Raw genomic sequence first — 72,089 nt, forward strand, 5'->3', positions numbered from 1 at the left:
GAATTAAAAAAAAAAAAAAATCCCTTGAGCATTGACAGCAAGAGTGACAATATTCTTCTCCCCACTTACCAGCACATAAACCCACCCAGGCCTTCCTGGTTCTATTCCCATCACCTCCTCTTCATTCTGTTTTAGCCACCTCCACCTTATCCTTCTCTTCCCTCCCTCACTTATCTTACTTGCCCCTCAGATGGGTAGTTGCCCTCTCTATCCTTCCTCAGCCCTGTTCTTCTTCTGTCATAGTACTCCTCATCCTACATAAGAATCATGTATCTTCTGAACATCAACAAGTAGCCACTGTACTCAGGTTCCAAAATCTCTGCTGGAGATGTAGTGGTTAGAATGACCAACACAGCCCTTCTCCTGACAGGACTTCCGGTAGAAACAAGCAGGGGACTTGAATCATCAACCATATTTTAATCATCAGAAGCATGCAAAATACTATAAACTAGAAATACAGGGCAGTACCAAACTAAATGACTGCTGTACTGTCTTCAGTATCCCGATCATATCTACAATATAAGCAAGTACACAAAAAAATACAAAATGTTTTGTTTTCTTCAAGCATTGTATATACACAAGATACAAAAATATTCTTGGGAAAACCGAACACACAAATGACTATTATCCTAGAGTCCCCTCCCCTAGGCTCATGTGGAAAACTGAAACAGAATTTTACTTCTCTACTTACCCTGAAACCCCACAACTTTCTCAGACTGTCACTAAAGTTGATGAATTTTGTATCTCATTTAAGGGCTACTTAAATGTTTCTTTCCTAGAGCATGAGGTTCTTGTCTTTCTCAAGGCTGTGCCTCACTTCCTTCTTGCACTCTGTCTTGAAGATGAGCAGGAAAGCTCCTCAGAGCCATCTAAGGTAGCCGTCATTTCTCCTTTGCCAAGGAAACCTTTCTCCAATCTGTTCTTGCCTGGATACCAGGACCAACTCCCTACTAAGTAACTGTGGCCCCTTGGAGTGTTGTGCAGTACAGATCAGTGTCTGCCAAACATGTATCCAAATGATTTCGAGATCATTTAAAAGTGCAGTTGGATTCAGTAGGTCTAGGGTGGAGTCTGAGATTATGCATTTCTAACAAAATCCTGGGTGATGTCAATGTTGCAGGTCTGCGGACCACATTTTGAGTAGCAAGGATGATGGAAACAAAGAGATTAATCTGCATGAAAAAATTTTGGATATTTATTGGTGTCATAATATCTACCAAATCAGGGCCAAATCTAGAGATATCTACAACTGTGACTCAACATAAAGGCATATATTTTTGAGCAGGACCTTCAGAGGTTCTAAAAGCTTATTCTATTACAAAGTTTCACAATATGCTCCTACTTTGGATCTTGTTTCTAACTCCATAGCAGCGTATGTCACTAAAGAACTAATGGGGGCATTATCAAAAGAGAAGTCTGACCTCTGTCCCAGGTTAGCCCCGAAGGTCTTATCACAGCTTTTTCATGTGAGCTCCCAGTACCCTATGGCTGCGGCATCCCCTATAAGAATATGTTCTGTGTTACGACCAGGTTTCCTTCTGCATCCTGTACCAGGATTATCATGGGATTACTCCCTAGATTCATCATCAGTGAATCTGATAAATACCAAATGGCCAGAAAGATTGCAAACTACCTGCGTGAAAAGAGGTCAAAAGTTTCAAGGGAAGGGGAGTTCAGTTATCATCAGGCAGCTTTTTAAAAGCTCATTGAAGCACAATCATACAGGGTTATAACAGTCTAATTCTAAAGAACAGAGGAGAAACTATTGACCAATAAACTTTGACTTAAAATCCTATCAATTAAGTGGGGGAATCCCTAGTGACAGCCCAATTCTAATTGAAGTTTGCTCAACAAAATCCTTATCTGGCCCTTATTCCCTTTATTACCTCTTATCATTTTTCGTTCTTTTCATTTTGAATTCTATGAAGACAGAGATGTTGAGCACCAGCTCACCACAGGACCTTCCCTTTGTGACAGACCCAGTGGGCCCTGCCACATTTCTGTTAGTTATTCTGTTTGTTATGTTACCTGCTTACCCCTGGGACGCATACACTATCCCCATCATGCCCTCCCAAAAATGCCCATTACAATTTTATGAAATAGGGGCAAGGACACAAGGGCTGCAAAAATGAGCCACAGTCACTAGTTTGTGAAAAAAAAAAATTAGTGTTGATGCCAACTAACCTTTCTCTTTACCTATGAGACAGGAAAATGGCCTTTTTTCCCCTTTTTTTCTCAGCTCAGGTACTTGGCTATTGCTTTGCAGTCTCTACTCGTTAAATAGAGATACCTACTAGAATTTTTCATCCTCCTTCAAAGTGTTATGAGGAACAGAGATAATGGCCTAGAAAGTCATTTGAAATGTTGAAAATCTTGATTCAATGTGAGACAGCTGTTTAAATCATAGTTTATGAATAAGAAAACAACAATGTAGCAGGTTTCCAGCATACTAAAAATAGTAAAGTTTAGTTTCCCTAGAAAAAGTCTCTACACAGTTTTTCCTTCAAGGGATATGTATAATTTTGATGCACTTTGGAATATCCTAGTCCCAAGCTTTTTAAAATCAGCTTTACTTAAGAGCACTTAGCTTTACGAGAACCTAGCATAGCACAGACATGGTTTCTTTATTTTTCACAAGATGGTCGGCAGAGAGTATCCAAATTATTGCTCCATGCTGCGAGATCCCTGTTCCTAGGAAAGCCGAGGTCTGCCTTCCAATGTGCAATTCTAGCTTAATAGGGAAGTTATATCACTGTTGACAGTCTTGTCCTTTCTTAATAAATCTTAGGAGTTATCCCATAAGGAATATTCATTTTCCTTCAGACATGAAGTGACCATTAAGATGCGCCAGTAAAGAATCCATGGCTTTTAGTGTCTGGCCCTATTTCTTCTAGTTCAAGAATTTTAAGAAAAAATATTGCAATAAAAGGTATATTTTTATTAGCTACAAAGTGGATAAATTTCTTGTTTCTCCAAAAAAAAAATGTGTTATTCTGAAAATGTACAAATAGCCAGGATTTATATTTTGCTAAAGTTAGATTTTAAATAAAAGATTCCTGCTTAATTATAAAGAGAGAATATTTACTGATAGAAAATGTCTCTATAAATGGAAACATGTTTTCATGCTGTCCCCTGACACCCGTCGGGGGTGGCAAGAGAGTGGAGAGTGGAGATTGCTCAACACCAAAGGTGAAGCTGGGTCATCAAAGGGCAGGAAGAATTATGATGGCTGAAAATAACAACAGAGGGGACCCACAGCAAAGTCCAACCTTAGCCTCCACCAATAAATAAATGTACCACCAATAGATAAATTAAAAAAAGTGACCTTCTCTGTGTCTGAGGGTTATTGACTATCCATTTTATTTTTTTTCTGCCACTTATTAATACCTGTTTGCATAGAGAGATACTTGCATTTTATGCAATCAGGAATAGAAAGCAGTTACCTTTGAAAATATTACAAGAGAAGGTTGATAAGCGTATATGTGTATGGAGAGGCATGAAATCAACATTTATTGATACCTACCATGTGCTGGAATCTGAGCTAAGATGCTTTTATATGTGTTTTCCTAACTAAATAATTATATCCCTACCATTTAAAGATCTATGATACTAAGAAGTTAATTAACTTGCTCCAGATGAGATAGCTGCCAAATATGAAAAACAGTCCCAATGTCCTGTTGTGATGTTCAAGTCACATCACACTATATTTTCTCACTTATACAATAGAGCAGCACTTTCCAATCACAAGTTTTGCAATGATGGGAATGTTCTATATCGATGCTGCTCAAAATGGCACTAGCCTCAAGTGACTATTGGACCTTTGAAATTTGGCTACTGTGAGTGAGAAACTGAATTTTACATTTAATTTTATTTTAATTAATTAAAATAAAATTTCTGTCACCCAGGCTGGAGTGCAGTGCCATGATTATGGCTCACTGCAACTTTAAACTCTTGGGTTCAAGTGATCCTTCTGCTTCAGCCTCCCAAGTGGCTGGGACTATAGGTTTGCACCACCAGACTCCACTATTTTTTTTTAATTTTGTAGAGATGAGGTCTGTCTATGTTTGGCCAGGCAGGTCTTGGACTCCTGGCCTCAAGTGATCCTACTGCTCAGCCTCCAAAAGCGCTAGGATTACAGGCATGAGCTACTGCACCCACCCTAAATTATATTTAAGCAAACACACGTGGCTACTATATGAGATAACAAATGTCTAGCCAGAAACTTTGTTTTAATGAGAATTGTAAAGGTTCTTTCAACTCTTATTTTTCTCCCCAGTCTGGCATCACTGTTTCTCCCCATCTCCTGTTTATCTCTCAAAATGCAATCCTTAGATATCAGCAATAAAGACATCTGCAAAGCATATCTTCCATGAAAGCAATAAGAATAGCTCAACAAATTGCATGTAGGATCACTCAAAGAGATCTATTTCTAGATATTACAATTAAATTGTTGAAAGCCAAAGACCATCTTGAAGGCAGAAAGAGAGAAGTTATGGATCGTATGCAAGGGATGCTCAATAAGATTAACATATTTCTCATCAGAAACCATGGAGGCCAGCAGGCAGTAGGATGGCATGTTCAAGTGCTGAAATACAGACTGTCAATCAATAATTTTATAGCCTGCAAAACTATCCTTTAAAAATGAAAAAAAAATTAAGATACTCCCGGGTAAACAACAACTGAGACAATCTGTTGCCAATAGACTTACTCAAACGAAATTTTAAAAGGAACCTGAAAGAAGGCTGAAATGAAAGAACACTAGACTGTAACTCAAATCCACCTGAAAATTCAAGGAGCACTGGTAAAGTTAAACACAGAGGTAAATATAAAGCACAGTATACATGTATATTTTTTTCTACTATCTTATTTTTAAAACAACTTTCTAAAACAATAATTATGAATCATTATTGATGGATGCCCAGTATAGAAAGATGTAATATGTAGAACAATACAACAAAGGAGAAAAGATTAAATGGAGGTAAGTAAGAGCAAAGCTAGTACTTACTATGGAAATTAGATTGGCCTTAATCTGATCCAGATAGTCATAAGCTATGACATTAATTGTAACTCTCAGGGTAACCGCTATGAAAATAACTCAAAAATACTTAAAGAAATGACAAGAGAAGTAAATTGCAACCGTAGAAAAATTTATTTAACATATAAAAGACAGCAACAGAGGAAGGCAGGGAAATATGTAGAAAATATGTATAAATATGTAGAAAACAAATAGAAACATCATGGAAATAAATGTTACATTACCAGCAGTTATATTACAGGTACATTTATTAAACATGCCTAAAATGGCAGAGAATAGATAAAGAATTAAAAAGAAAACATGATCCAACTATATGCCATCTGCAAGAGACACACATTAGAATCAAAGACACAAATGAATTGAAAGTAAAAGGATGTAAAAAGAGATACTATGCAAATAGTGACCAAAAGAGAGCCAGATTAGCTATATTAATACCAGCCAAAATAAACTATCATCTACTTTGTGGTAGATAGACTCATGGAAGAGAGAAATATTCAATTCAACAATAATGGTTGGAAATTTTAATATACCATCTTCAATGATGAGTAAGTCAACTAGACAGAAAATAAGAGAAAATCAAATACTTGAACAACAATATAAACCAACAAAGCCTCACATATCTATAGAACATTCCATTCAATAGCAGCAGAATGAATATTCTTCTCCAGTGCATTCTTCGTATAGACCATATGCTCGGCCATAAAATATATTTCAACAAATTTAAAAGGCTTCAAATTACAGAAAGTATATTCTCTGAACATATGGAATGAAACTAAAAGTAAATAACAGAAGCAAATTTTGGAAATTCATCAACATGGCAATTTCACCACACATTCCCTAATAACTAATGCACAAAGAAGAAATCACAAGGACGTTTAGAAAAATGCTTTGACAGAAAGAAAAAGGAAAGCACAATGCGTAAAAATTTTTGAGATGCAATTTAAGGAATACATAAAGAAAAATGTGACTATAAACACCTTTATTAAAATGAGAATAATATCAGTAATCTAACCTTCTACCTTAAGAAACTAGAAAAAGAAATGCAAATTAAGTACAAATCAGGCAAAATAAAGTAAATAATAAGGATTAAAGCAGAAAAAAATTAGATGATATAATTGCAACAAAGAAAATCTACAAAACCAAAAGGCAGTTCTTTAAAAATGTCAATAAAATTGACAAAACTCTAGCTAGACTGACCGAGTTAAAAATGGAGAAGACTCAGATTATTAGGATGAAAAAAGAAGAGGAATATTATTATTCACCTTGCACAAATAAAGAGGATTATAATAGAATACTATGAGCAATTACATGCAACAAATTAGAAAATGTCTAAAATGTCTAAAAATACATAAACTACCAAAATCGACCAAAAAAGAAATAAAAACACAAATAGATCAATAATGAGTATACTGTTAATCAAACACTTTTCAAAAAGAAAGGACAGGAACCAAAGCTTCAACTGGTAAATTCTGCCAAGCATTTGAGAAGAATTAATACCCGTTCTCCATCAACTCTGTCAAAACATAGAAGAGTGAACAACTTTCACAACTCATTTTATGAGGACAATAATCACCAAGACTAAAACCAGACAAATAACAAACAAGAAAATCACAGATTACTTTGCCTATGAATATAGTTTTTAAAACTCTTTAAAAAGTACGACCCTAAATCCATCAAAATACAAAAAAGAATTATACATTATGACCAAGGGGGATTTATTTGAGGAATGCAAGGTTGGTTTAACATGCATTCAACAAACCATATTAATTGAACAAGAGATAAAAACTATATGATCATTCCCATAGATCCAGAACAAGCATTTAATAAAACGTAACACTTTTTCATTATTTCTTTTTCAAAATCAACAAACTGGGAATAGAAGAAAAATGTCTTAATCTGTTAAAGGGCATCTACGAAAAATGTACAGGTGGCATCATATTTAATGGTGAAAGACTAAATGTTTTACCTCTAACATAAGGAAATAAAGGGATAGCCCCTCATCCCACTTCCATTCAGCATTGCGCTGGAAGTTCTATCCATGGCAATTAGGCAAGAAAAAGAAATAGAAGTCATCCAAAATGTAAATAAATAATTAAACTATGTCTATTTGCAGAAGACATGGTCTTGTTGTATCAGTTTTCCAACTGCCATGACGAAATACCACAAACTGGTTGCCTCCAAATATATAATTTTATTGTCTTGCAGCGCTAGAGACTAGAAATCCAAAATCATGGTGTCAGCAAGATGTGTTCGTTCTGAAGGTTTTGAGAAAAGAATTTGTGCAGAGATTTTGTTGCACCTGGGCCCTCTGCATTCCATATCCAGACAGATCTCCAAGCATCTGGAGCACTCACTTCTCCTGTATTAGGTGTTTAGGCCAACACTTCTCCCTGTGCAGAGAACTTGGGATCAAAGAAGTTCCTCAACTTCGTGCGTAGGCACTCCTCTGGGTACTTGGTAACTGCCCACTGGATTATAACTTTGTGCTGGTGTTTGTGCCTGCCTAGTCTGACACCACCCATCTTGGTCTTTCTCTCACCCCCCACTGGCTGAGCAGCCTGAACTCAAACCGCTGTGCACTCCACAGATCTACCCATTGCCTGAGGCAACACAGAGCTTCTCCCAGTAAATAAAGAGCTACATTGGCTGCAGCCAGCTCTTACCCATAAGCACCATCTAACAGCTTGTAGGTCAAGCCCCAAACCTAGAATAAAAATGGGCTATAGAAGCAAAGCCAAAGACTCTATCTGACATTCTTTACAGTCACAGCCCCTAGAGAGGGGGAGAAAGATAAAGAATAAAATAATATTATATGGAAAAAAAAAAATCCTATCCACATGAAAATAATTACAAAAATTAGAAGTGGCTGCATTTTCAGATGAGAAAGCACCAGTGCAAATGTTACAGCACCATGAAAAATCTGAATGTTGTGACACACTAGCTCTCCAGTAATGCTCCTTAAGCAAAATGGAAACTCAGAAATGAAAGATAAAGAATTCAAAGCATGGATCAGAGAAGTTCAGTGAGATCAAGACAAGTTGAAAATCAACACAAAGAAACTTCTAAAGGAATCCAGTAAATGAAGAAAGAGATAAACAACTTAAAAATAAATCAGAGCTTTTGGAATAGACAAACTCACTTAAGAAATTATGAAATGCAATTAAAATATTTATCAATAGACTGGACCAAGCAATTCTGAAAGAATTTCAGAACTTGAAGACCAATCTTTTGAACTAACCCAGTCAGACAAAAATAAAGAAAAAAGAATTTTTAAAACTGAACAAAGCATTTAGAAATATAGGAGTATGTAAAGCAAGAAAATCTACAAATTATTGGCATTCCTGAAAGGGAAAAAGAAAAAGAAAACAACCCAAAAAACACATTTGAAAAAATAATTCAAGAAAATTTTACTAATCTTGCTAGAGAAGTAACTATCCAGATGTTAGAAATCCAGAGAACACCTGCCGGATACTATACCAAATGAACAACACCAAGACCTATAGGCACCAGCTTGTGCAAAGTCAATGCTAAGCAAAAAATCTTAAAGGCAGCCACAGAAAAATGTTAGATCATGTACAAAGGAACCCCATCTGGCTAACAGCAGACTTCTTAGCAGAAACCTTACAAGCCAGGAAAGATTGGGAGTCTATTTTTAGCATTCTTAATGAAAGAAAATTCTAACCAAGAATTTCATACCCCACTAAACTAAGCTTCATGTGAAGGAGAAATGAAATCTTCTCTAGACAAGCAATTACTAAGGGAATTTATTACCAGTAGACTAATTTCACAAGAGATCCTTAAGGGAGTTTGAAACATGAAAACAAAAGAATAATATCTGCTACTACAAAAACACATTTAAGTATATAGCCCAGAGACCCTATGAAACAACTAACAGCTAACAACTTCACAATTTGCCACTCTGTTCCTTTTAAGTGGGGCCTTTAGACCATTTACATTCAAGATTAATATTCATATCACATATTAAAAAAACAAGACCCAACCTCCTGCTGTCTTCAAGAGATTTATCTCACATGTAATGATAGCCATAGGCTCAAGTAAAGCATTGGAGAAAGACCTATCATGCAAATGGAAAACAAAAAAAAGAGGGGTAACTATTCTTAAATTAGTTAAAATAGACTTTACACCAACAATGGCATAAAAGGACAAATAAAGGAATTACATACTGATGAAGGATGCAATTCAATGAGAAGACTTAACTATTCTAAATATATACATACCAAACGCTGGAGCATTTAGAGTCATAAAACAAGTGCTTCTAGACCTATAAAAAGACAGCCACACAATAATGGTGGAGGAACTCAATACCTCACTGACAGCACTAGACAGATCACCAAGGCAGAAAACTAACAAAGAAATTCTGGACTTAAATTCGATACTTGATCAACTTGATTAATTGGACCAAAGAGATATCTATAGAACATTCCACCCATCAACCACAGCATATACATTCTTCTTATCTGCTTCTGGAAAATACTCTGAGATCAATCACATTCTCAGCCATGAAGAAAATCTCAATAAAATAAAAAAAATAAAAATCATATCAATCATACTCTTGGAACACAATGGAACCAAAATAGAAGTCAATTCCAATAAGATCTCTCAAACCACACAATTAAGTTGAAATTAAGAAAGTTGCCCCAGATGACTTTTGAGTAAACAAAGAAATTAAGACAAAAATAAGAAAAATTATTTGAAATAAATTTAAAAAGAGGTAGAACACTTCAAAATCTCTGAGATGCAGCAAAAGTGTGTTAAGAGGAGAGTTAGTAGCACTCAATATCTATTTCAATAAAATAGAAACATACCAAATTAATGATCTAACATTAATGATCACATCTAGATGAACTAGAAAAATAAAGACAAGCTAACCCCAAAGCTATCAGAAGAAAAGGCGTATTAAAATCAGAGCAAAGCTAAATGAAGTTGAGATCCAAAAATCCATAAAAAGTATAAGATCAAAAGGCGGTTTTTTGAAAGGATACCCAAAATTGATAGACTGCTACCTACATTAACAAAGAAAAAAAAGGGAGAAGATCCAAAAAAGAACTGTCATAAACAACAAGTGTGACATTAAAACTAATCCCACAGAAATACAAAAGATCCTTAGAAACTTTTATGAACACCTCTATGCACACAAACTTGAAAATCTAGAGGAAATGGATAAATTCATGGGACCACAAAACCTCGTAAGATTGAATCAGGAAGAAATTGATACCCTGAACAGACCAATATTTGGTTTAAAAATTGAATCAATAATGAAAAACTGACCAACCAAAAAAAGTCTTGAACTAGATGAATTTACAGCTGAATTCTACCAGATGTACAAAAAAGAACTGGTACCAATTCTGCTAAAACTATTCTAAAACCTTGAGACAGAAGGACTCCTCCCTAACTCATTCTATGAAGCCAATATCATCCTGATACCAAAACCTGGCAAAAACGTAATGAATAAATAAAACTTCAGGCCAGTATCTCTAATAAACATAGATACAAAAATCCTCAATAAAATATTAGCTAACTGAATCTAGCAGTACATCAAAAAGCTTATCCACCACAATGAAGTAGGCTTTATTCCTAAGATGCAAGGTTGGTTCAACACACACACATCAATAAATGCAACTGACCACATAAGGACACTTAAAAACAAAAACCATATGATCATCTCAATAGGTGCAGAAAAAGCTTTTGATAAAATCTAACTTTCCTTCATGATAAAACCAGACATTGAAGGAACATACCTCAAAATAATAAAAGTCACCTATGATAAATCCACAACCAACATCATAGTGAATGGGCAAAAACTGGAACCATTCACCTTAAGAAGAGGAACAAGTCAAGGATGTCCACTCTCACAACTCTTATTCAACATAGTACCAAAAGTCCTAGCCAGAGCAATAAGGCAAGAAGAAATAAAAGACATCCAAATAGAAAAAGAAGAAGTCAAATTATCTCTCTTTGCTGCTGATGGTTCTATACTTAAAACATGCTAAAGACTCTGCCAAAAGGCTCCTGGAACTGATAAACAGCTTCAGTAAAATATTAGGATACAAAATCAATTCACAAACATCAGTACCATTTTTATACACCAGTAACATTTCAGCTGACAGCCAAATCAAGAACACAATGCCATTTACAATAGCACCCATCCCTCCCAAAAATACTTAGAAATACATCTAACCAAAGAGCTGAAAGATCTCCACAAGGAGCACTACAAAACAATGCTAAAAAAAAATTATAGATAACACAAACAAATAGAAAAACATTCCATGCTCATGAATTGGAAGAGTCAATATTGTGAAAATGGACACACTGCCCAAAGCAATCTATAAATTCAATGCTATTCTTATCAAACTACAAACATCATGTTTCCCAGAATAGAAAAAACTAGTCTAAAATTCAGATGGAACCAAAAAATAGCCCAAATAGCCAAAGCAATGCTAAGCAAAAAGAATAAAACTGAAGCCATCTTATTACCTGACTTCAAACTATACTATGAGGATATAGTAACCAAACCAGCATGGTACTGATACAAAAGTATACACATAGACCAATGGAACAGGTTAGAGAACCAAGAAAGAAAGCCACACACCTACAACCATCTGGTCTTTGACAAACTTGACAACAATTAGCAATGGAGAAATTACTTCCTATTAAGTAAATGGTGCTGGGATGACTGACTAGCCATAAACAGAAGACTGAAACTGGACCCTTTCTTTCACCATATAAAAAAGTAAATAAAATGAATTAAATATTTAAATATAAGACCTCAAACTATAAAAATCCTAGACATAAACCTAGGATGTACCATTCTGGACACAGGCCTTATCAAAATATTTATGGGTAGGTCCTCAAAAGCAATTGCAACAAAAACACAAATTGACAAGTGGGATCTAGAACTTCTGCAAAACAAAGAAACCGTCAACAGAGTAAACATACAACAGAATTGGAGAAAATATTTGCAAACAATGCACCTGACAAAGGCCTAATATACAGAATCCATAAAGAACCTAATGCAACAGGCAAAAACAAATAACTTCATTAAAAAGTAGGCAAAGAACATGAACAGACACTTATCAGAAGGCCTACAAGCAGCCAACAAACATGAAAAAAGTTCATCATCACTAATGAAATGTGAATCAAAACCACAATTAGATGCCACCTTGAACCAACCAGGTGGAATTGTTATTTTAAAAAGTCAATAAATAGGCCAGGCGTGGGGGTTCACGCCTATAATCCCAGCACTTTGGGAGGCTGAGGCGGGCAGATCACTTGAGGTCAGGAGTTCGAGACCAGCCTGGCCAACATGGTGAAACCCCATCTCTACTAAAAATACAAAAATTAACTGGGTGTGGTGGCAGGTGCCTGTAATCCCAACTACTTGGGAGATTGAGGCGGGAGAATCACTTGAACCTGGAAGGCAGAGGTTGCAGTGAGCTGAAATTACATCATTGCACTCCAACATAGGTGACAAGAGCAAGACTTTGTCTCAAAAAAAAAAAAAAAATCAATAAATAACAGATGCTGGCAAGGCTGCGGAGAAAATGCAACATTTTACACTGTTAGTGGGAATAAAAATTATTGCAGCAACTGCAGAAAGCAGTGTAGACATTTCTCAAAGAACTTAGAACTACCTTTCCACCCAGCAATCCCATTATTGGGTACATACCTGAAAGAAAATAAGTCTTTCTACCAAAAAGACACATGCACTTGTATGTTCATTGCAGCACTATTCACAGTAGCAAAGGCATAAAATCAACATAGGATACCCATCAACAGTGGATTGGATAAAGAAAATGTAATACATATACACCGTGGAATACCATACGGCCATAAAAAAGAATGAAATTATGTCTTTTGCACAACAGGGATGCAACTACAGATCATTGTCCTAAGCAAATTAAACCCAGGAACAGAAAACCAAATACTGCATGTTCTCACTATAAATTGGGTACACATGGACATAAAGATGGGAACAATAGACACTGGGGACTACTACAGGGGGGAGAGTGGAAGTTGGGGGGCAAGGGCTGACAAACTACCTATTGGGTATTATGCTCACTACCTGAATGTCGGCATCACTCATACCCCAAACCTCTATGTCACACAATACAGGCATGTAACAAATCTGCACGTGCACCTCCGAGTCTAAAATTTAAAAAGGAAATATATTTATATTTTACATTAAGATGAAAAAAGATCTGTACAGTAAAAACCACAAAGCTTTATTGAAGGAAATAAAAGAATTCCTAAATAAATAGACTTTCCATGTACATGCGTCGGATGAGTTCATATTATTAAGATGGCAATATTCTTCAAATTGATCAACAGATTTGATTCAATTCTTACAAAAAACACAAGGTAGATTATTTGAAGAAATTGACAACATAACCCTAATATTTATAAGGAAATGTAAAGGATCTAGAATAGGCAAAATAGAATAATAATGTTGGAAGAATCACACTCAGATTTAAAAATTATTGCACAGCTACAGTAATCAAGGCAGTGTTGTATTGGCATAAGGACAGGCATATAGATCAATGGATCAGAATTGAGAGTTCATAAAAAAAGAACAAATTCACATTTTGGGACACTTAAATTTTTACAAAGTTACCAAGATGATTCAATTACAAAATAATAATATTTTCACAAATGGTGCTGGGACAATTGGATATTCACATGCAAAAAAAATTAGTAAAGTTGGACTCCTAAGTACTCCTACTCTACCATACACAAAAATTCACCAAAAATGAATTTAAGATCCAAATGTAAGAACTAAATGTAACAACTGAATCTATAAAACTCTTAGAATAAAACATAGCTATAAATCTGTATGACTTTGGAATGGTAATGATTTCTTATGTATGGCACCAAAAGCACAAGCAACAAAAGAAAAGAAATAAATTGTCCCTTATCAAAATTTAAAATATTTGGTCTTTAATGGATACCATTAAGAAATTGAATAACAGCCGGGCATGGTATCTCATGCCTGTAATCCCAGCACTTTGGGAGGCCGAGGCAGGCAGATCATCTGAGGTCAGGAGTTCGAGACCAGCCTGGCCAACATGGCAAAACCCTGTCTCTACTAAAAATACAAAAAATTAGCCAGACGTGGTGGCGGGCGCCTGTAATCCCAGCTACTCAGGAGGCTGAAGCAGGAGAACTGCTTGAACCAGGGAGGTGGAGGTTGCAGTGTGCCGAGATCACGCCATTGCACTCCAACCTGGGTGACAGAGCAAAACTGTGTCTCAAAAAAAAAAAAAAGAAAAAGAAAAGAAATTAAATGACAACCCACAAAATGGGATAAAACATTTACAAATCCTACATCTGATTAAAGACTTCTATCAAGAACATATAAATAACTCTCACAACTCGATGAAAATATGACAAATAACCAATTAAAAATAGGCAAAGAATATAAATAGACATTTCTCCTAAGAAGATGTACAAATATTCAATATGCACATATAAAATGGTCAACATCTAGACCCAAAGTAAATACAAATAGGAACCTAATGTGATACCAATTTACACCTGCTAGGATGGCTATAATCAAAAAGACAGAAAATAAAAAGTGTTTGTAAGGACGGGGAGAAATTAGAACCCTCTTACACTGTCCATGGAAACGGGAAATAGTGCAGCCAGTATGGAAAACAATCTGAAAATTTTTCAAAAGTTTAAACAGAATTAATGTATGATTCAGCAATTTTATCCCTAGATACATACCCAAGACAAATGAAAACATAGTTTCACACAAAAACATATACAAATATTCATTGTATCATTATCTGTAACAGCCAAAAGTCAAATACAGACCAAATGTCCATTAACTGATGAATGAATATATGTGGCATATCCATTTGATGAAATATACTATTTCTTGGCAATAAAAAGAAAAAAAATGAAGTACTTATACATGCTAAAACATGGATGCACTTGGAAGCTACACTGAAAGATGCCAGGCACAAAAGGCCACAGATTGTATGATTCAATTCTTATGAAATGTTCAGAATAGGGAAATCCATAGAAACAAGGGGAGATTCATAGTTGCCAGAAGCTGAGGGGAAGAAGAAATAGGGAATAAATGCTAATGAGTATGAGGTTTTATTTCAGGGTAGTAAAAATGTTCTAAAATTGATTGTGGTGATGTCTGCAAAACTCTGAAATACTAAAAAAATCATTGAACTGTATACTTTAAATGGGTGAAATGTATGGTATGTGAATTCCATCTCAATTAAGCTATTATTGAAAAGAAAAAGAAAGAGAGATGGGTGGGGAGGAAGGAGTTTCCAAACATCTAAGGAAGATGTATCCAAATCTGGTACCTAGCCAGCGTCTACATATAGAAGAGCAGAAGAAAACGACTTGGAAATGTCTTTGACATGTGCCATGCCATCATTCACAGCCCAGCTGGTTGGAATGATGTGATCAGTTCACTTCAGTAATTTCCCTTCTGTTATCTTGTTCTGGGAGTGTTATCCCTTCTAGAACTGTGACTCCTGTCTTAAAACAGTCTCCTCTGAGGCTATTTCATCTAGAAAATAGAACTAGAAGTAGTCCCGTATGCATTGAGTTGTTAAGAGAATCAGATCAGAAAAGGTAGAAGGTGTTTAGCACAATGACTCTCATGTAGTAAAGGCTCAACAAAAGTTATGTATTTTAAATTCCTTAACTCCACCCCCACCATTTGCCCCATTCTGGCATGCATTTTTATTGCAGTTCATTTTAATGACCTAGAGTCATTCATTTATCCTTCATACATTTGTTTTTGTTGTTTCTTTGATATGATTCATTTTTTCTTTTTTCGTTTTAGCAAGACCCAAGTATCAAGTTCTGCACTCAGTACTGAGATAATTGCACTGCACAGTGATGAGTGCAATATGGAAGCTAAACACAGGATGCTTTGAAAAAAAGAAGAATCCCTTCTATTTTGTCCTGTACCATCCTGTACCGCATAACCATGCTCAGAACTCAAAGAACACACAGCCTTTCTCAAGATTATGGCTGGATGGCCAATTTCTAATAAAGAAGTGAAAGCAATTTGCCACATTAAAATCTTAGCAAGTCCACTGGTCCTCAGTGCCTCCTCGAGAACCAGTATGAGTCAGATGTTACCAAAACACAATGGAGAAAACATCAAGGCTGTACACAACCTAAAAGGGATATTTTACATTGAACTAATCTTTTTTTTTTTTTTAGATGGATTCTCGCTCTGTCACCCAGCGTGGAGTGCAGTGGTTCGATCTCAGCTCACTGCAACCTCTGCCTCCTGGGTTCAAGCAATTCTCCTGCCTCAGCCTCCCGAGTAGCTGGGATTACAGGAGTCTGCCACTATGACTGGCTAATTTTTTGTATTTTTAGTAGAGATGGCGTTTCACCATGTTGGCCAGGCTGGTCTCAAACTCCTGACCTCAAGTGATCCACCCACCTTGGCTTCCCAAAGTGCAGAGATTACAGGCATGAACCACCATGCCAGGCCTATACTAATCTTTATGCATACTCTGCAGATGCTTTTGGATTGCCATGTCCTATTTTTCAGCTTTAAGCAAAAGGTTGCACAAACAGCCATGGGCAACTGCTGATGAAACACAGGAAGACTCTCAGAGAGATAGTCATCACGCAAACACCAGAAGTGGCCAGGAACTCACATAGTTCTCTCTTTAGGCTGCAGTGGTAATTGAGTAAAGGGAGATAGAGGGACACTCTAGTTTGCTTCAGGAAAGCCCCAGAAATTGTAACACCTCCAAAACTCTGATACTATGATGTTGCCTGACCACAGAAATTTCAGTGAACAGATTACTGTTTATCTCAGATTATGAGTGCTCCATGTCTACAGAACTTAATGATTTAATTCTGTGGCTCCAGCCTTATCACTACCTGGCACAGGGCAACACTTGGTAACTGCTTATTGAGTTTATTGTCTGAATTAATATTGTATCAATCGTGAGGCATTTGCCTTTCACATTGGGGGTCTGTAATTTCTATGACACTTCTAACTGAAAACACAACAGCTCTAATTGTTTACTTTTTATTTTAATAGTAATCTAAATAATATAACATAATAATTAGGATTATTTTACAGCCACCTAAAGATGGAATTCTGACTTGGGATTCCAGAGTCTGCCTTTGTTCCTAAGATTATACTTTTACTGAGCTAAAGTGCATTGGCATCGCTATAGGATAAACTGGCTGGTCAAGACTTCCATGGGCGTGAAGTTCTGAGCCCCACCACCTGTACTATCCCCTCAGCATTTACTACAATGCCTGGCAAATAATAGCTTTTAAATCAAGATTTAATGGTGAACTCTTGATGAAACTAAACCTTTGCAGTTTAGTGACATTGTGTCAACTTGGGTAGGCTAAAATACATTTGTCAGAATTTTTCTTGCATGGTTGCAGTTAGGGTGAACTGTAAGGGGGTTTCTTGTTAGATGTGGAGGACAGGAGGGAAGGAATAGTCAACATGTACCCCACACCCATTGTGACAAATCTGCTCACTCACCTCGTTAGTGAGGGGATGCAGCAATGCCTGCACCTGTCCCTTCGTTCCCTGGATCCTTCTTCAGATTCCTGACTCCTGGGCCATATGTTTGTGCTTAGCTCTGTGATAAAGGGTTTCAATTTCTAAAGGGCACCCATGTGACCAATGTCACAGGCAAGAGGAGCTACTGTTTTAGTCCATACTTATGGGATTTTAGCCCATGCTGTGAGCTCCTGCCTACCCATGATTTACCCCTCTAAACACCTCTCTTCCCTTTCTGTCTGCCTGTCAGGTGGACTTCAAGCTCCAGTGTCAGAAGCAAAAACAACAGCTTTACAGAGAATGCACAACTGGTTCCCACAATTGTGTAAGCCAATTCTCTGCAATGAGTCCCTTTATCTCTCCTGGTGGTGTTTCCCTGGTTGAACTGATACAGAGGTTGATGCATTACTTTGTTCTTATCTCTGTTTTACTCTCTCCACAGTTTTCCTGGTAGCACATACAGTAATAAGTAAGCAATAAGGAGTTTTATGTTCCTGACTCCATAAATAAATGCATTAAAGCAAGCTTTAATAACACTATAATCCTAACCTTATCTGCAACTACACCAAACAATTTTTACAGTGTTATTATGTGAGGTATGTAATACCTGTAAGCCCTGTTCAAGTGCTTGGCACACACATACCTTCCACAAGCACAGTAAAACAGAATCTGCCATTGGCAGAGGAGCCTGAGCATTTGGGATGCCTGAAGTCCAGCCAGCTCACCATCGTTGCTTGCAAGCATTATCCCTTGAAAATGGTGGTATGATTAGGAACCATTTTGTGTGACAGACTTTCAGTTGTGCAGAAACTATAAATCTTACTCAAGCAAGGATATTTTGCAGTGACTGGGATCAAGAACCACAGACCTGAATGTTATCTCACCTCAAAGCACCAGCCTCTGAGCCCAGTGTTCTTTAGGATTTAGACAAGCCCTACAGTGCTCATGCTATCAATGGCAAAGGAAAAACTCAATGGATTGGGGTAGCTGGATCCACTAAATGGGGACCCACTATTCCAGAATATTTAATGCTCTTGCACTGGGTTGAAAACGATTTTGTTTTTCTACAAACCAATAAGAGGAAAGTATAAACTCACATAATCTGGAAAGGAGGCAATGATCAAATACTGAGATTTGAACTTTAGCATTCATTAAAATTAGCATGCAAGAATTGCTTGCTGGAAGAATTTTTGTTAAGGACAAAGGATACTTATTCTTAATCAAGCAGCAATGCTCTTATTAATATAATTTAGCATACTTAAAGGACATTATTACTGAACTCGAAATCCAAAAGCAGATTAAATATAAAACAGAACCTGCAGCTATATCTTTTCATTGTAAAATCAACACTAGTGATGTTGTTTCAGCAGACCATTAGACACTAAATAAATGTTGCTAATTTGAATCACACTGGTTTTGTGGTTTTGTGTGTAATTCTTATATTTGTATTGCTTTTACAATTCTCCATCTATTTTTTGCATGTTTTAAGCAACATACAGACATTCCATTATTAAGATATCTCTTAATAATGGAAATACATTCTGAGAAGTGCATCATTTGATGATTTTATTGTTGTAGGAAGATCATAGAGTGTACTTACATAAACCTGGATAAAATAGCCTACTACATACCTGGGCTATACGGTGTAGCCTATCACTCTGAGGCTAACAAACCTACACAGCATGTTACTGTACTGAATACTACAGGCAATTGTGAGACAATGGTAGTATTTGTGTATCTATAAATATCTAACATAAAAAAGTACAGTAAAAGTACAATATTAAAGATAAAAATGCTACACATCTGTATAGAGCACTTACTATGAATGAAGCTTGAAAGACTGGACGTTACTCTGTGTGAGTCAGAGAATGACTGATGAGTGAATGTGAAGGCATAGAACATTATTGTAAACTACTGAAGACTTGACAAATGCTGTACACTTTGGCTACACTAAATTTATTAAAAATATTTTTCTTCAATAATAAATTAACCATAGCTTACTCTAAATTTACTTTATACTTTTTAATTTTTATAACATTTTTACTCTTTTATAATAATATTAGATTAAAACATAGACATATTATACAGCTGTTTAAAAATTATCTTTGTATCTTTAGCCTATATTCATTTTTCTATTTTTAATTTTTATTTTTTTTAACTTTTTAAACATGTTCAGTTAAAAACTAAGAACAAACACACGCCTAGACCTACACTAAGTCACGATCATCATCACCACCTCCACATCTTGTCCCCACTGGAAGGTCTTCAGGGGCAATAGCATGCATGGAGCTGTCATCCTATGATAATAATTCCTTCTTCTGGAATTCCCCCTTAAGAACTTGTGTGAGCCTTTTTTACAGTTAATATTTTTTATAAGTAGTAGCAGTACACTCTAAAAAATGATAAAAAGTATAGTATAATAAATATATAAACCAATAACATAGCCATTTACTATCATTATCAAGTATTCTGCATGATACATAGATGTATGTGCTACATCTTTATATGTCTGGCAATGCAGTGGGTCTGTTTACCCCAGCATCATCACAGATACGTAAGTTGTACTATGATGTTATGATGGCTGTGATGTCACTGAACAATAGGAATATTTAAGCTCCATTATCAGCTTATGTGACCACTGTCACATATATTCGTCCTTGACTAAAACATCATGCAGCACATGACTGTAATTACAGAAATGGTTTCTGCTGGGTGCAGTAGCTCACACCTGTAATCCCAGCACTTTGGGAGGTTGAGGTAGGAGGATCACTTTGAGCTCAGGAGTTTGAGACCAGCCAGGGCAACATGGTGAAAACCCATCCCTACAAAAATACAGAAATTATCCAGGTGTGGTGGTACATGCCTGTAGTCCCACCTACTTGGGAGGCTGAAGTGGGAAGATCGCTTGAGTCTAGGAGGCAGAAGTTTCAGTGAGCTGAGATTGTACCACTGCACTCCAGTCTGGGTAACAGAGAAAGGCCCTAAGAATGAGACCCTGTCTCAAAATAATAATAATAATTAAAAAATAAAAAGAAGTGGTTTCTATCAACAAACAGTTTCAATAAGAATTTCCTTTTTTCTCTAGAACAGTAGTTCTCAATCTTTCTGACAAATTAAAATTACTTGGGGGGAGTACATTTCCAGTGATTTTGATTTAATTAGTCTAAGGTGGATCACTGATCTTTAGGCCACTTTAAACATCCATCTTTTAGTAACCAATAAAATAATTATAAAAAAAGTAAGAACATTAAAAATTTGAACACCACTATTAACCAGTATTAACATTTATAGAACATTACACTCAATAAATGTAAGTTTATTTTAATAACACCTGGAATCTTTAACATGATAGATTAAATTTGGGGCCATTAAAATAAGTCTTAACAAGTTTAAAAAATTATAGTATTTTATCATATAAGCTTCAGCCACAACATAATTACATTAACATTTAGTGGTATTAGTATATTTGGTGAAAAAACCCCCAAATATTTGGAAATTAAGCAAAATACATCAAAACAATAAATTGGACAAAAAAATTGGAGATGAATTAGAAAATATTTTGAACTAAATGAAATTAAAAAGAGCATTTCAGAATGTAGAATTCTGTCAAAGTAGTGTTTTGATGAAATTTTATAGATGTAAATACTTATTATAGAAAAAAAGAAAGGTTTACATGCATTTTCTCTCTAAGAAGTAGAAAGTGAAAAGCAAGTTAAACTCAAAATGGAAGAAAATAATAATAATAAGAGTAATAATCAATGACATAGGGAAGAGAGAAAAATTAATAGAGCCTAAAGTTGATTCTTTAAAAAAAATTAATTGAAAACATCCAAGCAACAGCAAAGTTATAAAAAAGAATTTAAAAAAACACCATCAGAAATAAAGTAGACAGTATCTCTACTTATCCTACAGACATTAAAATGATAAGTAATGATTCTGAACAAAGTTTTGTAATTTGACAACTCAGATGATGGGCATATTAGAAACACAAGTAATAAAACTGACTCAAAGAGAAACAGAAAACTCAAACAGTCTTACATTTAGTAAAGAAAGTAAACTCAAAATTTAAAACCAGCTTTCCACAAATAAAATACAAAATAATTATCCTGGTTAATGCTACTAGACTTTTAAGAGTGAAATAACACCAGTCCTAAACAAACTCTACACATCTTTTCTTTCTGAAAAAAAATTTGAAGCAGCATAATCCTGATACCAAAACCTAAAAAAGTATTATCAGAAAGAAAAATAATATGGACTAATACCTCTCTTTACCAAATTCTTTACTAAATATCAGTAAACAAATTTATCAATACAGACAGTTCCTGATTTATGATGGTTAGAATTAACAATTTTTTTATTATCAAATAAATTTGTGGCTTATGGGTCTATCTGGATGAAACACCATTGTAAGTCAAGGAATATCTGTACATTAAAAATATACAATATATACCAAGTAAGGCTTATCTCAGGTAGTCCAGATTGATTCAACATTTTAAAAAAATCAATGTTATTTGTCACATTTAAAGAAGAAGAAAAAATTGTCTCAATAGATGTAGAATATAAAGCTAACATAAAATTTAGCAATCCACTTCTGGGTGTTTATTGAAAAGAATTGAAATCAGAATCTGGAAGAGATATCTACACTTCCCTGCTTATTGCACCATTATTCATAATAGCTGAGATGTAAAAACAGCCTGAGTGTCCATTGACAGACAAATAAACAAAATGGGGCATTAACATACAGTAGAATACTGTTCAGCCTTCAACAAGAAGGACATTGAAATATGCATGGATGAATCTTGAGAACATTATGCTAAGTGAGATAAGCCAGTCACAGAAAAATAAGTACTGTATAATTCCACTTAATATGAGGTGTCTAAAATAGTCAAATTTATTGAATCAAAGAGTGGAATGATGGTTGTTCAGGGCTGGAAACAGAGAAAAATGGGAAATCATAAATCAACTGGCATAAAGTTTCAGTTAAGCAAAATGAGTAAATTCTAGAGCTCTGCTGTACAACATTGTGTTTGGAGAAAACAGTATTGTATTATATACTTGAAACATTGGCTAAGAAGGTAAATCTCATGTTAAGTGTTATCACAATAAAGTAGAAAAAGTATTTGATAAAAGTCAAAATCCATTCATGATAAAAACAACTCAGAATAAAAAGGAACTTTTTCAATACGGAAAAGGAAATCTACAAAAACCCTACAACTACTATTATATGTAACGATAAAGTTTTTAGAAATTTTCCAAAAGATCAAAAATAAGGTGACAATATCTCCTTTCATACTTTGAATCAACATTGTAATGTACCTCCTGACAAGTTCAATAAGACAAAAAGATGTAAAAGGAATAACTAGTGAAAATGAAGAAGTAAAGCTGCTATTATTTACAGATGGCACTATTGTGTATGTAGAAACCTATATGGAATCTAAAACCAAAGTGAAACAAACTTCTAAAACTAATAGGTACATTTATTAAGCGTGGAAAATACAGTATTTCTATTTATTAGCAAGAAAAATAGAAATCTCAGTAGAAAATTATTCCATTTAAAATGGCATCAAAAGAAACTTACACCCATCTCACACCTATTGGAGTGTCTACAATTAAAAAGAAGAATAAGATCTGTTAGTGAGAATGTGGAGAAATTGAAACCCTATGCACCATTGATAGAAGTGTAAAATGGTAAAGCTACTAGGGATCACTATGGCAGTTCCTCAAAAAATTGAAAATAGGATTACCATATCATCCCCCAATTCCACTTCTGGATATATAACCACAGGAATTGAAAGCAATGGCTCAAATAGATATTTATATACTCATGTTCATAGCAGCATTATTCTTAATAGTCAAGGGATTGAAACAATCCAAATGTCTATCAACAAACACATAAACAAAATGTGCTATACACATAAAATGGACTATTGTTTAGTCTTAAAAAGAAGGTAATTCTGACACCTGCAGCAACATAGATAAACCCTGGGACATTATGTTAAGTAAAATAAGCCAGTAAAAAAGAACAAATACTGTATGATTCTTCTTACATGAGCTTCCTAGAGTACTCAAATTCATAGAGACAGAAAGAAAATGATGGTTGCCAGAGGATGGGGGAAAGGGAAAATGGGGGAGTTATTTTTCTTTAATTATTTTTTAATGAGTACAGACTTTCAGTTTTGCAAGATTAAAAGAGTTCTGGAGATGGATGGTGATGATGGTTGTATAATAGTGTGAAAGTACTTAAAGACATTGAACTGCACATTTAAAAATGTGTAAAATTTTTATACCAGTACCATGCTATTTTGGTTACTATAGCTTTGTAGTATAGTTTGAAGTCAGGTAATGTGACACCTCTAGCTTTGATCTTTTTGCTTTTGATTGCTTTGGCTATTTGAGCTCGTTTCTGGTTCCACCTAAGTTTTAGAATTATTTTTCTAATTCCATGAAAAATGACATTGGTATTTTGATAAGGATTGCATTGAATCTGTAGGTTACTTTGGCTAATATGGTCATTTTAATAATATTATTTCTTCTGCTCTATGAGTATAGTATGTTTTTTCATTTGTTTGTGGCATCTAAAATTTCTTTCATCAGTGTTTTGTAATTTTCCTTGTAGAGATCTTTTATCTCCTTGGTTAAGTATATTCCAAGGTATTTTTTCTTGTAGCTATTGTAGATGAAATTGCCTTCTTGATTTGATTTTCAGCTTTGTCATTATTGGTATATAGAAATGTTACTGATTTTTGTACACTTATTTTATATCCTGAAACTTTATTGAATTCATTTATTAAATTCTATAGTTTTTTGGAGGAGTCTAGGGTAATCTAGATATAAGATCTTATCATCAGCAAACAAATGCAGAGAAAAGAGAATGCTTATACACTGTTCTTGGGAATGTAAAGTAGTACAACTTCTATGGGAAATAGTAAAAATATTTCTCAGAGAACTAAATATAGGATTACTAGTCTATCCAGCAATTCCACTACTGGGTATCTACCCAAAGGAACAGAAATAATGTAACAAAAAGATACCTGCACTCATGTGTTTATTACAGCTTTATTTACAAAAGCAAAAATATGGAATCAACATAAGTGTTCATAACAGATGACTGGATTTTTAAAGTGTTATATGTGTGTGTGTATGTGTATATATTACACACATACACATATATACACACAATGGAATACTGTTCAGCCATAACAGAGAGTGAAATTGTGTCTTTTGCAGCAATATGGATGGAAATGGAGGCCATTATTCTAAGTGAAATAACACAGAGAGTCGAATACCACACATTCTCACTTACAAATGGGAGCTAAATAATGTGTATACATGGACACAGAGAGTGGAATAATAGACACTGGAGACTCTAAAGGGTAGGAGGGTGAGAGGGGGGTGAGGGATGAGGAAGTACATAATGGGTACCTTGTACATTGTTCGGGTGATGGTTACACTAAAAGCCCAGACTTTGCCATTACACAACATACTAATGTAACAAACTGCACTTGTACCTCTTAAATTTATAAAGATAAGTGCTTAAGATGATAACTTGTTATTTTTATTTTACCACAATTAAAATAATAATAAAACTACCTAATGTACTTAATAAATTTAACAAAAGATATGTAAAAGCTCAATAATAGTAACTACAAAATACCACTTGAGATAGAATAGATTCAAATAAAAAAGAGACATCCCACAATCATGGACTAGAAAACTCAATTTTTTAAAAATATTCTTTTTTTTTAAGTTAATCTATGCTAGGGATTGGCAAACTATGACTCACAGATCAAATCTAGTCTGCTTCCTGTTATTATATAACCTAGAAGCTAATTTTTTTTACATTTTTAAATGGTTGAAAAGATAAAAAAACTAATAGAAACTGTATATGACCCATAAAACTTAAAATATTTACTACCATGTTCTCTTCAGAAAAAAAATTTGTCAATCCTTTTCTGTACTTAGAGTCTGAAACTCTAAGCAAACTCTTCAATATAAATTAGTAGTCTATAATTTACAAGAAAACTTTTTTTGTAGAAATTGAGTAGATTCTAAAAAATATTTGGAAACAGAAAAGCCCCAGAATGCCCAAAACAATTTTTAACAAGAAGATCAAAGGCTTCACTACTGTCTTTCCAAACTTACTGAAGGCTGGGTGCGGTGGCTCACACCTGTAATCCCAGCACTTTGAGAGACGGAGGTAGTGGGGGGAATCACAAGGTCAGGAGTTTGAGACCAGCCTGGCCAACATGGTGAAACCCCGTCTCTACTAAAAATACAAAAAATTAGCTGGGCGTGGTGGCGCACACCTGTAATCCCAGCTACTCGGGAGGCTGAGGCAGAGAATTGCTTGAACCCAGAGGCAGAGGTTGCAGTGAGCAGAGATCGCGCCACTGCACTCCAGCCTGGGTGACAGAGTGAGACTCCATCTCAAAAAAACCTTATTGAAAAGTTATAGTAATGAAGACAATGTACTGCATAAGGACAAAGAAATGGGCCATGGAATAGAACAGCGTATTTCTGAATACACGTGTTTTAGGTGTTTTTTTTTAAGTGCTAAAATATCAATTGAGATTATTTATTTCTTTGCTCTTACAATGGCAAAGTAATTCAATGGTAATGAGATAATCTCTTTTTAAAAAATGATGCTAGAACAACTAGATAAAAATATGTAAAAATAAGAACCTTTATTCTTGCATCACACCATACATAAAAATTAATTCAAAATGGATCATATACTAAAGTAGAATTAAAACTATAAAGCTCATTTAAGAAAGCAGAATAATGTCTTCATGACCTTGATGTAAATAAAGATTGCCTAAAATGACTCAAAGTGTATTAACTGTAAATAAAAAATAATAAATTGGAATTCAACAATATTTAAAACTTCAACAAAATTAAAAACTTCTGCTTATTAAATACATGGTTCTGCAAGTGAAAAAGCAAGCCAGAGACTTAAAAAATATATTCATAATATATATCTGAAAAAAAGACTTATGTTTGAAATAGAGAAATAATGTATAAAAATCAATAGTAAAAAGACAACCAATCTAATTTCAATATGAGCAAGAGATGTGAACACTTTACAAAGGAGTACATGGAAATGGCCTTCAAAGTATGTGAAAAAGAAGCTCAACATTGTTAGCCACCAGGGAAATGCAAATTAGCACTACAGTGAAAAATCACTACAAAATAACTAAAATTGAAAAGCCTGCTAAAACCTAACATGGACAAGTACATGGGATAATTAGAACTATCATAAATTGCTGGTGGTAGTATATAATGCTACAACCACTTTGGAAAAAACGTTGGCAGTTTGAGGCAATGTCAGCCATTACAGAAATCCTATTCTATGGCCCAACATTTCTACTTTTAGGTATTTACACAAGAGAAATAAAAATAAATGTTCACAAATAAATTGCCTAAGAATGTTTATTTTATGGCAGCTTCATTTACAGTAGCCAAAGTCTGGAAACAATCCAAGTGTACATCCACAGAAGAATGAGTGAAAAACTACCCTATTTTTATATAATGGAATACTGCTCATCTATATATATATTTAGTTATATAGTTGAGTTCTCCAAGAGAGAAGTCACAAGTATATAAATAAATCTCAAAAACAATATGTTGGGTGAAAGAAACCAGGCACAAACCACATACTATATAATTCTATTTCTAAAAATTTCAAGAGCAAACTTACCTTTGGTTATTACATATTGGGACATTGTTTCCTGTAAGAGGTGAGAATTTACAGGAATGAGGTATCAGGAACGTTTTTGTTTGATGGAAATACTCTATGCCTTGACTGTGGTGTTAGTTACATGGGGTATACATTACCAAAGCTTGCTGAATTATATACTTATAACTCATTTCACCTATGCATTTCATCATCTGTATTTATAAAATGTGTTTAAATATTTTTGTGTATTTGTTTTCTATTTTATTGACCCTGATTGATGTATTTAGCCACAGGGTGCCAGGTGCAGAGAGTCTTACTCATCTTTGTTTACTCAGTGCTTGAATGTAAAAATGAATGAATGTCTGTAATGAAGAAGTAAGAAGGTAGAAGAGACCAAAACAGTGAAACTGTAATTCAGAAAGACAACATAAATTAAATGTTGTACTACATCTTTTTCTTGCAAATCCTCACTGCTCTTAGGACACAAACTTCTAGAAGCCAAACAAATGTCTGTAATTGAACCCAAAATACAGTGTCATCAATTTTTGAAGTTATTTTAAATTAGAAGAAAACTGTATAAAGGTCAAATATATGAATATACTATATCTATTAGTATTAATAACTGGCACATTCAAGTAGCAAAATTGAGTACTGTTATAAAAGTTGACATTTTTTTCTCTAAGCTCTACTTTTCACTCAAGATGCATATGAAATGGAAAAGTATATTGCTTACAACCTCTACCTACTCAATAGGCTGTTCACTAATTTGTTCATTCACTCATTCCCTAAGCATTTGTTTACTGAGCATCTGCTCCATGCTGGACACTTAGCTAGAAGCCAGAAAAAAAAAAATTCATAAGAAACTGTTCTTTCTAAAAATAAATTGACATGCTAGTTGGAGAGAAAAGTCAATAAGTAAACAAATATAAAGATGGCTAATTGAGCTATAAAAGAGATAGGTATAGAGTAACATGGGTTTTTGCCATTTCTTTTGGGAAAAAGTCTATATATATATAAAGACAGGGTGGTCAACTCCACCAGACATCTCTACCAGTGGCAAGTTTCTTCATTGTTCACCTCCTGTTCTCATTCCCCAATCTCAGAATTTTACTCCAGTTGTGTTCCTTACCTGGAAAGTTCTTTCTCCATCCCTCCCTACCATATCTAGATACGTTCTTTTGAAAAAGACCCAGTCCAGGTTCCGCTAAACACCTTTGATTCATATCTCTCTCTTCTGCATCCCTGTGGCTCTCCTGTGGTTCCATGTCCTTTCCCTACTTGCTCCATGTGAGGTTGTCTGTGCTGCATTGATGTTGTAAGCTCCTATGAGAACAGAGACACATCTCAGACTCAGCGCCTGCTAGCAGCATTGAACCATGGTTGCCACATAGCAGATGATAAAAAGCAGAAGTTGGTTTCATTAATGATAATTGTTGAGTGCATCCTGCACAAAACACTGATTTTTTTTCTTGCTGAAGGGGCTTGAAGATATTTGGAGTCCAGACTCTCTTGACCCAGTCTCCCTCCCTGTATCCACACACATTCTATTTCAGCATAGCTGCTGCAACTTTCACACGAGCAGCAGCCGTGGTGTGGAAATTCTCTATGCAGCAAGTGTGCAGATGTGGAAAGTCTGTAAAATACAGTATCATATCACCAATGGCCACTTCTGGACTTTTTTGTTGCAGCAATTTGCAAATGTGTCGGTGTGACTGAGATGACTCATGAGGGGTTGGCCGGAAGGTCAAATACGAAAACTTTCCAGCTATCTCCACAAAAGTGAAACAGGCCTTTGTCTCCTTGGGAAAAACTTTTCCCCCAGTAATGGAGTGGGGATAGCTACAGAATATAACAGGGCTGTTTTTGCATAGGTCTAAAAGTTCTGGGTGCACTTTGGTCCCTGGCCAACAGTCTGGGGTGAAAAATGGCATGCCACCTGAGAAAGGCAAAATGATGATGCCTGATGGCTGGGAGCAAAGGGTCACCAGCCACATTTCAGAACAAGGGTTCTAGCTGTGGTTGTTAGCTCTGACTGCACGTAAGACTCAGACACATTGAATCAGAATCCCCAGGAGTGGGACTCGGTATTGGCAATTTTTAGAACTCCTTGGGTGCTTTCAATGTGCAACCAAATTTAAAAACACTGAGTAAAGTGATAGGAGGTAGTCCAGGGCTTTTGACAGCTTAATTACCCAGGGAGAGCTTCAAAACTGCTTGTGATGATTAATTTTGTGTATCATCTTGACTGGACTAAGAGGTGCCCAGATATTTGGTCAAACATTATTCTGGGTGGGTCTGTGAGGGTGTTTCTAAAGGAGATGAACATGTGAACCCGTAGACTGGGTAAAGCAGATTGTCCTCTCCAGTATGGGTGGCCACACCCAATCCCCTGAAGGCATGAATAGAACAAAAAGGCTGACAGCCCACTCCACAGTGAGAGTAAGAGGGAACTCCTCCTGTCTGACCATCTTCAGCTGGGACGTTTTCTGCCTTTGGACTTGAACTGAAATAACTTATTGATTCTTGTTGGATCTCAAGCCTGCTGGCCTTCAGACTGGAACTACTGGCCATCCTAGGTCTCCAGCTTGCCAACAAAAAACCTCAGGACTTTTTATTCTCCATAATCACAGGAGCCAATTTCTTATAATAAATATACCCCCACCCCCCAAAACTCCTGGAAAACCCTAACTAATATACTGCAGGTGCTTTAATCCCATCTCTAAGATTCAGTTTCAACTGTGAAGGTATGGTGCAAGACTTTTTAATTTTTTCTCAGGCAATTCTAATAAGGCCAGGCTTTAGAGTTTTGATACAGCTAAGTGATCTCAGACAAGTTACATAACTTTGTCTAAGGTAGTTATCACCTTGGTATTTAAGATGAGAATAACTATACTCCCTTATGAAGTTATTTCTGAAATTTGAACCATACATGGTACAGTACTCGGGACATAAATAATATGAGATAATACTCATTTTCACACATTTGTGTGCCACCAATTTGTGTGCAAAACATTTTTTCCACAGTAAATACTCAATATTTATGTTGCTTTTTTTGTTTTTTTTTAAAAAAGTTCTTGCTCTGTTGCCCATACGGAGTCTTTCTCTGTATGATCATGACTCACTGCAGCCTGGACTTCCCAGGCTCAAGTGATCCTCCCACCTTAGCGCCGCAAGTATCTGGTACTGCAGGCATGTACCACTATGCCTGACTTTTTTTTTTTTTTTTTTTTTTTTTGTACAGATAGGATCTCACTATGGTTGCCCAGGCTGGTCAGTATTTATTTTGAAAGAAACTAGAAAATATTTCCAGATCATCAGTCACTTCATCCCCATCAGAATATAGTTTGAAAGCTATATATGTCTCTGATACATCATTCTTTTAATTTGCCCCATAACAATAAATATGTACTTTCTGTCTTTGTATTAATGATGGAAGAGCTGACCCAGTACCAATGACCCATATGCATTGGCGCAGCTAATAGGACTTGCTGAATGTTTTTGCCTGCTCCAAATTTCTTGGAGTTTATTACCTGACATCTGGAACTGAGTGCGTAAGTAACTTTCAGTCTCAGCTTGGCTCTTTTCAGAGAAATAGGTGGTGATAGCAAACAGCTATCAACTGACACTTGAGACAGGATTTAATGAAACACTACTTGAATATGATTGGTCTGAATATTAAGCTTATATTTCTTATTCATGCTGCTATACCATCATCTGAAATTCCTTAAACAATGCATTTAACCTTAAAACACTGCAGCGCCCATTGGCCATAAGGTCTGATTTGTATTCACCCTGTCTTTGTTTCATTGAAAACACTTAAAAATGAGCTACTGTTGTAGGAAAGTTCTAGCATGTTCAGCTAGCCATAAATCAATGGGTATTTAAGACAGATTATCTATAACAATTATTTTAGATTATTTAAGTATCATTTTTATTTTAAAAGATTACTTTCCATGAATTTGAAACCTCAGTAATGGCAAATAACTCAGTCTAAACAGAAATATGTTGCAGTTATAATTATCTGAATATGTTAACATTTAGGGAACAGTCAGGCACATTACTGGCCTTTAGAAAAATAGTATACTTCATGTAGATGTTAATTAATCAATAAAACCCTAATTGGATTCTATTAAGTATTGGAAACGACATTTCAACTTAAGTATTCCATGTACAACCCTGACCCATTCCAAAGCAGCAATAAAAGCCAATTAGCGTGGTATTCAAATTATGATTATGAATGTGATCACCGCCCTCATCGGCATTAATATTATAACAATTAAAAAAAGCACAGTAAGGAATGAATCAGGCAAGTCCTCCTGCACACAGTTGCCTTATTTCCTTGCTGTTGTTGAGAAATTTAATATTCCACAAAAGTGGCTTTTAAAGAACGTGAGCTTTGAAATTTGAAAGCCTGAGATGATTGATTCTCATTTGTTACTAATTGTGTCTGTATCTGAGACTAATGTCCCCATCTGCAAAATGGGAATGACAGCAGCCATTTGCAGGACTTTGTTAAGATTAGAATTGCTATATGTGAAGGATCCAGCAGAGGGCTAGACACACTGGAGTCAGGCAGAAAGTGGCAGCTTTAGTCCAGAATACAGAGGTCTGTATTCATGGGATATTAGAAGTAAACCCTGGGCTCATCAATTCCCTCCTGCCATTTTCAGTGTGGAAACCTATTTTACTGTGTGCAAGTAGCATCTTCCAATCACTGCTTGAACACATTTATTGCTACAGAATGCATTTCCTCGTGGGGTACCACAGTTTCATTGCCAGAACAGGCAGAAATGCCCTCCTTATTGACTCCCATTGAACCAATTTTTACCATCAGCAATAATACACCTTACTGAAATGCTTTTATAGATAATTTTTTTAGGAAATATAGCCAACTGTTTGATAGCACAGGCTTTGGAGCTAAGCTGTCTGGGTTCACATCCTAGCCCCATCATTGACTAGCTGTGTGACCTTGGACCCATTAACCTCTCGGTGGTTTAGTGTTCTCATCATTAAATGTGGATAACTCCTATCTCTTATGTTGCTGTGAATGGTAGCTATTATGGAATTCTATTCATTTCATTTTCATTTTTATATGAAATATTTCAAGCCCTCTCTTAGCAGGCTATAATGTACAAAGCCCTTTCCCAGCCTAGTGAAGCATGCCTGGATGTCTGTTTAAACACCAAAACCCCCGTTAAATTGATCATTTGATCCACAACTTTGTGCAGTGCGTTACATCTTTCCATATTCACATGATAGCAAAATTCCCTTTCTTTCCAGCATGCCAATGAGGAAACGGAGGCTTAGAAGGGTGAGGTAAGGGAACTTCCTTCTCCACAGTCACCCAGCTTGTACTAGATTGGTACAAAAGTAATTGCACCAACCTAATATGTAGAGAGCCAGAAATTACAAAAAGGCTGCAGATGCCAGAGCTTAGGCACTTAAAAGGGCTCTGTTTTTGTTTCTGCAGCATGAGCCACTGGTAGGCAGGGAAAGAAAGCCAGAAGGCTTGAGAGCAGAGCTGTGAGAGCCTGGGACCTTGGATTTAGGATTGGTTAGTGCAAGAAGTAACAGTGCTAACCAGATTTCATGGACATGGCAAAATTGTTTCATCAGGTGGCACCCAGAAGGTTCAGACTTTGATGCTCAGCAGTCGGAGGAGAATTATGCTGATTTCTACTGGTAATGGCAGAACCTTCATGTGGACCTGGTGCTGTGATACAAGCCCTCAGCTGAAAACATCAGTCTTGACTGCACAGCACACAGAAGTGTAAGACCATATTAGCCACTAAGAAAGATGAACGTAGTTCAGCAGTGATATTCTGGAAGCAATGTCTTTATGCAAAGGATAAGTTTAATAGTCAAATTTTTGGATGCAAGTGACAGTAGAATAAATTTGAGTTGGCACTGGGTCTTATGATGACCTTCAAATCATATTATATAAGTAGTCATCTCCTTTTATTATCATTATTCTTATTACTACTATCATTATTACTTATAAAACCATTCCTGGCTCTTAGGACTGCATGGATGGAACTGCCCAGCTGAGGCTCCCTGAATTAAGACTTATTCCTGAACCACAACCTACTAGATAGGAACATTCTAAGACTGGACCTCAAGGTGGTGTAAAGTGATCATTCTGCGGACCCCGAGCATTATCTTGAATTTTTTCCTTAGCATTACAAAGCCAACACACTGAGCTGAGGTAGATCCTAAACCCAAACCTCTTATATCCAAATTCCACTCTATTTTGGCAGCCATTTGTGTGACGTGAATTTATGTCCAAACACTGAAACTATTTAAGATACCTGAAAATTTTCCCATATTAAGTTAAAGTTTCAATTTGTCTCACAGACTTCCTACGTTCCAAAAGAATTCTAATTAAAAAGGCCATCATGTGAGTGTCTGATTCCATTTATATGAAATATGCAGAAATGTCTGAAATAAGCAAATTCATGGAGACAGGAAGAAAATTAGAGGTTGCCAGGGGCTGGGAGAAGGAACAGCGAGTGACAATTTAATGGATACAGAGTCTCCTTTTGGGGTTATGAAAACATTCTGGAACTAGACAGAGGTGATGGTTACACAACATCATGAATATACTAAATGTCGCTAATGGTAAGTTTTATGTTTTGCATACTTAATCTCAATTAAAAATTTTTCAAAAGCATTACTTTAGGAATATTGCATCCCATGGAAGTGAGCAGGATTTTGAGGGGGGGCAAAAAGGTTGGAGATAAAAAACAGACCCTTGTTCTAATCCTGGCTCTCCCATTTCCTACCTCTATGACCTTGAATAACTAGCCTGATCCCCTGAACCTAAGGGGGAACATAAGCTTATCGTAGGACTGGGTAACGCAGGTCAAACATGTTGCATAGTATTTGATGTATAGTAGGTTCTTAATAACAGTACTGGCCACATAGTCACGGTGATACAATAGGTAAGATGATGTAGAGGGTGGTTTTATTGCAAAGAACCTTGCTGAAAATGTGCAGCAGCGATTCCCAGAGGCCTGGTTCTAGTGTGGGCATACTAGTTCATCAAGTCTTTAATCTTTTATTTCTCCCTGAGCTGGAATTCAGTGCAAAGAATATTTTGGCATTTCAATACAATAAAACCAATAAGGAAAAATATTATCTACCCAAATTATTCTACTACTTCTAAGTCAGATATCAATACTCCTGCTTAAACAAAATAAGATGTGGGATAAAAAAATAAAGTTATCATGAACAAAATATAAGGGGTTAAGCTACTTATTAATAGAAAACTATACATTCTAGAATATATGTATTCTACCAATACTTTTTGCAGTATCTTATTTTGGCTTGATGACTGGGGCAAACACAGGTAAATTACAGCAGGTGAAAATACAGGTGATATAATTACATCCCCTAAGACATTCAGCATTTGCTATGCTTCATGCATTGTCCTAAGGCAGATTATATATATTGCCACAACTCTGTGATATGGGTACTATTGTCATCACCTCATTTAAATATGAGAAAACTGAGACAATTAGAGTTAAGTGACTTCTTCATGACTATGTAAGTAGTAAGATGTACAGCCAGGACTGTAAATTGTTTTTAGCCACGACTTTATAGCTACCTCTATAATCCATGAACGTGTTTAGGTTTAATATTGGATCAAGGAGTTTTTAACTTGGATGTTTATAGACAGCAAATGTATTTACAGATGCTTTTTAAAACATAAAATGTAAAAAGAATTTTATATAGTGTGATGCAGTTAACTCATCCATATCCATCTGCCAAAAAAAAAAACCATAGATGTTTTCCTTTACATTCTGTATAAATTTCTCATTCTTTTTAATGTAGGAACTTATGAGAATTTTCTGTATGGACAATGGAATATTGTGTTAGGCATTTAGGGTCCCTTTCACTGCTTTTCTTTTCTAGAGTTCTGGAGTTTTGTATCACATGAAAAACACATACAAAGATCAGAAGCCAATGGAGGAATGAAGTACCACTTTAATGATCTTGAGGAGGACCTTAAAACCTTCACAAGAGCAGATTGTACCAGTTAGGATGTCAATGAATTCAAGTTGCAGAATGTGCAACTCGAACTGCCCTAAATGGTGAGAGGTTAACTGTTATGTAACGAGTCATCCAGTGGTAGCTAGGCTATACTTGGTTTGGCGCAAAGAGGCAAAGTCTCAAAACTGTCCTTAGGGACTGTTATACCTTCCTCCCTGCCTCTGCCATGCTCCTCAATATACTGTCTTTTATTGAGATGTGTCCCTTTATGGTTACAAGATGACAGCCTCACCTCCAAGCACATATCCCAACACAATTGTGTTAAAAAAAAGAAAAAGCCTAAAAAGAGCAAATAAAAGGGGCTTTCTTCAAACACCTGTTTATTTTTATTTAGGAAGAATATGGTTTCCAGAAGCTTTGTAATATGACTCATTGACCAGAACTGAATTCCATGGCAACCCCTAAGTGCAAAGAAGCTGAGAGAATAAATGGCATCATCAGTTTCTACAATAGGAAAAAGATTCAGTCAGTAAGAAGTAGGAGGAAAATGGCTTTTAGGAGTCTAATCATCTGCCTTAAATGTTATAGGTCTTAGGTGTAAGTGGGTTTTTTTTACTTCCTCCCCACATCTAAATCCAGAGGCCAGAATGCGTGTGAGCACCAGAAGCAGACTGGGGGAACAATATCACATGAACAAGTTGCTGCTCACAGGGGACCTGGAAGACCAGTTTACTACCAATTCTAGGCAGAGCAGAGATACAGCAGGAGAGACTGCCCTTTTGTGAGACCCTTCCCAGATCTGCTTTTCAAGAAATGACAGAAAGCACAAAAGCGCCCTTTATACCTGAGCACTACATGTGAAAGAGGAGGTACAGAGCCTAATTTCTGACATGAGGAACAGGACACAGATGTGCCCCGCAATGGGATAGATCCAGAGAATGGTCTGGGTTCCAATCCATCAGAATCATTGTGCCTTTTCTCAGGGGAGATGGCCAAGGGATGACAAGAGAGTCTGGGAGGTTGGCAGAATAAAAAAGCAGCTTTCTCCCTCAGAAGAGTGCTTTTGGCTGGAATCCAACCAATCTTTTGGATTGATTGATGTGGAGTGTTGGTGAGTTCTGCTGACCCTCCTCTGTACCATTTCCTGCTTTGCTCACCTCATTTACACTGGGAAAAGGACATCAATGGAAACCTTCACTGATCTTTGAAGAAAGTACCTGGTATCTGCAGATGCAAATGCTCAAAGCTCATTTTCAACTCCAGTCTCTATCCATCCATTCCTATGGAGGCTTGCGTCGCTCATCATACTCTAAATACTGTTGGCTGCTTGCATTTTGTATGACGGTGGGGCTGTCTTCAGATTGTCTGCTTGGCTCTTTTGTTCTCTCTAGTCTAAGACTGTGATCTCTGTGTTGAGTCTCTGCAGCAACGCAGGACATGTGAGGTAGGGATGAGAATGATAAGGAACTCCTCTATTTTGGAAAGAATACTTCCAGTTGACGACTGAGCAGGAAGTTAATTAATCTGTTCCCTAGAGTAGTCATAACACGTCCTCTATAACACTGTTAAGCATCACTCCTCAGGCCCCCCAAATCAATAGGGGCATTATTAATTAATCACCATTCTGCACCTAAGAACCGATGACACAAAGCTGGCAATGAATGGCAATTTTTTTCCAAGATCATAGTCTAACAGAGAATCACACACAGGTAAATAAGTGTGATATAGTATGAATTCAAGATTTGAACAAAGTGGAGCAGAGGCTAATGAATAATAGACCCTGTCTGAGAATTCAGAGTAGCCATCAGGTTTCCATACCCCAGGTTGATGGTGGTGACTGGGCATCCACCCAGACTTTGCTACATGGTATGAAAAACAGAAGATTGAGTAAAGCCAAGCTATAAGTTCCCAGTCTAAATTATTCCAAAGCAACATCTATGTTCCAGGAAGACGTAGATGTGGGTTCTGGTAAGGGAGGCTTATCTAAGATCCAAGTCCTGGAAGTCAGTCCCTGACACTTTTTGAGGTCTGTCTGTATGTTGACATTAACTCTGTGAGTGCGGGGGAAGGTGAGGGGATGGGGTGTGTGTGGGGGGTGTGTGTGTGGTGGAAGGTGAGGGCATGCAGAGTGTAAGGGAGCACCCTCCAAGCTGACAGGCCACTGAACACCTCTGTGAGACTCACTCCATCTCAATCTCTAGGAAATAAAACTAGTTTTAAAAGATATCTTCTCAAAAAGGCACAAACCTTTTTCCCCCAAGTTGACTGCCCATTTTCTCCTGGTTCCTCTGTATTGTGTCTTTGACGCACAAACATGAAGCATTTTAACAAAGCCTTACTGTTGAGCGTGAAGCATATTGGTGCCCTAGGAGATCCTGGGACACCTGCCGCAAGCCACCTCTACTGGAGTGAAAACTTAACATTTTACCCACATTTGGTGAAAAGGCTAGTAAAAAGGGCAACATTATCTGGAGGAACACGTGGAAAGTTCATGAAGAAAAGAAAAAAAACAAAGAAATAAGAGCGTAACCGCACCTGGCGGCATATATTCGGGTGGGACTCATTTTAGGCAATACTAAAAATGTCTGGATTTTCCCTCTCTCTCTGTTCTCAAATGAGTCTAAACAGAATCAGGCTGTTTAAAACACTGAATATTGTTGTATTATAATATGTTTATGGGGGAATTATTTTCCATGTTAAATCTGTTAGTGCATAGAACAAAGCTAAATAATAATTGTGAATTCCATAATTGCCTTTTGTGGAGGGAGACATAAAATATCACCTTATCACAGTTGTCATGTTAATGTTACAAATGAAAAAATAATGCCTGAATTCCCTAAGCTCATCATAAAAATACCTGACATTTGCATAGAACTTTGAAGTATTTCTTAAGTGTATTTTACGGACCAACTGCATCACAATCATCAAAGTGCTTATTGAAAACTCAGATTCCTGAGCAACTCGTTCAGCTCTCTGGAAGTGCTGTTTTGGAGTTTATATTTTACCAAGCGCTGGGTGTGTATTAGCTTCCTATTGCTGCTGCCACAAGTTGCTGTGAGTTTGGCGGCTAAACAATCAAATTTATTCTCTTATTCTTCTAGAAATCATTTTCACTGGGCTAAACTCAAGGTATCAGAGCTTTCTGGAGGCTGCAGGGGAGAGCCTGTTTCTGTACCTTATTTTTTTAGCTCCTGGAGGCTGCCTGCAGGCCTTGGCTCATAACCCCTTCCTTGCATCACACCAGCCTCCTGCTTCTGTTGTAATATTCCTACTTCCGCTCTGGTCTCTTGCCTCCCTCTTAGAAGGACACCTGTGATTCACAGAACCCACCTGGATAATTCAGAAAAATGTCTCCATCTCAAGATTCTTATTTAATTACATCTGCAAAGTTCCTTTTACCATATAAAGTAACATTTCCAAGTTCCAGGGATCAGGACAGGGACATCTTTGGGGAATGGATCAGCCTGCCAAGGAATGATTCCTATGCAAGCAAACATTTGAGAAGCATGGTCACGGAGAATAGGAGGCATGCTTGAGTAACGGGGTGTTTCAATACATAAAACTTCAATAGTGGCTAAGTGACCTAGATGATAGGCCACACACACAAGGCAGTCTAAGGAATTATATAATCAAATAGACTATCTTTAGCCCATTTCCCCACTCAAGTATATAAGATAGCTCAATTGAAAAGTTGAGAATGAGATGTGTGTTTAGAAATAGTTTGGCTAACCTTTTGGGAGGAAGCTGAAAGGGAGAAGGGCTGTTTCTGCCCCCAACTTAGCCTAAGTGAGATGGATTTGCAAGGGCTACTCAGCTTAAAATGTATTTGAGAACATAAAGCCTAATGTCTTACTCACAAATAACAAATACAAAGTTGAGTTTCAAAACAGACCAGTCTTAGAAAAAATTTTACAGACTCTGCTCCTCTCTTTTCTAAACTCAACTTTTATTTTATTTTTTTCAGTTGATCTCATCCCTCTGCCGCCAAAGCTTTGGTTCTGTGAATTTACCTTACAGATTTGGTGATATTTGTTACTTTTCCTAACATTAAAAATGCTGATCTTACCTAAATACTCAGGGAAAAAACTGACTTTTTTGGCCTTGCTGTCTTCTATTCTCCTGGCCTAGGTAGTTTCCGATGAGAAGATGTCTGTAATTGTTTTTCTGTATGCAATGAATCTCCTATTTCCACTGTCTTAACATTTTTCTCATCATCTTTAAATAGTTTAAATATGATGTATCTAGGAAATCTTCCAAACTTCTTTGTCTTTCTTTTAGATATGTATTCTACTTGGATTTCTACGAGTTTTATGATTTGTGGGTGGTTTCATGCATGCATTTATTATTTTTGGAAAATTCCCTGCTACTATTTCTTCAAATATTTCTTCTTCTCTGTTCTTTCCTCTTTTTCTTTGGGATTTTAATGATATATATGCTAGACTATTTGATATTGTCCCATGGCTTTTGGATTCAGTTTTTTCTTTTGTGGTCTGGGCTTCAGCAGTTTTTAATTCTTCCAGCGGATTCTTACGTGCAGCTAAAGAAGAGAGTCACTGTAAGATGTTGTAAGTCACTCCCACCTGAGTCTTCACAATGATCCTCCTCTCGTGCCCCACCCCAGGGGGTTAATGCACAGGATGTTGTAAGTCACTCCCACCTGAGTCTTCACAATGGTCCTCCTCTCGTGCCCCACCCCAGGGGGTTAATGCACAGGCAGAGCAGGGTGGACCCAGAGTGAGGAATCATGGGAGCTCCACCCACGAGCCTCCTCAGATACCCAAAATACCCCTACTGGTAAATTGTGTTAGTATGGCATTGAAAGATCCTGTTAAGGTGTGTGTTGGCTTTGTTGTGATATGTTGGGGTGGGCTACCCACATCACATCCAGGGCACGTTCCATACTTACTCATGATAAACAGTTTGCCAAGTAAGGGGGAGATTCGGAAAGCAGAGACTAGGCTAATAGAACCAGTGTGGGTTGCAGGGGACTTACTGGCAGAAATTTGGGATCAAAGAGTAAATGTAGTGTTGAGTGTGACTTCGTGAAAGCTGGTGTAACTAGGAGCTGTCCTGGGGACACCAACCTTGAAGAGAAGGGAGCAAGGACAAGAAAGGAAGCATGTGAAAGAGGAAGTTGAGAAAAAGGAAGGTCCACATGGAAGGAGTACGGGATCCAAAGGCAAAATAGCAGCATCCCAGTGTGTTACGTAAGCAATGCCTGTGTACTGCATGCAGGCAAATCCTGCCACTCTAGTGACTGTGGGTGATTGGCACCCACCTGGTCAGGACGAGGCTGGGTCAGCATTAACAATCTTTTGTTTGCTACTTTGCCTTTGATGTACCTGCCTCTTACAGGAGCTATATTTGTTTTTGCCTTCCAGAGTACAGAGGCCAGCATCCTTCCTATTATTAGGGGATATAAAAGTTCTAGGTGGTGGGGGGCAGAATTTCAATAATACCAACACAATTAATGATGTTACCTAATCACTTAAGAGTATTTAATTCAGTGGTTTAGTGACTCAGTCAATCTGCAGGCAGTTTTTGAGCATTTATTAAATGCAAGGCACCCTCTGAGGCTCTGAGGCATCTGAATACTTCTAGACTTCAGGATCTGTAGCTGAAGGAAGCAGCTGCTGCTCCTACTTCCTCCTAGTGACTTCAATAAAACTCACTGGAGGTGGTGGAGAAACATCCAGGGCATTAGGAAGCCTGCCCTAGTCCTGGCTCAGACATGCCCAGGTCATGTGACTGAAAGGAAGCTGCCTCCTCTCTCTGATTCCCAGTCTTGTGGTATAGGCAACATGTAGCTGTAACCAAACCCAGGTTCGGGTGCTCTCAGCTCAAAAGTCAAACATGAGAGAAGAGTTGGTGGGAGGAAAAGCAGGTTTATTTAGAGAGCCAGCAAACTGAGAAGATGGCAGACTAGAGTCCTAAAGTATCATCTTAAGTTAGTGCAAATTTAGGGCCCTTTTATATTAAGGGCATGGGGAAGAGGAGGGGGTTGGGATCAAGAGGTGACTGACAACTGCAGATATCTGGACCCTGTGAGGGTCTGAGAAGGTTGGGACTTTTTTTGTCCTTGGTCAGGTCGCAATGCTCCCATAAATCTACAAAACATAGTTAATTGTTTATATACTTCTCCTTTAATCCCAGAGTTAGTTTTAAAAACTACATGACTGCTTTTGTTGTACGTTGTCTCAGGGCTCTAAAATTAGCCTGCATGCAGGAATGCGTAAAGTCCTCTTAAACAAAACTGGAGTTACTTATGCTCATTGTATTGCTATTTCACTGCCATATATGTAAAACTAGTTATTCCCTCCTGGCACTGACATTTCTAGTTTCTGTGACACTGTGTTCAGACACTTAGAAAGTTTACAATATGAAAAGGTAACATTGGCATTGTTTAGACGATTCTCAGGGAAAACTAGCAAAAACTTTCCTGATAACCCTAACAGTCCTGCTATATTCCCCACCTCCCACCCCTGGAGATCAGGCTGGAATTCCAGATACAAACCATTTTTGGGCTGGAAGTTACTCAGCAAAAAGCACTCATCTTCTTCCCATAACAAAGACATATAGTGAGCACATATGGCAAATGAAAGTCCATTACAAGCTCCCTTTTGTTTATGATTTCTCCTTTCGTATCCCAAATGCAGTCAAAGAAATTTGGGATAGGGTTCGAGATCTAGGCAGGGTTTCTAGCTACATTTCACCTGAACATCTTGCCCTGAGGGAAATGATACAAAGGATCCCTTCACCCTTGGCTTCCTGGAGACGTTTTCTCATGGCTTGGTTGTGAGATGCAGGCTGGTTTTGGTCTCTGCCCTTCTTAGCAGGCAAGTCCTACCACTCTAGTGACTGTGGGTGATTGGCACCCACCTGGTCAGGATGAGGCTGGGTCAGCATTAACAATCTTTAGTTTTCGTTTGCTACTTTGCCTTTGATGTACCTGCCTGTCTTGTTATGATGTACAACACACAAATCGGCACACATATTGTCACAGAAAAAACAAAGTCTCCCCACTGTTGGCTAGAACCAGGGCCAATAACAAAAGGCCTCATTCATTTGATGGCAACAGAGCCAAAGAATGGCTTTCACAGGTCAAGCCCAGCTTTTTATCACACGCCTCTGTAGTTTGATCACTCTCCTCTAGTGACCTTGTCTATTTCTCCTATCTGGATCTTTATTCCCAGGGCTTAGAATAGCAGCATTCATGAAACTGACTAGGAATGTTTCTTCCAAGTTTGTTATCCCCAGAGACAAGATTACTCACATCCCTTCTTTAAGAAGTGAAAATATTTTCACTTAGTGCAAACCTACAGTAATGAAAACAGTGTGGTACTGGCGTAAAGACAGACATATAGACTGGTAGAATAAGAATGGGGAGCTCAGAAATAAACCCTCACATACATGGCAAAATGATTTTCATCAGTGTTGCCAAGACCATTCAATGGGAAAGAGACAGTCTTAAATAAATAGTGCTGGGAAAACTAGATATTCACATGAAAAAGAATGAAGCTGAACTCTTACTTCATACCACATACAAAAATTAACTAAAAATGGATCCAAGAGCTAACTACAAGAGCTAAAACTATAAAACTCTTAGAAGGAAACAGGAGAGAGCTTTATGGCATTGGATTTAACTGTTGTTTCTTGGATATCCCACCAAAAGCACAGGCAAGAAAGGAAAGATAAGTTGGAAATCATGAAAATAAAAAACTTTGTGTATCCAAGACACCATCAACAGAGTGAAATGACAACCCATCGAATGAGAGAAAATATTTGCGAATCACGCATCTTATAAGAAATTGATAGCCAGATTATATTGCCAATCCGAAATAATTGGAAAGATAAAAACCTAATTTTTTTTCTTTTATTTTAGGTTCAGTTTCTTTTATTTAGGTTCTGCACAAAACATGGGCAGATTTGTTATATAGATAAACTCATGTCACCGTGGTTTGGTATACAGATTATTTCATGACCCAGATGTCACGTTCACGACTATACCAATTGTTATGCTCGGGGTTAGGTTCCACCCCATGCTGAGGTCCGGAGGGAGTGGGTGGATGAGCAGCAAGAACACTCGGGGGGCCATAGGCAGGTGAAAGATGATTTCATTCAGAAGTAGCTCTCATCAACAGCTTTCCCACACTGTGTGCCCTGTCTCAGCTGCTTAGTCCAGCGGCCCCCCCACACAGCTGTGCAGCCAGCTCTCCCTTGCCTTCAAGGTCAGCAGCTTACCTCTTTCTCTCTCTGGGCATGAGGAAGACGAGCTTTGTCCTGGCCCCCATCTGTCCATCTGTAAATATGGACAGCTTTGGCTCTCTCTCTTTCTCTGGGCACCAGCATGCCTATACCATGTTGGCAGGGCAATTATACCTTTTATAGACAATAGTGGCATAGAGGCAAGCGATGGCCTTCCCATGTTATGGCTACACGGCTGTGATAACAAGTGAAGTTATAGGCCTGTGCTCTGAACTCACTGAGTCATGCAGGATGTAAACATCCTACCTCAGCCTATCCTTGACCAAGGCACAGGCATGTTCCTTACACTCCACCCACTAGGCCGAGGGAGGCATAGGCCTTGGATACACAGGTTATACACATAAGCTTTGGGTACATAGGCTCGATATACACACACAGGCTTTATACCTAAGGTTTGGACACATCAGTTTGATGTACAGGCTTGGCACACAGGCCTTACGTTCCGCCCCCTAGGTCGAGGGAGTTTTCTTACTGGGGCTCCATGCCCATAGGGCACCGATCTGAATTCATAGGTTACAGCAGCAATACAGAAGGCAACAACCTACCATTAATATTCCTGTTATGCTACCTATGATTATTAGAGCCCAACATTGGGTAGAGCCCAGAGATGCCCACTATCTCTGCAGGGAGTCATCAGTAAGGCACGCAATCACCTTAATCTCCCGTGACACTTCTTGTAAAGGTGTTCTGGTGGTTGTCAGGAATAAATGTACAACATTGTGTCTCCACAAGGGCACAGGTGCCACCCTGGGCAGTTGTGACTATGTCTAAGACCATTGGGTTTTGCAGCACCACCTTCCTGATCTGATTAACCTCATCAGTTAACAAACAGAGAGTCACTTGGGTATAATTTAGGTTCTGAACTATCTTCTCTGCAAGGGCTGTAACTTGCGTCTACAGAAATGACACCTGCTCCAGGCATAGTTATTGCTAAGGGGTAGAGCCACCAGGGAGCCCACTGCATTTGCAAAAAGCAGGAATGCAGAGCCTCCCAGTTACGTGGGCGACTGGGTAATGGGGGAACTACAGTGGCAGGCTCATAAGGCCACCGCCAGGTACAATGTCCAGTCCAATTGGCTGGCAGATAGGGCCATCCTGTGTCCTTAAAAACCCATAAACTCCCAGGAGGCACAAAGTCCATGGGGGCCTGGCCTTGGTAAGGCCACTTGTTCCACCACACCATTGGTGTGGTGACATGTGTTATGTTTGCACAAACCTCAGCAGGCAACCATCCCACAGTGACTTGTGCTGCTCTATGCATCATGGTACCTGCAATGTTGGCACCACGTGTTCTCCCATTAGCCAGCACCATCCATCATGGACACTATGAGTCAGCCAGGGGTCAGGCTTGCCATGGGTTTTGCGACACTCTGACTCCAAAGCCTGCCCTGTTGCATCCCACCCGTTGTCCATGGGACTTGAAGTGTCTAGCCATATCCACTTCTGCACTGAAGCTGGATGTATGTGCTAGGGCAAGCCGTCCACCACCCCTGCTGGAAGGGTGGTGCAGATCTAACAGTTGGAGACATTGGTCACCTGAGCGTAGGTGTGGGCCCAGTTGACGATGCTGTTGGAGCATGCCAACCTGCGGAGGGGGTATCTTCCCCTTGTTTATGGCATGGGTTCCCCAGTCCCACCAATGGCCTTCTACATCCCCAAGGGCTGCCATAGCAGTAGTCACTTCATGTATATGGTGCTCCACATATAGGGTAAGAACAGCAGCTAGAGAGCCAAAAGCATCCAGGGACGCTGAGCCAAGCACAAGATCCCTCATGTGGGAAGTAAAGCGTTCATCATCTGGCCCCTGGGTATTCAGATCAAACATAGCCTGCCACATACCCATCTCCCAGAGTACCTTCACCAAATTGGTATATGATTGCCATTTACTCACAATTTCTGGTGTCTCTCCGGCATCATTCTGGCGTCATTCCAAACAGTCTGTATGGCTGCTGCCATTAGCCACTCCATTAATGTGTGATCACCATGCCCTTGTGGGGTCATAATGTTGTACATTTAGCCCTGATAACCACCAGAACATAATGACAGCGTTACAAGGGGTGTCGTCGGAAATCAAGGTGATTGAGTGCCTTACTGACGAACCCCCACAGAGATAGTGGGGCGTCTCTCCGCTCTACCCTAAATTGGGCCCTAATGATCACAAGTAGCATAACAGGAGTATTAATGGTAGGTTGTTGCTCTCTGTATTACTGCTGTAACCTAGGAGTTCAGTGTGCTTCCCTATGGGCATGGATCCCCACTTAGAAAACTCCCTCGGCCTAGGAGGTGGAACATAAGGCCTGTGTGCCAAGCTTGTATATCAAACTGATGTGCCCAAAGCTTATGTATAAAGCCTGTGTGTGTATATCGAACCTACGTACCCAAACTTATGTGTATAACCTGTGTATCCAAGGCCTATGCCTCCCTCGGCCTAGGGGGTGGAGTGTAAGGAACATGGCTGTGCTTTGGTCAAGGACAGGCTGAGGTAGGATGTTTACATCCTGTGTGACTCAGCGAGTTCAGAGCGCAGGCCTATAACTTCACTTGTTATCACAGCCGTGTAGCCATAACATGGCTGTGCTTTGGTCAGGGATAGGCCAAGGTAAGATGTCTATATCCTGCGTGACTCAGCGAGTTCAGAGAGTAGGCATATAACTCGACGTGTTATCACAGCCATGTAGCCATAACAAGGGAAGGCCATCACTTCGCTCTATACCACTGTTGTCTATAAAAGATATAATTGCCTCTTGACACTGGGCAGGCACTGGTGCCCAGAGAAAGAGAGAGAAAGCCAGAGCTGTCCATCTTTGCAGTTGGACAGTGGGTAGCCAGGACACAGACTTGGCTCTCTTATGCTCAGAGAGAGAAAGTCAAGCTGCTGACCCTGAAGCCAAGGGAGAGCCAGCCATGCAGCTGCAGGCGTGGGGGCAGCAGGAGACACAGATCCAGAGAAGACAGCCCAAATAAGGGCGAACTGTGTAGAGAGCTAGTGTACGAAAGCTATTAATGAAAGCTGCTGCTAAATAAAATCATCTTTCACCTGCCTACGGCCCCCCGAGTGTTCTTTCTACTCATCCACCCACTCCCTTCAGACCTCAACATGACATTTGGCATAGTTGTAACCCTGACACCAGGTAATAAGTATAGTACACAATAGATGTTTTTTTCTGATCCCCCCCTTTCTGATCCTCAAGTAGGCCCCAGTGTCTGTTGTTCCCCTCTTTGTGTCCATGTGTTCTCATAATTTAGCTCCCACTTACAAGTGAGAACATGTGGTATTTGGTTTTCTATTCCTGCATTAGTTTGCTAAGAATAATGGTCTCCAGCTTCATCTCTGTTGTTGCAAGGGACATGACCATTCTTTTTACGGCTGCATAGTATTCCATGGTATATGCACCCCCCTCCCTTTTTTTTTTTTTTTTTTTTTTTTGAGACAGAGCCTTGCTGTGTTGCCAGGCTAGAGTGCAGTGGTGCGATCTCGACTCACTTTAACTTCTGCCTCCCGGGTTCAAGCAATGCTCTTGCCTCAGCCTCCCAAGTAGCCGGGACTCCAGGCATGTGCCACCATGCCCAGCTAATTTTTGTGTTTTTAGTAGAAATGGGGTTTCACCATGTTGGCCAGGATGATCTTGATCTCTTGACCTCGTGATCGTCCTTCCTGGGCCTCCCAAAGTGCTAGGATTACAGACATGAGCCACCTTGCCCAGCCCCATTTTCTTTATTTAGTCTACCATTGATGGACATTTAGGTTGATTCCATGTCTTTGCTATTGTGAACAGTACTGCAATGAACATACATGTACGTGTGTCTTTCTGGTAAAACGATTTATATTCCTGTGGGTATATACCCAATAATGGGATTGCTGGGTCAAATGGTAGTTCTGTTTTTAATTCTTTGAGGAATCACCACACTGTTTTTCACAATGGTTGAACTAATTCACACTCCCACCAGTAGTGTATAAGCATTACCCTTTCTCCACAACTTCAACAGCATGTTTTTTTTTTTTAATTTTTTACCTAATAGCCATTGTGACTGGTGTGAGCTGGTATCTCCTTGTGGTTTTGGTTTGCATTTCCTTAGTGGTTAGGGAAGCTGAGCATCTTTTCATACACTTGTTGGCCATGTGTATGTCTTTTTCTGAAAAGTATCTGTTCATGTCCTTTGCCCACTTTTTAATAGGGTTGTTTTTTGCTGGTAAATTTATTTACATTTCTTATAGTTTTTGGGTATTAGACCTTTTTCAGGATCATAGTTTGGAAATATTTTCTTCCATTCTGTAAGTTGTCTGTTTACTCTGTTGATAGTTTCTTTTCCTGTGCAGAAGCTCTTTAGTCTAATTAGGTCCCATTTGTCAGTCTTTGCTTTTGTTGCGATTGCTTTCAGCATGTCGTGAAATCTTTGCCAGTATCTATGTTCAGAATGGTATTTCCTAGGTTATCTTCCAGAGTTTTTACAGTTTTTAGGTTTTGCATTTAAGTCGCTAATCCATCTTGAGTTGATTTTTGTATGTGGTGTAAGGAAAGGGTCCAGCTTCAGTCTTCTGCATGTGGCTAGTTAGTTATCCCTCAACTATTTATTGAATAGGAAGTCCCTTCCAAATGCTTGTTTTTTTCAGGTTTGTCAAAGATAAAATGATTTCAAGTGTACATTATTATTTCTGGGCTCTTGATTCTGTTCTACTTGTCTCTTGATTCTGTGTCTGTTCTTGTACCAGTACCATGCTGGTTTGGTTACTGTAGCCTGTAGTATAGTTTGAAGTCAGGTAGCGTGATCCCTCCAGCTTTGTTCTTTTTGCTTAGGATTGCCTTGGCTATTTAGGCTCTTTTTTGGTTCCATATAAATTTTAAAATATTATTTTCTAGTTCTGTTAAAAATGTTACTGGTAGTTTGATAGGAATAGCATTGAATCTGTAAATTGCTGTGGGCAATATGGCCATTTCAATGATATTGATTCTTCCTATCCATGAACGTGGAATATTTTTTCCATTTGTTTCTGTTATCTCTGATTTATTTGAGCAGTGTTTTGTAATTCTCATTGTAGAGATCTTTCACCTCCCTGGTTAGCTGTATTCCTTGGGGTTTTATTCTTTTTGTTGCAATTGTGAATGGGTTTGCATTCCTGATTTAGCTCTTGGCTTGGCTGTTGGTGGTGTATAGGAATGTTACTTTTGTGTGCTGATTTTGTATCCTTGAAACTTCACCAAACTATCAGCTCAAGGAGCTTTTGGGCCAAGACTGTGGGGTTTTCTATACGTAGAATCATGTCATTTGCAAAAAGGGATTGGTTGACTTCTCTTTTTTAGTTTGAATGTGTTTTATTTTTTTCTGTTGCCTGATGGCTCTGGCCAGGACTTCCAATATTATGTTGAGTAGAAGTGATGAGAGAAGGCATTTTTGTCTTATGCCAGTTTTCAAAGGGAATGCTTCCAGCTTTTGCCCTTTCAGTATGATGTTGGCTGTGGGTTTGCCATAGATGGCTCTTACTATTTTGAAGTGTGTGCCTTCAATGCCTAGTTTATTGAGAATTTTTAACATGAAGGGATGTTGAATTTTATTGAAAGGCTTTTCTGCATCTCTTGAGATAATCATGTGGTTTTTGTATTAGGTTTTGTTTATGTGAAGGATTGCATTTATTGATTTATGTATGTTAAATCAACCTTGCACCCCAGGGATAATGCCTACTTGATCCTCATAGATTAGCTTTTTGATGTGCTGCTGGATTCAATTTGCCAGTATTTTGTTGAGGATTTTTGCATCTATGTTCATCAAGGATATTGGCCTGAAGTTTTCTTTTATTTTTATTGTGTCTTTGCCAGGTTTTGGTGTCAGAATTATCCTGGCCTAATAGAATGAGTTGGAGAGGAGTCCCTCTTCCTCGATTTTGTGGAATACTTGTAGTAGGAATGGTACCAGCTCTTCTTTGTACATCTAGTAGAATTTGGCTCTGAATTTTTCTGGTCCTGGGGTTTTTTTGGTTGATAGGCTATTTATTACTGATTTAATTTCAGAGCTCATTATTGCTCTTTTTGGGAATCCCATTTCTTCCTGGTTGAGACTTGACAGAATGTTTGTGTCCAGGAATTTATCCATTTCATCTAGATTTTCTAGTTTGTTGCATAGAAGTGTTTGTAGTAGTCTCTGATTATCTGTATTTCTGTGGGGTCAGTGGTAACATCCTTTTGTCATTTCTAATTGTGTTTATTTGGATCTTCTCTCTTTTCTTTTTTATTAATCTGGCTAGCAGTCTATCTTATTTTTTCCAAACAACCAACTCCGGGATTCATTTATTTTATTTCTATGGTTTTTTATGTCTCAATCTCCTTCAGTTCAGCTCTGATTTTGGTTATTTCTTGTCTTCTGCTACCTTTGGGGTTGGTTTGGTCTTTCTTCTCTAGTTCTTCTAGTGGTGAAGTTAGGTGGTTAAATTGAGATCTTTATGACTTTTTGATGTGAGAATTTAGTACTATAAATTTCCCTCTTACCATGGCTTAGCTGTGTCTCAGAGATTCTGGTACATTGTATCTTTGTTCTCATTAGCTTCAAAGAACTTCTTGATTTCTGCCTTAGTTTCATTATTTACCCAAAAATCATTCAGAAGCAGGTTGCTTAATTCCCATGTAATTGTATGGTTTGAGCTATTTTCTTCATATTGAATTCTATTTTTATTTCACTGTGTTTCAAGAGTGTGAAGAACCCAAGTTTTAAAGAGTTTATTCAAGTGCAGAGTTTAAGGGGAGCCACTCAGAAAAAAGACTACAAAGGGAAGGGGTCAGTGCTCTGAAATGAAGAAGCTGAGGCTTCACTTATGGGCAGAAGCAGGAAAGCTTTGTGAGATTGCAACATTTTCCATACAGTGCTAGTTTATAAGTTAAAACAATTTGATTGATTACAGTTTGTCCTTTTTCAGGAAAGGTAGATTTAACATTTCATCTTGAGCAATTTGGTTATCAAAAGGTCTTCTGTCACCTGGTCTGGGTAGTGTACAAGAAAAAGGAAGGAAGTTAATCTATAGTAAAGGGTCAATAATTAAGAGGCATGGGGTCTTATCTCTGGAACCAGTTAGTCTTTTACAGCATTTTACAGGGCAAAATAAATAAATAAATTAAAAAACAAGAAATGAGTTAATCTATAATCAGATAAGCAAAGGTTACAGCAGCTTGCTGTGTGACTTGGGTCTCACAATCACATTTTCTTTAAGGCTCAAAGTAATTTAAAGTCTCAATAGCTTTAATCTAAATTATTTTCACAATATAAAGAACTCCTATCATTCAACAACAACAAAAACCAGTTTTAAAGATTAAATTTTACTGTATGAAATTTTTAAAAATAATAAAATTTAAAAAGTATACTCCACTATTCAAGCATCTTTTTAAATTCCTCATTTTATATTGAGTAGAATTCAAACTTCAAGGCAACCTTCCTTCATCCTCCTCCACTCTTTGTGCTTCCCTTTGTAGTCTGTTTTCTGACTGGCTCCCCTTAAACTCTGCACTTGAATAAACTCTTTAAAGCTTGGGTTCTTCACACTCTTGAAACACAGTGAAATAACCATCAACAGGCAGTTAATAAATATTTGTGTAATTTTACCTAGAATTTTACATTTATATTTTAAAATGAACAAACCTGTTTATTATTCCCTCCTTAAGAAACTGGCCTTTCTTTTTTTTTTACTTAACACTTTTTCTTTTAATTTCTCCCTAGGGAAGCATTATCTGGAAATACTTTTCCAGAGTAGGATTCATGAATATTGAAGCAACTCCCGCCTTTTATTTTTAAGAAAGGAGGTGAGGTCTGTAGTAAAAATAGCTGCCTACATTAGATGGGATTGAGTGGTGAAAGGCTGTTGGTGTTGATTTCTAAAGACCAAAAATCTAATACGAGATGAGAGACAAAATCAAAGGAAGAACAATCCAAGCAAGGGAACAGTTTATGAAAAAGTGCAGAAATTTGCAAACAATTCAGTACTTTTGAAATGCAAACACCTGTGAGATCAGGGTGGAAAGAAGAAAATAGGAGAGGGGCTGAAACGCAGGATGTGTCTTGGCAGAAACAAGATAACAAAAAGCCTCATGAACTGTACCAAGGAATTTAAGTTTATATGTACTTGAAGACGACAAGCAAGGGACTGAATGTTCACAAGATCACTCTGGCAACCCTGGGGAGACTGGAATTGAAGCAGCATCATTGTCTAGGGTAAATACACAAGACTTGTTGTCTTATGGCCACGGAAAACTAGGATGCGGACACACAAACACTGAGGTTCAGAGTGGAAGTTTAATAGGTGAAAGAAAGAGAAAACTCTCTCTGCTGCAGAGGGAGGGGTCCCAACTGGGTTTTCTGCTTCTATGATGAAATTCAGGAGGTTTTACAAATGAGCTTGAGGAGGCAGTGTCTGATTCACATAGGGCATGAAAGATTGGTCAGAACAGGTGTGCCATTTGCATAAGGCATGAAAAACTGGTTAGGACTAGGTGTGGCATTTGCATAGGGCGTGAAAGGCTGGCCACCACCACCCTAATCCTTTATTACGTAGATGGGTTCTCTACCTCTCAGTGCCATGTTGCCTGTTTCTTTACTGTACATGGTAACAAAGAAAAGGGAAGATGGAACCTCCATGTTGAACATGCCTGGCCCCAGGTAGCCCTTTTCCATTGGCACAGCTGCCAGCATTCCCCCGTGCAAGCTTCCAGCTTGCTTATCTATGTTTGCAGCCTGATTTTTCAGGCTGCTCTTTGTTAAAAAAAATAATAATTTCTTGGGCTGCTTTTTTGTTAGAAGGGAAGCCTTGCCAAGGACTCTTTTACCCTCACTGTCTGCCTAAATAATTTCTATCTCCTGTATCAGGAGGAAGAAGAGGTGCAACTTGGAAAAGAGATCAGCAGCAATCCAGCTGGAAAATAGTGATCATCTGAGAGGAGAGTGGCCGTCTGGTTGAATGAAGGGCAACAGGTGTGAATAAAATAAAAGAAATAGGCTTGATGGGTAACTGACCACCTGTGGGGAATTAAGGATGTTTATCAGAGAGGATGAAATATTGGAATGGTTTTGTGGAGGGAGGGCAGTAGAGGGGTTCAAGCCAGGACATTTGGGCAGAGATGCCCTACCTCTTGGATTATACTAGTGAGTTCACCTGGATAAAACTTTTACTGTGAAGCAGTGACACTCTGCCCATCCACCTTATAAGTTCTTCTATTATAAGGCTGTAGAAAAAGACTCAAGTGGCTATTTAATTTGATTCTTTGTGCAGGTTAGATTTTTTTCCTAGAATAACTTCAGTCTGCTAATTTCACATTAGTATTACTTAAGGTCCTCAACAATCAAAGAAAAGCTGCTTTCAGACTTCAAGTGCCCACAAGGCACTCCTTGGGAACATGTACTACTAATCCTGTGTGTTCCTTCTAAGCTGGACACTGACCTATGAAGTCCCTCAATCAAGTATCTCTGCTGTTTTCCATAGTGTCACTATTACTGTCTTCACTTTTTTTCTTTCATGTCACCCTTTCTCTCTCAGTTTACCTCTTTTCCCTGGGCAAAGATGCTGCCAAAACTATACAGCCAAACTGCCTCCCTAATCAAGACTGGGAATAATAATAGACCACTGCTCCAATGGAGCATCTCTTTCTTTTCAGGGCTGCATGACACTTTGCACGGAGCTTCCTACCTCCAAGTGACATTCTTACCTGCAGCTGAGTAAATGAGTCCGCCTCCCATACAGTTGTTTTATAGGATTTGCTAGGGATTAATTCTTTCTTTTCAGCTGTACCTTGTCAGAGACCACGAACGAACAAAGAGGAACATCAAGAAATAGGAGATAGGCTGTGTTTCGCTTTGTCTGGCATTCACTCCTATTCACCCGGCCAAGTTTCTTGATGCTGTTGTGACGAGGCATTGTTGTGGGTGGAAAGCTTGGAGCTATAATGCATGTGGCTGCCACACAGCTGGCGCTGTCGGCTTGAAGCTGGAATAGAGTGAACCCGCCTGTTAATTTGTACATGAACACACACTAATCTCTCATTCACACCCTGGGTGGCTGGTTTGTTCTGCGCACAGATGAATCTAAAAAGCTTTGGTCCTCTGACATTCCACAGATGAGACTCTCATTAGGCATGGCAGTTCCCTCTCTGACCCAATGGAAGAAGTATCATGGGCTCCAATCCCAGCTTCTCATTCTCTCCCTATTTAATACTACTAATAATATTTAGCATATTTGAGTCCTTCCTACTACTACCAGATCCATGTAAAGAGCTTTACAGACAATCGACCACTCAGTCCCTGCAAACATCTGCTGGGGAGTCACTGCCTAACAGTGGGTATGTTCCCCATTTCTAAAATTTCCCCAGACCAGTTGCCATCTTCCTTCCTGGACACAATAATTGCTGCTCTAATTTCCCTGCTCTCTAACCCTATCTTTAGATCCATACATCAGTTCCTGCATCCTCAGGGACCCCTGTCTTAATGCTTTCTTCTTTAGCTCCGTCCCAGCACACTCTACCTAATATAGTTCCATGGTCCACAGTTACATGGTCCATGACCATGGACATTATGGTGGCAAGAATTTATCCACCAACCAGGTCACCTCTAGCTTACAATAATAATAAAATTTAAATGTAATTTTATACTTACCTCCAAACTCATCCTTATATACATTAAATATATATATAGCCTACTGTATGCCAACCATACCTCAATAAAGTAGTTTTAAATATAAATTTAATTCAACTTATGTTATTTTGATTATGAACAAATTAAATTGAATTAAGTTTAAGTTTAATTATAATTAATGTAGTATAAAATAGAAATATGATTTTTAATATATTAAATGTAATTATAATTTTCACTCGTGTCCATGTGAAGAGACCACCAAACAGGCTTTGTGTGAGCAACAAGGCTGTTTATTTCACCTGGGTGCAGGTGGGCTGAGTCTGAAAAGAGAGTTAGTGAAGGGAGATAGGGGTGGGGCCATTTTATAAGATTTGGGTAGGTAAAGGAAAAAGGGGGGTTGTTCTCTGGCGGGCAGGGGTGGGGGTCACAAGGTGCTCAGCAGGGGAGCTTTTGAGCCAGAATGAGCCAGGAGAAGGAATTTCACAAGGTAATGTCATCTGTTAAGGCAGGAACAGGCCATTGTCACTTCTTTTGTGGTGGAGTGTCATCAGTTAAGGCAGGAACCAGCCATCTGGATGTGCACGTGCAGGTCACCGGGGATATGATGGCTTAGCTTGGGCTCAGAGGCCTGACAATAATTATTTAATGTTTTAAACAAAGGTAACAAATATTCAAAATGTATTCCTTCCTAATGATCTGACCATTTTCTATGTTCTTCAGATCATTTCCATGTATTGTAAGTCTGTGGTAGAAATATCTATCCTTGTGTTCTACTATTCCTCCCTTCCCAACTCTGCGTTCAGTGACATCACATTAATAGCTGCTTAAAATCAGCCATGGGAATAGTTACACCAGAGAAGAAGGGAAGTCCTACAAATCAAGGCTTAGTGTATCATTTTGCTGGTTGTCTAGACCAGGAATCACCAAACTAAGGCAAGTGGGTCAAATCTGGCCTAAAGCTAAGAATGAGTTTCACATTTTCAAAGGGTTATAGACAGAAAACAAAGAATATGCTACACAGAACTGATGTAGCTGCAAAGCTTAAAACGTTTACTATCTGTCACTTCACAGAAAAATTTGCTCACTCCTGGTCTAGCACAAGGCTTGACGCGCTATGGCCCGTTGGCCAAATAATCCAACTTGTCACTTGTTTTGTAAATGAAGTTCAACTGGAACACAGGCTTGTTCATTTACTTACTGTCCACGGCTGTTTCCGTGTCACAGTGGCAGACCTGGGCAGTTACCACAGAGAAGGTCAGGACTGCAAAGCCTGAAATATTTACCATGTGACACTTCACAAAGTTTACTGAGCCCTGTCTAGACTAAACAAAGTAATGAAGAAAAGTTAATAATGCAGATTAAACTTCAAAATATGTTATATCTGTAGCTGTCACATGGCAAATAGCACACAAATTTCGAAAACATTCCAATATTTAACAACCATTATTTGAATGCACAAAGAACATACTCAGATCATTGGTGAATGAGTGAAGTTCTGATATATGTTTTTTTTTCACTGTTTTCTTACTTGTTAACGTAAACAAAAATGTCAGCCAACACCATTTGGGAACTATAGTTGTCTGTCCATTGTAACCATAGGTTAGCCATGGATGTGAGTTCCACAAAAATCAGCAAAGCACTCTGCGAGAATTTATTTCCTATATGGAATTTACAATACAGCATATTGTATATTTTGTTATTTGTAAATTATGTGCCATAGACATTCTTTATGTCAGTAAATGAATGTACCTAAATGTATATATGGGTATACATGAGTATATGTATGTTATTTTTGGCTCAGAGAACCAGTGTTTAAACATTTACCAACATGCCATCCAGCTACTTAATGGAGCCTGGTAAAGCTACTGTACAGAGAAACTATAGTACCATTTGGGTTGTTAATGGAGGATAAAAGTCCTACACAAAAGCAGGAAGGAGGTAATAATAACTAGCAATTTTAAAATCAGAATTGCTAGAGGATAAAAGCGTTAAATTTTATAAAAGTTCTCACATGTTAGAAAAAGTGCTGATCTCAGCATGGGAGTTGTCAGTTTTTAATTTTGATACTTGCAGTATCTGAGATACCCTCTGCTCCTTAAAATGAAATCACTAAAGGATCTGGCCTTGTAGGCACTCTCTCAATTATGTTTTATTGCTGAGAGTAAAATTATCTGGAGATTCATCAAGGTTGTTGCATGTATCAATAGTTTGTTCTTTGCATTGCTGTATATCATCCCATGGTTTTTCTTTTTAAACTATCTACTCATTAAAGGATATCTGATTGGTGTTTTGTTTTTAGCTAATAAGAATGAAATAGCTATGAACAATCATGTATATGTTTTTATGTGAGTATAAATTTTCTTTCTCTAGGTTGGACAAACAAAAGTGCAATTGCTAGGTCATTTCATAAGAAAAGCAGAAGAAAAACAAAAATGCAATGCTTGGGTCATTTCATAAGAAACCTCCAAATTGTTTTCCAAAGGGGTTGGTTGTACCATTTTACATTCTACTAGGAATGTATGAGTGCTCTCAGGATCCTTGCCAGCATTTGGTGTGGTCATTACTATTTTTAAAATTTTAGCCATTCTGATAAGTGTATAATGATATCATATTATGGCTCTAATATGCATTTTTCTATTGACTTATGACATTTAACATCTCATGCTTATTCAACAATTATTTTTCTTCTTTAGTAAAATGTTTCTTCATTTCATTTGTCCTTAATCTAAATGAAATGGTTTATTTTTGTTGCTTATTTTGTTTTTCTTTTACTGATGAGATTTGAGAGTTTTTATATATTCAAGATATCAGTCTTTTGTCAAATATGTGGTTGCAAATATTTTCTGACAGTCTCTTCACAGGGTTTTTCTCAGGATGAAAATTTTTCATTCTGATAAGATTAATTTATCAGATTGTATTTGTTTTTCTTAATTTTGGTGTATCCTAAAAACTTTGTCTAACTATGGATCCTGAAAATGCCCTCCTATTTTTCTCCTGAAGGAGGCTTAGAGTTTTACATTTTACATCTGTTTGTGATCCAATTTGAGTTAATTTTAATAGAAAGTGATATTTGTTAACTATTTGTGGATAACTTTTATATCTAACTTCACAAAAGATATTGATTTATAGTTTTCGTTTTTGTGCTATGTATGGCTGGTCATGTTATCAAGTTAATCCCAGCTTCATAAAATGAACTAAGACATTTTCCCTTCTCTTTTGTTTTCAGGAAGAGATAGTATAAAATTGGCATTAATTCTTTGAATCTTTGGTAAAATTGTGTAATTCTGCAATGAAACCACCGGGACTTGGAAATTTTTTTGAGTTTAAATTAAAAATTTAATTTCTTTAATGATAAAAATACTATCCAGGTTTCCAATTTCTTCTCATTTGATTTTTTGATAGTTTGGTAGTTTCTTCTAAGTTGTCAGATTTATGAGTGTAACATGCACAGTATTCTCTGATTATCTCCTTCCTGGCTGCAGGATTTATAATAATAGCTTCTATATTTTCTATTTCATTCCTGATATTGGTGAATTGTATCTTTTCTTTTGTCAGTCTTGTTAGAGTTTTATCAATTTTATTGATTTTTTTAAAGAAGTAACTTGATTTATTTATGGTGTTTTTAATATGTCACTTTGTATCATTTTATTAGTGGTTGCTTGAGGTATTACAAGATACTCACATAACATCACTGTCTACTGGCATTGATGTTTTACTACTTCTTGCAAAGTATAGAAGACTTCCTTTTAAATTTGTTTTCTCTCTTCATTTCAAAGATATAATTGTCTTAAGTATTTCCTTTTTATATATTGAGCACCACATATGATGGCTTTATAATTTTTGCTTCAACCATCAAATATGATTTAATAAACAAAATAGGGATGATCTACTAAATTTACCCCTATTTTCATCCACTTCAAAGTTCTTCTTTCCTTTCTGAAGTGATGAGTCTTCCTATGTTAGTGTCTTCTTTTTGTTTAGAGAACTTCCTTTAGGAATTCTTTACAAGTAGATTTGCTAGCAGAGTATTATCTTTGTTTTTCTCTAAGAATAAATATATTTCCCCTTCATTTCTGCAAGTTGTTTTTGCTGGACAGATAATTCTTGGTTGAGAGCTCTTTACTTCAGTACTGAAAAAAATCTTCCATTTCCTACTGGCTTCCATTGTTTCAGATGTGAAATCCACTGTTATTCAAATTGGCATTTCTCTATAAATAATGCATCTTTTTTCTCTTGGTGTTTTGAAGATTTTCTTCTTTGGCTTTAGAATGCTGAAGTTAATTATGATGTGTCTTGGCCTAGATTTCTTGGGCTTATTCTATTTGCAGTTATTTCAATTTCTTGCATTTGTAGGTTTTTTCATTTTCCAAATTTGAAGTTTTCTGCCATGATTCCTCTGAATATTTGTTCAGCCTCAGTGTCTTTCTTCTCTTCTTCTTTAAATTCAGTGTTATAAGTCTTGGATTTTTTTGTTATTTTCCTGCAGGACCATGAGGCTTTGCTTATTGTTTTGTTTTGTTTTTTATCAATCTATCTTCTCCATGTTGTTCAGATTGGGAAAGGTCTATTGCAGGAGTTTCTGACATTTTGGCTTCCCTGGGCCATACTGGAAAAAGAATTGTCTTGGGCCAGAAATGAAATGCACTAACACTAACAATAGCTGATGTGCTTTTTAAAAATTGCAAAACAAAAAAAAATCTCATAATGTTTTAAGAAAGTTTACAAATTTGTGTTGGGATGCATTCAAAGCCATCCTGGGCCACATGCAGCCTGCAGGCCACGGGTTAAACAAGCTTGGTCTATTGATATGCCCTCAAGTTCAGTGATTTTATCCTCTGTCAACTCCACTGTACTATTGAGCCCAATCCACAAAGTTTTGCTTTTTGCTGTTGGGTCTTTTTTCTTTTTCTCTCTCTCCCTCTTTTTTAGAATGGAGAGTTATTATGTTTTGGATTTATAATTTCTGAAGATATTGTGAAGATACTTATATGGCTTGGCTCGGTGCCCCCACCCAAATCTCATCTCAAATCGTAATCCTCATATGTTAAGAGAGGGACCTGATGGGAAATGATTGGATCATGTGGATGGATTTTCCCCTTGCTGTTCTCATGACCGTGAGTAATTTCTCGTGAGATCTGGTAGTTTGGTAAGTGTCTGGCACTTTCCCTTTCTCTCTCTTGCCACCATGTAAGATGTGCCTGCTTCCCTTTCGCCTTCTGCCATGATAGTGAGTTTCCTGAGGTCACCCAACCATGCAGAACTGTGAGTCAATTAAACCTCTTTTCTTTATTAATCACCTAGTCTCAGTCAGTTCTTTATAGCAGTGTGAGAAAAGACTAATACAGAAAATTGGTACTGGCAGAGTAGGGTACTGCTATAAAGATAATTTGAAAATGTGGAATCGACTTTGGAACTGGGTAATGGGCAGAGATTGGAAGAGTTTTTGGAGGGCTTAGAAGAAGACAGGAAGATGTGAGAAAGTTTGAAACTTCCTAGAGACTTGTTAAATGGTTTTGACCAAAATGCTGATAGTGACATGAATAATAAAGTCCAGGCTGAGGTGTTCATCTGGGAACCCAGATGAAGATGAGGAACTTTATTGGGAACTGGAGTAAAGATCACTTATGATATGCTTTAGCAAAGAGACTGGCAACATTTTGTCCCTGGCCTAGAGATCTGTGGAACTTGAACTTCAGAGAGATGATTTAGGGTATCTGGCAGAGAAATTTATAAGCAGCAAAGCATTCAAGAGGTGATCTGGCTAATTCTGAAAGCATTCAGTCATATGCATTCACAAAGACATTATCTGAAACTGGAAATTTTATTTAAAAGGGAAACAGAGCATAAAAGTTTGGAAAATTTGCAGCCTGACCATGAGATAGAAAAGAAAAACCCATTTTCTGGGGAGAAATTCAAGCCAGCTGCAAAAATTTGCATAGGTGACAAGGAACCAAATGTTAGTAACCAAGACAATTGGAAAAATGTCTCCAGGGCATATCAGAGGTCTTCATGGTAGCCCTCCCATCTCAGGCTCAGAGGCCTAGGAGGAAAAAATGGTTTTGTGGGCCAGGCCCAGGGCCCCTCTCTTCTGTGCAGTGTCAGGACTTAGTGCCCTGCATCCCAGCCACCACAGCTCCAGCTGTAGTTAAAAGGGGCCAAGTTATAGCTTGGGTTGTTGCTTCAGAGGGTACAGGTCCCAAGCATTCATGGCTTCCATGTAGTGTTTGGCCTACAGGTCCACAGAAGAGAAGAATTGAGCTTAGAGAACCTCTGTCTAGATTTCAGAGGATGTATGGAAATACCTGGATGTCCAGGCCGAGTCTGCTGCAGAGGCAGAGACATAATGGAGAAACTTTACTAGGGAAATGCATAAGGGAATTGTGGGGTTTGTGCCCCTACACAAAGTCCCCACTCAGGCACTGCCTAGTGGAGCTGTGGGAAGAGGGCCACAGTCCTCCAGACCCAAGAATGGTAGATTCACTGACAGTTTGCACCATGCACTTGGAAAAGTTGGAGGACCTCAACACCAGCCTGTGAAAGCAGCCACGAGGGCTGTACCCTGCAGAGCCATGGGGTCAGAGCTGCCCAAGGCCATGGGAGCTCATCCCATATATCAGCATGTCCTGGATGTGAGACATGGAGCTATCAACCCTAAAAATTTGAGACAGGTCTCAGTTAATTTATAAAGTTTATTTTGCCAAGGTTGAGGACATACCCATGACACATCCTTGGGAAGTTCTGATGACATGTGCCCACAGTGTTTGGAGCACAGCTTAGTTTTACACATTTTAGGGAGACATGAGACATCAATCAATATATGTAAAAAGTACATTGGTTCGGTCTGGAAAGGTGGGACAATTTGAAGCAAAGGCAGGAAGGCTCAAAGCAGGGACAGGGCTTCCAGGTCACAGATAGGTGAGACACTAACAGTTGCATTATTTTGAGTTTCTGATTAGCCTTTCCAAAGGAGGCAATCAGATATGCATCTATCTCAGTGAGCAGAGGGATGACTTTGAATAGAATGGGAGGCAGGTTTGTCCTAAGCAGTTCCCAACTTGACTTTTCCCTTTAGCTTAGTGATTTGACAGCCTCAAGATTAATTTCCTTTCACAGAGTCAAAGAAGATTTTGGAGCTTTAAGATTTAATGACTGCCCTGCTGGGTTTTGGACTTGCATCAGATCTTTGTTTTGGCCAATTTCTCCCATTCGAAATGGGAACATTTACCCAATGCCTGTACACCCATTGTAGTAACTAATTTGGAAATAACTAACTTGTTTTATTTTACAGGTTCATAGGCAGAAGGGACTTGCCTTGTCTCAGATGAGACTTTGGACTTGGACTTTTGAGTTAATGCTGGAATGAGTTAAGTCTTTGGGGGACTGTTGGGAAGGCATAATTTGTTCTGAAATGTGAAAAGGTCTTGAGATTTGGGAGGAGGCAGGGGCCGAAGGATATGGTTTGACTCTGTGTCCCCACCCAAATCTGATCTCAAATTGTAATCCTCATGTGTCTAGGGAAGGACCTGGTGGGAGGTGATTGAATCGTGGGGGTAGATTTCCCCCTTACTGTTCTCATGATAGTGAGTGAGTTCTCATGAGATCTAGTAGTTTGATAAGTGTCTGAAAGAAGGTGCTTCCCCCTTCTTTCACTCTTTCTCCTGCCACCATGTAAGCCTTGCCTGCTTCCCTTTCAACTTCTGCCATAACTCTAAGTTTCCTGAGGCCCCCAAGCCATGCAGAACTGTGAGTCAATTAAACCTCTTTTCTTTATAAATCACCCAGTCTCAGGCAGTTCTTTATAGCAGTGTGAAAACAGATTAATACAGATATGTTTACTTATCTTGATTATCCTTCTTTTTTGTCAAGATTTTCTAATTTCTCATTTGTTTCAAGAGAACTCATAACTGCTTGTTGAAGCACTTTGGGGGTTGCTTTAAAATCCTTATTAGATATTTCCAACCTCTAATTCATCTTGGAGTTTGTTTCTGTTGATTTTCCTGGTTCTTATGTGATTGTCAGTAAAATTCTGGACTTTTTGGATATTATGTTATGAAACGCTGCAATCTATTTAATCTTTTTCAGTTTTTCAGGCAGTTCTTCTGTTGAGGTATTATGTGAGGTCTAGGTGGTTGAATATTTTCAGCTACCCTGTTGGCCCCAATCACATGACAGGATAGAAGAAGAGCAGAGAGGGTGAAGCCCCCTTCTGGACCATCTCATTAAGTCTTGCTGCTGCTGGGTGGGAATGGCAGCTTTATGCACCGATGGACCCAGCTAACACAATCATAGTAGAACAATCTGAACACTCCCTGCTTCAACTGCGTGTAGAATGCAGGATTCATACTCAATCTCCCCAACACTTCACCTGCAGGAAAATTGGGTCACTGTCACCTACTTCTGCCAGGAGAGGGAAAGAAGACCAGCTCCATGCTCAGCCAGGCTGATAATGTCCAGAGAAAAAACTACAGCATGCCACCTGCTTCCAAGGGTGGAGGAAAGGGAGTATGGAAGATCAACTTTCTGTTCGGCTCTGCTGAATCTACAAGAACTGAGGAGTATCGTTCCTGTTCATATTTGACTGACGTAGACAACTATTACCAAAAATATTTTCTGATGCTAGGCCACCTTTTTCTTGGCCATTAACTGAAGAAAATAGGCATTTCTTGCAACTTCTTTTTCTTTTTTCTTTTTTTTTTTCTGTGCCTGCTGGTGGTTCTGGATCTGAGGCTTCTTCTCTCTGTCTGGGAGACATACATGGGAGGCAATAAGAAAACCCAGAAAACTCACTGCTGTGTTGTTCCTCAAGTCCTGAGTTTCTGGACAGCCCACATTCTTTCTAAAGGTCAAATAATTTCTATGTGGATTATTGTGTTAAGTCTAGGGGGTCTTGGTTGTAAGAAAGAGAACTTGGGGAAATGGGGAAACTCCACTTTGGCAGAAGCAGCTTCATGAGAAGTTATTTTTAAGTGCAATGTTTTTACTCTCAGGTGACTATGCCCACCACACCACCTCATGGATGAGTGCCTCTGGAGTTGCTGTTTCTCTAAATACCTGTCAAAGATCAGGACACAAGCAGTACTGTCTTGGGACCACCCCATCAACAGAGCACAACAGAAAAGTGAAGACATGCATTTCTTCCCCGTGTTAGCTGACAAGCTCTATGGGAATCCACTCATTAGTGGTGATCCTGGTCAGAGCAGTCCATGCCCAGGGGAGCCTTGAACATCCAGCATGACAGTGCTGGCAGGACAGTAGAGTACAGACTGGCAGAGAATAAAACTCACGCCAGGCAATGTGCTCAGTAATATCAGACTTTTAGGGAGCATGTATCACCCCTGAAACATCAAAACATACCTGAAAGCAAAGTTCTTGAAAGCTGAAGGGCTTGTGTCAATCATGACTACCTATTCTGAAAGGTGGCTTAAGACAGCATAAGCTTATGTTATATAATATTCCTAAAGTTATTGTATTTTAGTCTTTAATATACTATATCAAATACAATACATAGGTTACCAGTCTCTTCATAACTCAACAGATGCAGCACAGATCCAATTTCTCAGCTCTATTTCAGTGATTTGTTGAATTTAAGTTTCTACCTAGTATTTCCAAGTGCCATTTTTTGAATTATTGGTGAAACATAATACAAGGAAGTATTTAACAGTGAGCATGCGAGATAATAAAGATATTTTCACTTACCTGATTTTGTAACTCTTGAATACTGGGCTATTTCACTGTGGTAGTATAGTCTACTGGCAAAATGTGTTCCTCTGATGATTTATATGGACAAATTAGAATATTGTGTTCTCCAATCTTCATTTCTAAATATATCCCCACACTACTTTTCTACCTAAATTCTCTCATCTTATTAGGCCCCTAATCCGTACATCCCTCTACCTATAATTAGTATGGCAGATTGTATTTTTCAAAAGACAGACCACAGCAGTATATCTGGTTCCATATGCTTTTCCAGAATCTTTCCACTCCCCATCAAGAGGTGGAGTCTACTTACTTTGCTCTTAAATCTCAGCAGATTTTGTGACCACTTTGATGAATAGAATGTGACATGAGTGATGCCATAACCTCTGAGTCTAGGTTATAAAGGATGGCCTGGCTCCCACTTGGCCCTCTCAGGATGCCTGCTCTTGGCTATTTACCACTAGTTTTTGCCATTGGGCTTTTCTGTAACATTCCTTATCTGTGCCTTTCACTGGGCATTCACTTAGTCCATGAGAAATACATAGGGCCCACACTTTTAAATATTTTAGCTGTAAAAAATCTTTCTAGTCTAAACATTCCAGATTTGTTTTTGTTTCTCGAACATCTCTGTTTCATCTCTATAACAATAGCAGTTAATGAAAGTGATGATAATTCCCTTCAACAAACAATTACTGAGCATCAAATTATGTGTAAGACAGTATGCTCTCGGTTTTTTATTCACACAGAGTAGAAAAAATTAGAGAGAGAGAGACTAGCCCCTAAGGCCCTTTCAGGTCTAGCGCTTCGGTGGCTCTTCTGAATAAGCCTGAGTATGAAGAACAGCCTGAAGCAGCCATACACCCTGGGGAGAGACACACAGCAAGAGCTTGGCATCAACAGTCCTAGTCAGGAATCCTGGTTCTGTCATTTTCTAACACTCTGGCACCCTAATAAACCATTTGACCTTAATTTCTTGCTTCTCATAGCCTTGGTTTCTACATTTTTGAAACAGGAATATTATTAACCACCGTCTAGATTTTTTCTGGTGGAAAATGGGATAAGATATATTCAGCACTTAGCAGAACATTTAGGTAGAGCTAGTTCGTTTCAGTCTAGCTGCGTGCTCAGTGTTTGGACAGGATACAGTATTAACAGAAAGTCCCATCTGAGGGGACAATGTCAGGAAACAGAAAATTAGGTCAGGAATCTGACAACTGATGTGGATGGTGGGGCATCAAGGGGCATGGTTGCAGGTTGGCAAACAGAACAAAACGGGATTGAGTTGAAACAGAAGGCCCTGAGCAAAGGAGGGTGTAAGAGGTGCTCTTGGAGTGGATTAGCACCAGGATTGATGTGTGCTGATAAAAATTATAATGTTGCACAACAGTAAGAATAGAAAGGTGTAGGAAGGAGGCTGGTGCTATATATCATAAGCTGAAAAAAGTGGGCTCTAAAGCTGTCCAATAGAACTTTATTTGATGATGAAAACGTTCTATTCCACACTATCCAATATAGTAGCTACTAGCCACTCATTATGTGACAAATTCAACTTAGAAACTAAATTTTTTTGCATTTATTTTTAATTAATTTTAATTTAAATAGCCACTATGACTAGTGATTACTATATCAGGCAGCACAATTCTCTGAGTCAGACTTCCCTGGGTTCGTAAACTGTCTGCTTCCTTTTGTAGCTGTGTAACTTTAGAAAACTTATTCAACTTTGCTGAGCCCTGGTTTTCTCATCTGTAAAATAATCTTTTAATATTTTCAAAGCTACAGAGAGGCTAAAATGAAATACATAAATTTAGTGGCTGGCACACAAAGAGGAGTCAATAAATGTGAGTTATTACTCTGATTTCAAATATTCATAATTTTATAAATGCATTAATTATGTATTGTATACCAAGAAAACAATGAAGCAAGTGAAACAGATTTTATTTTATTTTTTAAAAATTTTTTATTTCCTAAGTTATTGGGGAACAGATGATGTTTGGTTACATGAGTAAGTTCTTTAGTGGTGATTCGTGAAGTTTTGGTGCACCCATCTCCTGAACAGTATACACTGCACCTAATTTGTGGTCTTTTATCACTCACCCCCTTCTCACCCTTTCTGCCTGAGTATACAATACAACAATTATGTATTGTATACCAAGAAAAACAATGAAGCAAGTGAAACAGATTTTATTTTATTTTTTAAAAATTTTTTATTTCCTAAGTTATTGGGGAACAGATGATGTTTGGTTACATGAGTAAGTTCTTTAGTGGTGATTCGTGAAGTTTTGGTGCACCCATCTCCTGAACAGTATACACTGCACCTAATTTGTGGTCTTTTATCACTCACCCCCTTCTCACCCTTTCTGCCTGAGTCCCCAAAATCCATTGCGTTATTCTTATGCCTTTGCATCCTCATAGCTTAGCTCCCACTTATGAGTAAGAACATATGATGTTTGGTTTTCCATTCCTGAGTTACTTCACTTAGAATAATAGTCTTCAATCTCATTCAGGTCGCTGTGAATGCCATTAATTCATTCCTTTTTATGGTTGAGTAGTATTCCATCATATATATATCACATCACATCATATATATATACCACAGTTTCTTCATCCACTCATTGATTCATGGGCATTTCAGTTGGTTCCAAGTTTTTGCAATTGCAAATTGTACTGTTATAAACGTGTGTGCAAGAATCTTTTGTCATATAATGACATTTTTTCCTCTGGGTAGATACCCAGTAGTGGGATTGCTGGATCAAATGGTAGTTCTACTTTTAGTTCTTTAAGGAATCTCCACACTGTTTTGCATAGTGGCTGTACTAGAGTAGATGCCCACCAGCAGTGTAGAAGTGTTCCCTGTTCACCGCAGACATGCCAACATCTATTATTTTCTATTTTTTATTTATGGCCATTCTTGCAGGAGTAAGGTGGTAGCACATTGTTGTTTTGATTTGCATTTCCCTGATCATTAGTAATGTTGAGCATTTTTTGTATGTTTGTTGGCCATTTATATGTCTTCTTTTAAGAATTTTCTATTCATGTCCTTAGCCCACTTTTTACCGGGATTGTTTGTTTTTTTCTTGATAATTACTTTAGGTTCATTGTAGATTCTGGATACCAGTCCTTTCTCAGGTGTATAGATTGTGAAGATTTTCTCCCACTCTGTGTGGGTTGTCTATTTACTCTGCTGACTGTTCCTTCAGCCGCGCAAGAGCTTTTTAGTTTAATTAAGTCCCAGCTATTTATCTTTGTTTTTATTGCATTTGCTTTTGGACTCTTGATCATAAAATCCTTGCCTAAGTCAATGTTTAGAAGGGTTTTTCCAATGTTATCTTCTAGAATTTTTATAGTTTCAGGTCATAGATTTAAGTCCTTGATCCATCTTGAGTTGATTTTTGTGTAAGGTGAGAGAAGAGGATCCAGTTTCATTCTTCTACATGTGTTTTGCCAATTATCCCAGCACCATTTGTTGAATAGGGTGTCCTTTCCCCACTTTATGTTTTTGTTTGCTATAAGTATTTGGGTTTATTTCTGGGTTCTCTATTCTGTCCCATTGATCTATGTGCCTATTTTTATATCAGAACCATGCTATTTTGGTAACTGTGGCCTTATAATATAACTTGAAATCAGGTAATGTGATGCCTCCAGTTTTGTTCTTTTTGCTTAGTCTTGCTTTGGCTATGCTTTGGTTCTATATAAATTCTAAGATCTTGTTTTCTAGTTCTGTGAAGAATGGTGGTGGTATTTTGATGGGAATTGCATTGAATTTGTAGATTGTTTTTGGCAGTATGGTCATTTTCACAATATTGATTCTACCTATTCATAAGCATGGGAATTGTTTCCATTTGTTTGTGTATGTGTTTTTCAGCGGTGTTTTATAGTTATTCTTACAGAGGTTTTTCATCTCCTTGATTAGGTATATTCCTAAGTATTTTATTTTTGGGTAGTTATTGTAAAAGGGGTTGAGTTCTTGATATGATTCTCAGCTTGGTCGCTGTCAGTGTATAGAAGAGCTACTGATTTCTGTACATTAATTTTGTATCCAGAAACTTTCCTGAATTCTTTTATCAGTTCTAGGAGCTTTCTGGAGGAGTCTTTAGGGATTTTTAGGTAAACAATCATATCATCAGCAAACAGTGACAGCTTGACTTCCTCTTTACTGATTTGGATGTCCTTTATTTCTTTCTCTTGTCTGATTGCTCTGCCTAGGACTTTTAGTACTACATTGAAGAGGAGTGGTGAGAATGGGCATCCTTGTCTTTTTCCAGTTCTCAGAGGGAATGCTTTCAACTTTTCCCCATTCAGTATTAAGTTGGCTGTGGGTTTGTCATAGATGGCTTCTATTACATTAAGCTATGTCTCTTCTATGCCGATTTTGCTGAGGTTTTTTTAATCATAAAGGGATGCTGTATTTAGTCAAATGCTTTTCCTGTGTCTATTGAGATGATCATGTGATTTTTGTTTTTAATTCTGTTTATGTGGTGTATCACATTTATTGACTTGTGTATGTTAAACCATCCCTTCATCCCTTCCATAAAGCACACTCGATCATGTTGGATGATATTTTTGATATGTTGTTGGATTCAGTTAGCTAGCATTTGGTTAAGGATTTTACCATCTATGTTCATCAGGGACGTTGGTCTGTAGTTTTATTTTTGGGTTATGTTCTTTCCTGGTTTTGGTATTAGATTGATACTGGCATCACAGAATGATTTAGGGAGGATTCCCTCTTTCTCTATCTTGTGGAATAGTGTCAATAGGATTGTTACCAATTCTTCTTTGAAGGTCTGGTAGAATTCTGCCATGAATCTGTCTGATGCTGGACTTTTTTGTTGGTAATTTTTTTATTACCATTTCAATCTTGCTGCTTGTTATTGGTCTGTTCAGGGTCTCTAATTCTTCCTGATTTAAGCTAGGTGGGTTGTATTTTTCCTGAAATTTATCCATCTCCTGTAGGTTTTCTAGTTTATGCACATAAAGATGTTCATAGTAGCCTTGAATGATCTTTTGTATTTCTGTGGTCAATTGTAATATGTGCCATTTCGTTTCTAACTGAGCTTATTTGGATTTTCTCTCTTCTTTTCTTGGTTAATCTTGCTAATTGTCTATCAATTTTATTTATCTTTTCAAATAACCAGTTTTTTGTTTCATTTATTTTTTGTATTTTTTGTTATTGTTTGTTTAGTTGGTTGTTTCAATTTCATTTAATTCTGCTCTGATCTTGGTTATTTCCTTTCTTCTACTGGGTTGGAGTTTGGTTGGTTCTTGTTTCTCTAATTCGTGGAGGTATGACCCTAGATTGTCTGCTTGTGTTCTTTCAGACTTTTTCATGTAGGCATTTAGGGCTATGAACTTTCCTCTTAGCACCACCTTTGCTGTATCCCAGAGGTTTTGATATGTTGAGTCACTATTGTTATTCAGTTCAAAGAATTTTTTAATTTCCATCTTGATTTCATTGTTTACCGGATGATCATTCAGTAACAGGTTACTTCATCTTCATGTATTTGTCTGGTTTTGAAGGTTCTTTTGGATTTGATTTCCAGTTTTATTCCACTGTGGTCTGAGAGAGTGCTGCATATAATTTCAGTTTTCTGAAATTTATTGAGACTCGTTTTGTGGCCTATCATATGGTCTACACTGGAGAAAGTTCAATGTGCTGATGAACATAATATATATTATGTGGTTGTTGAGTAGAATGTTCTGTAAATATCTGTTAAGTCCATTTATTCCAGAGTATAGTTTAAGTCCATTATTTCTTTGTTGACTTTCTGCCTTGATGACCTGTCTAGTGCTGTCAGTGGAGTATTAAAGTCCCCCACTATTATTGTGTTGCTGTCTACCTCAATTCTTAGGTCTAGTAGTAATTGTTTTATAAATTTGGGAATTCCAGTGTTAGGTGCAAATATATTTAGGATTGTTATATTTTCCTGTTGGCCAAGGCCTTTTATCAATATATAATGTCCCTCTTTGTCTTTTTAAAGTGCTGTTGCTTTAAAGTTTAAAGTTTAAAGTTTTCTTTGTCTGATATAAAAATAGCTATTCCTGCACACTTTTGGTGTCCATTTGCATGGAATGTCTTTTTCCACCACTTTACCTTAAGTTTATATGAGTCCTTATGTGTTAAATGAGTCTCTTAAAGGCAGCAGATAGTTGATTGGTGAATTCTTATCCATTCTGCAATCCTGTGTCTTTAAGTGGAGCATTTAGGGCATTTACATTCAACCTTAGTATTGAGATGTGAGGTACCATTTCATTCACCATGCTTTTTGATGCCTGTATACCTTGGTTTTTTGTTTATTTTTTAATTCTGTTTTTGTTGTATGTGTCCTTTAAAGATGTTTTATAGATGCTTTAAAGAGGTTCTGTTTTGATGTGTTTCCAGGATTTGTTTCAAGATTTAGAGCTCCTTTTAGCAGTTCTTGTAGTGCTGGCTTGGTAGTGGTGAATTCTGTCAGCATTTGTTTGTCTGAAAAAGACTGTATCTTTCCTTTGTTTATGAAACTTAGTTTCACTAGATACAAAATTCTTTGCCGATAATTGTTTTGTTTAAGGAAGCTGAAGATAGGGCCCCAATCCTTTCTAGCTTGTAGAGTTTCTGATGAGAAATCTGCTTTTAATTTGGTAGGTTTTCCTTTATAGTTTACCTGGTGCTTTTGTCTCACAGCTATTAAGATTCTTTCTTTCATCTTAACTTTAGATAACGTGATGACAATGTGCCTAGGTGATGATCTTTTTGCAATGAATTTTCCAAGTGTTCTTTGAGCTTCTTGTATTTGGATATCTAGGTCTGTAACAAGCCCAGGGAAGTTTTCCTTGATTGTTCCCTCAAATATATTTTCCAAACTTTTAGATTTTTCTTCTTCCTCAGGAATGCCAATTATTCTTAGATTCGGTTGTTTAACGTAATTCCAGACTTCTTGGAGGCTTTGTTCATATTTTCTTATTCTTTATTGCCTTTGTTGGATTGGGTTAATTGGAAAACCTTGTCTACGAGCTCTGAAGTTCTTTCTCCCGCTTGTTCAGTTCTGTTGTTGAGACTTTCAGGAGTATTTTGCATTTCTATAAGTGTGCTCATTGTTTCCTGAAGTTTTTATTGTTTTTTATTTATGCTGTCTATTTCATTAAAAATTTCTCCGCTCGTGTCTTGTATCTTTTTTTTTTTTTTTTTTTTTTTTTTTTTTACTTCTTTAAATTGGGCTTTGTCTTTCTCTGGTGCCTCTCTGATTAGCTTAATAACTAACCTTCTGAATTCTTTTTCAGGTAAATTGGGAATTTCTTCTTGGTACGGACCGATTGCTGGTAAGCTAGTGTGATATTTTGGGGGTGTTAAATAACCTTGTTTTGACATATTACCAGAGTTGGTTTTCTGGTTCTTTCTCATTTGGGTAGGTTCTGTCAGAGGGAAAGTCTAGGGCTCAAGGCTGTTCAGATTCTTTTGTCCCACAGGGTGTTCCCTTGATGTAGTACTGTACCCATTTTCCTAGGGATGTGGCTTCCTGAGAGCCAAGCTGTATTGATTGTTGTCTCTCTTCTGGATCTAGCCACTCAGCAAGTCTATCAGGCTCTGGGCTGGTACTGAGGTTGTTTGCACAGAGTCCTGTGATGTGAACCATCTGTGGGTCTCTCGGCCATGGATACCAGCACCTGTTCCAGTGGAGGTGGCAGGGCAGTGAAATGGACTCTGTGAGGATCTTCAGCTTTGGTTGTTTAATGTACTATTTTTGTGCTGATTGGCCTTCTGCCAGCAGGTGGCACTTTCAAGGGAGCGTTAGCTATGGTAGTATGGAGAGAAACAGTTAATGGGCTAGGCCCTAGAACTCCCAAGAGTACATGCCCTTTTTCTTCAGCTACCAGGGTGGGTAGGGAAGGACCATTAGGTGGGAGCAGGGCTAGGCATGTCTAAGCTCAGACTCTTCTTGGGTGGGTCTTGCTGCGGCTGCTGTGGGGGATGAGGGTGAGGTTCTCAGGTCAATGAAATTATGTTCCTAGGAGGATTATGGCTGCCTCTGCTGTGTCATGCAGGTTGTCAGGGAAGTGGGGGAAATCTGGCTTCACCCAGCTCCCCACACAACCCAAAGGGCCGGTCTCACTCCCACCATGCTCCCACCAACAGCACCAAGTCTGTTTCCAGGCAGTGGGTGAGCAGAGCTGAGAACTTGCCCTAGGCTACCCACCCCCCAGCTATGAAAGCAAGTAGGGTTTTCATGCTTCCCCTACCTGTGAAGTTTGCACACCAGATTCATGTCTTCCCCTGAGTTCTGGCCAGGAGATTTCTTGATCAGTTCAAATTG

This window comes from Gorilla gorilla, chromosome 11, assembly GCF_029281585.2.
Source record: "Gorilla gorilla gorilla isolate KB3781 chromosome 11, NHGRI_mGorGor1-v2.1_pri, whole genome shotgun sequence".
Lineage (NCBI taxonomy): Eukaryota > Metazoa > Chordata > Mammalia > Primates > Hominidae > Gorilla > Gorilla gorilla.